Source organism: Ranitomeya variabilis, chromosome 7 (assembly GCF_051348905.1).
Source record: "Ranitomeya variabilis isolate aRanVar5 chromosome 7, aRanVar5.hap1, whole genome shotgun sequence".
In the NCBI taxonomy this organism is placed as follows: Eukaryota; Metazoa; Chordata; class Amphibia; order Anura; family Dendrobatidae; genus Ranitomeya; species Ranitomeya variabilis.
In genome coordinates this window covers 164686701-164751915 of record NC_135238.1, presented here as the reverse complement: position 1 = coordinate 164751915, position 65215 = coordinate 164686701, and the positions used below count along the sequence as shown (strand labels likewise).

Sequence of the window (65215 nt, the reverse complement as noted above, 5' to 3'; positions counted from 1 at the left end):
CGCCCCGTAGTGTCTTATTTATTCACATTGCGGGGCTGGGATTCATGGGCATGCGCAGTGCATATCTTCTCATCTCACTCATCTCCTTCCTCCTTCTTCAGACCGTGCGGCGTCATGGCCATGGCATGTGATTAGGGATCAGCTGACGCCGCACAGTCTGAAGAAGGCGGAAGGAGATGAGTTAGAGAAGCTAAGATATGCACTGCGCAAGGCCATGAATCACAGCCACGCAGTGTGAGTAAATCAGAAGACACTGTGGGGCCTGATCTCGGGCAGCGCGACCGCACAGGCGCAGTCAGGCTGACATCAAATGATGTCAGAAGATGGGCAGCGCTAACTGCGCATGGCCAAGGGATAACATAACAGCGCAGACTCCGGTACACAAACATACAACGCTCAGAAGGCTGTGCCCGGCGCCAAGGGCGTATGAATGACAGCTGTGCGGCGTCTCATTAAGAAGGAAAGTCCCGCCCCCGGGATGTTTCACGGTTTGAGGGGCCTAATTTTCTAAGTGTTTCGTTCAGCGTGTGCAAGGAGCATAATTAAAAGAGCCACCTTTTCCTTGTGCAGCATTACTGCTGCACAAGTGGCTCTTCTAGTTGCTAACGCCTGGGGGGGTTAAAGGTTCCCTTTCAACTTGCTCCAATTAGGCCTCAGCCTACACTCTGCTTCTCCTTTATTCCCTGGGCTCCAACACCGCCAGTTGTTGCTCAGAAGTGTCTTTGGCATGGGTACTCCCTCCTGCCCAGCCCGGTTCCAGCACGCCAGCTGTTTCCGGTTAGTGTCAAGGTCACTTTGCCTCCAATACAATGTCCTGTCGTGTTGCGGTCGAGTTAGCCGACACTATGGTGCCTGCAGTTTAGGTGCTTCCTATGTGGGCTCCGGGAACTGGCAATCAAGGCTGTTTCTGTAGTGCCAATAGGACAAGCTTCCCCTGTAGGACTGTGGATTTTCGGTAACTACAGCCGGCTCGCGGCCTAGCAATTTTTGTTTTAACTGTGGACCTTCTGCTGTCTATCTGAGTTCCACCACCATTACCTGGTTCTTAGGAAGACAATCTTGAATAGGTCCCCCTGGTTCCAGTACCGTCAGCTGGTTCCAGGCAGAGCCTTTGGCTTAGGTGCCTCCTTCTGGGTATCTGAGTTCCACCAACGTCAGGTGGTCCTTGGTAGTGCTTTCTGGCACGGGTACCTCCTGCTTAGTAACCGTGTTCCAGTAACATCAGCTGGTCCTCGGTAGTTCCATTGGCTCTTGTACCTTTGGCTACCCATCCGGGTTCCAGTACCGTCAGCTGGTTCTCGGCAGTGTCTTTGGCTCTTGTACCTTCTGCTCCCCATCCTGGTTCCAGTACCGTCAGCTGGTTCCGGGCAGAGCCTTTGGCTTAAGTGCCTCCTTCTGGGTATCCGAGCTCCACCAACATCAGGTGGTCCTTGGTAATGCTTTCTGGCACGGGTACCTCCTGCTTAGTAACCGGGTTCCAGTACCGTCAGCTGGTCCTCGGTAGTTCCATTGGCTCTTGGACCTTCGGGTAGCCATCCGGGTTCCAGTACCGTCAGCTGGTTCTCGGCATTTCCTCAGCCTTCTTGTACCTTCTGCTACATTTCCAAGTTCAAGACCCTAAAGACAATGACCCTGAAGACCACCCCTAAGACGACGACCCCAGAGATGACGACCCCTGAGATGACGACCCCGAAGACAACGACCCTGAAGACCACCCCGAAGACGACGACCCTAGAGATGACGACCCTGGAGACGACGATCCTGAAGACTGAGAAGCAGAAGAACAGAAAGCTGCAGAAAAAAGAGCAGAAGAACATTAAACATAAGACTAAAATCAGAGCAAAAGATATTATCTAAATTATAAGCAGAAGGAGACTAAGCAGTGTATGGGGATGAGTCCGTTCCTCCTCATGGTGCCCCTGGAAAAAGCCTGCTGCTGCAGGCCAAACTGAACACGGACAAATCCAGTTGTAACTCTTTTGTGGAAGGTGTAATCTTCAAACTTTTATAGATAACAACTACAGGAATGCCTGTCACAAATAAGAATATGATGAAGAAGTAGAATATGAAGAAGAATAATAGTTTAATAAAAAGAATATGAAGAATGTAACAAAAAAGAATAATAGGAAGAAGGTGAAGAAGAAGATGAATAAGGTGAAATAGAAGTTGATGTAAAAGATGCTGCTGCTGAGGATGATGAAGAAGAAAGTGTCAGACAATTAAAAAAGAAGATAAAGCGCATGGAATTAGTGAAACATCAATATCTGACAAAATATAAAAAATCTTAACATAGTCAAAATCTTTGTAACTCCGTACCCCTTAAAAAAAAAATAATTCCTGCTATTCCATTTGATTGGGCTAAACCTCTATGCCTTTAATGTCTCCTCCACATCCCGCAATATATCCTACATTATTCTTAGTTGTTTACCTTCATGTAGAATGAACCTACAAGGAAAGAAAGGGTTTATTTTAATTCCGATATTTTGATCCCATTGACTTGCATTGGTATCGGGTATCGGTATCGGCGATATCCAATATTTTTTGAATATCAGCCGATCCAATCCGAGACCGATACTTTTCAATATTGGAAGGTATCGCTCAACACTACTGTTCACACATTCTATGTCATGTTCATCAGAAGTGTACGCAAAAGCTTCGCAGAGTCAAGAGGAGGAAATCTGCACCGATGCCTAAAATATCTTTAGCTTGGAGCAGGAAGATGTATGGTGCAAACAGCATCCTGACCCTCGTCATCAGATTTTAACCCCGGGGGGGCGGGTGATCCTGATGAGACTCAAATATCTGAGGCTAACATGGACTGTACTGTGCTGTCAGGGCAAGAAGAGGAGGAGGGTGATTTCAATGGCAAGGAATGTGATAACACAGAGGATGATGAGGAGGAGGTGTTAAATCCCAGTTGGCATGAACATAGAGGCACACAGCTGAGTGGTGTCTGCCAATAATTTTTGGAAATGTGAACAGTCATGGTTGGGTCTCCTTCATGCGTGTTGCCTGTAGCAGTAGGCCTCTGAGACCGTCAGGCCTCCACATCCTTGGACTTAACTATCCATGTTACTATCCTTAAATTTTTCTGACAATGTTAGTCTAGAAAACTGATATTTGAATTAATTGGCGAATATTGCAAATTCGGCGAACGTAATCTGAACCGAACATTGAAATATTCGCTTATCTCTATTTTTGAACACTACTGTAAGTGAGTAAAATAAATAACATAATGGCTATGCTAAAACTTTAAAAAAAAACTCAAAAGTTATTAATTATTATAAGTATTTGTAGAAGAATTTGGTGAAATTCTGCTCAATGTCTGCTCAAAAAACGCTGTGTAACTTAGTTTTTGTTCACACTTAATTTTTTGAGCAGGAACTCTTCAAATCATCCTCAAATACTCAAAACTTCTGGTGGTGTATTATTAATGTACTGATGGTGGTTCTGGTGATATATTCATGTAAGAACCCATTTAAATTGGTTCAGTATGAAAATGTGGCCCATGGTCCACAAAATGTCATGCACTCCTATTCTATGGTCCTCTTCACATATCAGTGTCTCCAGTACGTATGGTAACAGTTTGCACACGTACTTGAGACACTTACACATAATATAATAATAATTTTATTTCTATAGTGCCAACAAATTCCACAGCACTTAACATTTTAGAGGGGACTTGTATATACAATAGACATTACAGCATGACAACAAACACATAGATCGAAACAGACACTAAGAGGAATGAGTGACCTGCTCGCCAGCTTACAATCTATGAGGAAAAGGGGATACACACAAGGTGGATGGTACCAATTGCTTTCGCTGTTCGGACCAGCCAAAGTGTAAGAATCAGGTGTTCATGTAAAGCTGCATAAACCGGTTGTCAGCCTAAGTATGAAACAGTAGAGACACAGAGGGCTATTAAATGCATAAAGCATGTGAGAACATGATGCAAGAAATCTGGTAATGGTAAAAATTTTGAATGGGCAACATAGGGATAGTTAGGTTAATGTGTTCAGATGGTAGGCCAGTCTGAACAAGTGCATGTTTAGGGCACGCTTAAAACTGTGGAGATTAATCATATGCATCTGGGTAGTGCATTCCAAAGAATTGGCGCAGCATGTGAAAAGTCTTGGTGACGGGAGTGGGAGGTTCTAATTATTGAGGATGCTAACCTGAGGTCATTAGCAGAACGGAGGCATGGGTAGGGTGGTAGACTGAGATCAGGGAGGAGATGTAGGGTGGTGCTGAGCCATGGAGTGCTTTGTGAGTGAGGGTAATAAGTTTTTACTGGATTCTGGAGTGGATGGGTAACCAGTATAATGACTGGCACAAGGTACAGATATCGGTGTAACGATTGGTGAGGAATATGATCCTGGCAGCAGCATTCAAGAGAGATTGGAGAGAGGAGAGTTTAGTAAGAGGGAGCCAATTAGTAGAGAGTTACAATAGTCCAGATGAGAATGAATAAGAGCAACAGTGAGAGTTTTTGCAGAGTCGAAAGTTAGAAAGGATTGAATTCTAGAAATGTTTTTGAGGTGCAGATAACAAGAGCGAGCCAGTGATCGGATGTTGGGATGAATGAAAGCTCTGAATCAAGTATGACCCCAAGACAGCAGGCATGTTGCTGGGGAGTGTTACAATAATGTAAAAATGCCATATTGTGAGTTTAGTTCTAAAAGGTTCCATGGCAGACACACGCTGTGTACCATTCCGACCCCCCTCTTCTCTGCCTGCTGCCTGTGTGTGTAATTCAAAACCCCTCAGTTTCCCTCCCACAAGAATTTACATAGCTCTATGCTGCAAATACCAGACTCTGTGAACACTACTCATTCCCCCTCCCACCTGGTACTGGCCAAAACTAGTTTAGAAAGCATGAGATTCTTTGGTCTATTAAAGTGATATATAGGGGCACCGATCTGGGCTAGAGATATAAGAATTATATATTCCAGATGTCCATCGAGGGATCTATAACTCCCTGAAATAGCTAGAAGCTAAACCCAACGAGTGCAAAGTGCTGGTTTCTCCATAAGCGGGTCATGTAACAATGCCGTATTTACACTTAAAAGAATCACCCCAACATGGTGCACCTCGTGATCCTGGTGTATTTCATATACAAGATTCATACAGGGAGCTAGGTAGAAAACTGGTTGCCATAACACTAAGTAAAAGGGGAGATTTTCAGCCTCTAAGTGAAGTCACCACAGGGGGAGTGCCTGGGTTTTAGGCTAGGAAATAAGTAGTGAAGCAAGCAGACTTCATGTGTCTTTTGTCCGGGGTCTGGCTGCTATACAGATGTGTGATGCATCTAGATGAAGACCCTCCTCCTCAGCACACGGCCAGCCATGATGATGAAATAACATAGCGACCTGTAAGTGTTCTTTTCAATTTTAATCCTTTTTTTATTTGTAATTGTATTGTACATATGATTTGTCTCCTTTAAAATATCTTCTTACACCTCTGTAAACACTGCCTACCTTTTTGTGGACTAAAATATAAAATTACTAGCTTGTCTCTCCTTGTTCTATAACGAACTGTCACATAATCTGAGGTGAATTACGCTACTGATGTGGGTTGGCTCCAGACCCGTTAATAATTAAGAGAATCGGAGCTCGTGGCAGCAGAATTTGTCCTGTGCACTTGGGAGTCTTTGCAATGACCGGCGGCGTTGATAATTATTGTTCCCGCCTGAGTGGGAGTAGTTATATCGCCCTCACTGCAGCGTGCCCAATTGCCAGTACATAGCTGGTAGCCTTTCTGGTGACTAATTATCCTTGGTGCAGTACCCTGACTGACCTGAGGGTAAGGGGGGCACCAGAGAGCTGCAAGTTCCAAACCGGAACTGGGAAGTGGGATATACAGTAGATAAATCCCCTTCAGAAAGAACCAGGGGCAATCAAACAACCCCGGTTCATGACAAATTAGTGTGAGTGGTGGGGATGATAAAGGTATCTTCCCTGTGATCCGTGACATATTGGTGGGATCCCTGACATATCCAGTGGGATTTGTGACAGGGAGTAATGGTGGAACCAGACAAGGAAATCGCAATGTACATTAGTAGAGGGAGGAAACACAAGGAGTTCAGTTTTTGACAGGTTCAGTTTCAGATAGAGGGAGGACATGATGTTAGAGACCGTGGAAAGACAATCACTGGTGTTTTCTAAAAAGGCAGGCGTGATATCAAGAGAAGAAGTGTAAAATTGGGTGTCATCAGCATAGAGATAGTTCTGGAAAGAAAATCTACTGATTGTTTGAACAATAGGGGCAGCATACAAAGAGAAGAGGAGGAGGCCTAGAACCGATCCTTGAGGAGCCCCAACAGTAAGGGGAAGGTAAGAGGAGGAGGAGCCAGCAAAAGATACAGTGAAGGAATGGTCAGATAGATAGGAGGAGAACCAAGAGAGAACGGTGTCCTTGAGGCCGATGGAACAGAGCATAGTGAGGAGGAGCTGATGATCCACAGTGTTGAATGCTGCAGAGAGATCCAGGTGAATTAGCATGGAGTAGTGACCATTAGATTTAGCTGTTAGTAGATCATTCAAGACTTTAGTAAGGGCAGTTTTGGTAGAGTGTAAAGAGCGGAAACCAGATTGTAGAGGGTCGAGAAGAGAGTTATCTGAGACAGAGCAGATAAGACGGGACTGGACCAGGCGTTCCAGGAGTTTGGAGATGAAGGGGAGATTAGAGACAGGTCTATAGTTAGCGGCACAGTTTTGGTCGAGGGATTTCTTTTAAGTAATGGATGTATGATGGCATGCTTACATGAGGAGGGAAAGATACCTGAAGAGAGAGAGAGGTTGAATATTTTTGTTGGATGAGCAGGGGCAAAGGGACTGGAGGAGATGTGATGGGCTCAGTGGTGCAAGTGGTTGGGCGAGAAGATGCAAGGAGCCTAATTACTTCTTCTGTGACTGGTTCAAAGTCAGAGAGTAAGTTAGATGCAGTGGGGGAGGGAAGACAGTGCATGGTATGAGGGGATTGGGAGATAATTCCGTATATGATCAATTTTTTCTTTGAAATAATTGGCCAGATCGTCAGTGCAGAGATCCGTGGTTGGGGCCTGCACTCTTGGGTTGAGTAGGGAATGAAAAGTGTCAAAGAGACATTTTGGGTTATTGGATAGTGAGTTTCACAGCTTAAGGAACTCCTAAAGTGAACCCGCAGAACCACGACAACTAACCTCCCACGGGTGGGCTGGCCTCACTATGAGTATTTGGTTATGCCATTTTGCCTCTGCAACGCACCTGCGGTATTCCAAGAATTTGTAACGATGTATTCCGGGATCTTCTCTACTCCAGTGTCATGGTTTATCTAGACGACATTCTCATCTTCTCTCCGGACCTTTCCTCTCATAGACGAGACATATGTCGTGTTCTACAGTGACTAAGGGAGAATCCTCTTTTTGCAAAGATTGAGAAATGCGTCTTCGAGCAGTCCTCCCTGCCCTTCCTTGGATACATTGTCTCGAAGTCTGGTCTGGAGATGAATCCCAAGAAGGTTTCTGCTGTTCTTAACTGGCCTTGTCCTCTTGGAATAAAAGCAATCCAATGTTTTCTTTTTTTGTCAATTACTATAGACAGTTCATTCCTCATTTCTCTTCGATTGCTAAGCCTATTTCAGCTCTTGTTCGCAAGGGAGCCAACTCCAATCTTTGGTCCTCTGAAGCTGAAGAAGCCTTCCAGACTCTAAAGCAGAGGTTCGCTGCAGCTTCGGTGCTTCATCGCCCGGATGCAAATAGACCATTTATCATCGAAGTCGACGCATCATCTGTCGGAGCTGGAGCAGTTCTCTTGCAAAGATCCTCTTCTGGCCATTTAGTTACCTGTGGTTTTTTCTCCAAAGCCTTCTCTTCCCCTGAACGGAACTAATCCTTTGGAGATAAGGAACTATTGACTATCAAGTTAGCTTTAGAGGAGTGGCGCTATGTTCTTGAAGGAGCCGTTCATCCGTTCATCATTTACACTGACCACAAGAATCTGGCCTATGTTCAGTCAGCTCAGAGACTTTATCCACGACAAGCTAGATGGTCTTTATTCTTTGGACGGTTTGATTTTGAGCTCCATTTCCGACCTGGAAATAAGAACATCAAGGCTCTCTCTAGATCCTTTCAGCCTATGGACGTAGAGGACTCTCCAGCTTATATCACTGATCCTGCAAGAATCATCACCCTTTCTCCTCTGAGGGTGGTCTCTCCGCCTCATGGCAAGACTTTGGTGTTGAATCAAGACAAAGTGAGAGTTTTACGTTGGGACACTCCTCTAAGATCGCAGGACATGTTGGAGTCAAGAAGACACTCCCTTATCTCTCGGCATTATTGGTGGCCATTCCTCCATCAAGACGTCTCTGAATTCATAGCTTCTTGTCCTTCTTGTGCCAAGAACAAAGTTCCCAGACAGCTTCCGTCTGGACTCCTGCATCCTTTGCCAGTGCCTTCCATCCCTTGGAGCCATATCGCCATGGACTTCGTCACCAATTTGCCCCGTTCCTCGAATTGCTCTGTCATCCTGGTTATTGTAGATTCGTTTTCCAAAATGGCTCACTTTGTTGCTTTGCCTGGTCTGCCTTCCGCCCCAAGTTGGGAAAAACCTTTTGACATCAAGTCTTCCATCTTCATGGTTTCTCGCAGCATATTGTGTCTGACTGCGGAGTTCAATTTACCTCTCGTTTTTGGAGAGCTCTTTGCGGACTAATGAAGATTAACCTGGATTTCTCTTCCACGTATCATCCACAATCCAACGGCCAAGTGGAGTGAGTTAATCAAGTTCTAACTACATACCTGGGACATTTTTCCAATGCTCATCAGGATGAATGGGTTTCTCTTCTCCCTTGGGCTGAGTTTACTTATAACAATCTTCCCAGAGAATCTTCTTCTCTTTGTGGTCTTTGGTCAACATCCGGGCATTCCTCTTCCTGTTTCTCTCACCTCGGGGGTACCGGCGGAGGATTTCTTGTCCCAGGAGTTCTCTAAAATTTGGAGTGAGACCAAAGAGGCTCTCGAAAGTGCTAACTATAGAATAAAAAAGCATTTGGATGCTCCCCCATATATTCCCGGCAATAGAGTTTGGCTATCTTCTCGCTATATTAAGCTTAAGATTCCCTCTCACAAACTGGGACCTTTCTACATTGGTCCCTTTTCTATCTTAAGTCGCATCAATGATGTTTCCTACAAATTGAAGCTACCTGCTTCCTTACATATTCCCAATGCCTTCCATGTGTATCTTCTCAAACCCGCAGTGTTCATTCGTTTCCAACTGTCTATCCCTCACTCTCCACAACTCAGTACTTCTGATGGTATTTTTAATGTTAAATATATCCTTGCCAAAAAAGTTGTTAGGGGGAGGACCTATTTTTTGATTGATTGGGAGGGATTTTCCTAAGGAGAGATCCTGGGAGCCCCGAGAGAGCATCAATGCTCCTCTTATCATGAAGAGATTTCTCTCCAGCCTTAAAATGAGGGGGAGTAAGGAGGGGGTACTGTTACGACCGCACATACTTACCTGCCTTCTTCTATCCCTCGGCTCGCTCCCAACTCTGTCCCATGCCGCTCTGCTTCTCCCTTCTCTGGGTTATGGCGTTTAGTTCTTTCGCGCATGCACAGTCGCGTTTCCTGCACCGCACATCCTCCTGGAAGGTCGCAACCCAATGGCTCTGCCCCAACATGGTGGTGCCCATCGGGTATTTCTTCCCAGGGTCTTCCCAGGTAAGACGCCTTTGCTTTGTAGGTTTCTCTGTACTTCTCGTCAGCGTACCTACAGTACAGGCCAAAAGTTTGGACACACCTTCTCATTTAAAGATTTTTCTGTATTTTCATGACTATGAAAATTGTACATTCACACTGAAGGCATCAAAACTATGAATTAACACATGTGGAATTATATACTTAACAAAAAAGTGTGAAACAACTGAAATTATGTCTTATATTCTAGGTTCTTCAAAGTAGCCACCTTTTGCTTTGATGACTGCTTTCTGATGACTGTATGTCCTAGGCTCCCTGGTTTCAGTACCTTTCTCTGCTCCTTGTCTGCCCTGTGTCTTCGCCGTGCCAGCCCTTCATTCCTGCCTTGTCTGCCCTGTGTCTCCGCCGTGCCTGTCCTGCATTCTTGCCTTGTCAGCCCTGTGTCTCCTCCGTGCCTGCCCTGCGTTCCTGCCTTGTCAGCCCAGTGTGTCCGCCATGCCTTCTCCGTGTTCCAGTCTTGCCCACTCTGTGTCTCTGCTGTCTCTGCCCTCTTTTTCAGCCTTGTCTTACCCGTGACCCTACCATACCTGCCCTTTCACAGTCCTACGCTAGTTTTCCATTTCTCAGCCCCTCCTGTTTGTAGCCCAGTTCTCTAGTCCTTTCTCTTTGTTTCTTTTACAGCTTCTGTGTTTTACATGTCCCGCTCCTAAATCTCCAGATACATATATTCTTCCATTCTTGTTCCAGTTCCCTCCAGTCTGTCTACTTTCCTCTTCTTTTGTTTTAGTAGCCGTCCCTTTTGCTCCAGCTGTTGTGTGTCTCCTTCCCCCTTTGGCCTGCTCCTAACGCTCCCTGTATAGGGGGTGATTCCATCTGGTCCGCTCATCCTCGGGGGCTCTAGAGTCACGACCCAGAGGGTCCACTCTCGGGTTCTTCTCCGAATCCTTACAACAATAACCACCACTGAAACAGCAGTGGCAACCAATCATTACGCGTACCCAGGATACGCAAACTCTTATTGCAGGACATGACTGTACATGAGGATCAAACACATGATGCTTACTTGACAGCAGGCGTAACATTAACTCAAGCTGTTCCTAGTCCAGTAAGCAACCAACGCCAAATATTGCCTTGGAGACAGCCAAAGTGAATAAGAAGAATATGACTGCAAATATTTAAAAGTTACATGTTTAAAAGTTTTGTAAACCACTGTTTGGGCGCATGGCAGAGCTTGGAAGGGAAGGAGCGCCATTTGACTTTTCAATGCAAAATTTGCTGGAATTGAGATGGGACACCATGTCGTCTTTTGAGAGCCCCTGATGTGCCTAAACAGTGGAAACCCCCACAAGTGACACCATTTTGCTAAGTAGACCCCCTAAGGAACTTATCTAGATGTGTGTTGAGCACTTTGAACTCCCAAGTGCTTCACAGAAGTTTATAATGTAGAGCCGTAAAGATAAAAAATCATATTTTTTTCACAAAATTTTTTTTTTCCCCAAATTTTTTTACTTTCCAAAGGGTAAAAGGTGAAATTGGACCCCAAAAGTTGTTGTGCAATTTGTACTGAATACACTGATACCCCATATGTGGCTGGGAACCACTGTTTGGGCACACGGCAGAGCTCGGAAGGGAAGGAGCGCCGTTTTTGAATGCAGCCTTTAATGGAATGGTCTGCGGGCATCACGTTGCCTTTGCAGAGCACCTAATGTACCTAAACAGTAGAAACCCCCACAAGTGACCCCATATTGGAAACTAAACTACGCAAGGAACTTACCTAGATGTGTTGTGAGAACTTTGAACCCCCAAGTGTTTCACTAAAGTTTATAACATATAGCTGTGAAAATAAAAAAATCCTTTTTTTTTTTTTCACAAAAATGATTTTTTAGCCCCCAGTTTTGTATTTTTCTAAGGGTAACAGGCAACATTGGACCCCAAAAGTTGTTGTGCAATTTGTCCTGAGTATGCCGATACCCCATATGTGGGGGGGAACCACCGTTTGGGTGCATGGCAGAGCTTGGAAGGGAAGGAGTGCCGTTTTGGAATGCAGACTTTGATTGAATGGTCTGAGGGAGTCACGTTGCGTTTGCAGAACCCTGATGTACCAGTAGAAACCCCCCACAAGTGACCCCATATTGGAAACTATAACCTACAAGAAATTTATCTAGATGTGTTGTGAGAAATTTTAACCCCCAAGTTTATAACGCCGTGAAAATAATAAAAAAAAAAGTTTCCACAAAAATGATATTTAGCCCCCAATTTTGTATTTTTCCAAGGGTAATAGGTGACATTGAACCCTAAAAGTTGTTGTCCAATGTATCCTGAGTACGCTGATACCCCATATGTGGGAGAAAAATACTGTTTGGGCACACATCGGGGCTTGGAAGGGAAGTAGTGATGTTTTGGAATGCAGACTTTGATAGAATGGTCTGCGGGCGTCATGCTCTGTTTGCAGAGCCCCTGATGTGCCTAAACAGTAAAAAAAACCACAAGTGAAATTACTTTGGAGACTACACCCCCCAAGGAACTTATCTAGATGTGTGGTGAGCACTTTGAACCCCCAAGTGTTTCACTAAAGTTTACAACACAGAGCCGTGAAAATAATTTTTTTTTTTTTCCAGAAAATGACATGAGAAACATGAACAGGAGAAATTGGACAGCAAAAGTTGTTGTCCAATTTGTCCTGAGTACGCTGATACCCAATATGTGGGGTGATACACTGTTTGGGCGCATGGCAGAGTTTGGAAGGGAAGGTGCGCCGTATTACTTTTTCAATGCAGAATTGGCTGGAATTGAGATTAGATGCCGTGCTGCATTTGGAGATCCCCTGATGTGCCTAAACAGTGGAAACTCCCCAATTCTAACTCCAACCCTAACTCCAACACACCCCTAACCCTAATCCCAACCATAACCCTAACTATACCCCTAACCCGAACACACCCCTAACTCTAATCCCAGCCCTAACCCAAAACCTAACATAATCCTAACCACACCCCTAACCCTGACACATCCCGAACCCTAACCCCAACCGTAAACATAATACAAACCCTAACTGCAACTGCAACTTTAGCCCTAAACCTAACTTGATGCATTGCTTTATCCTGAGAGCTGAACTTTTTTATTTTTCTGCTGATTATATTGTATGGTGCCTTTTTTTGTGGGACAAGATGACATTTTCAGCGGTACCATGTTTATTTATATCCGTCTTTTTGATCACGTTTTTTACACTTTTTTTTTCGCCAGTATGATGATAAAGCATTGTTTTCTGCCTTGTTTTTTATTATTCTTTTTACGGTGCTCACTGAGGGTGTTAACTAGTGGGATAGTTTTATAGAGCGGGTCATTACGGATGCGTCGATACTAAATATGTGAACTTAATTGTTTTTTTTACATAAATAAATGGATTTTTTGGAAAACATTTATTTATTTATTTATTCTTTATTTGGGGATTTTTTTGGTATACATTCAATTTTTTTTTATAACTTTATAACATTGTCCCAGGTTGGGACATTAATATATAAAGTCATATCACTGATCTGACACTTTGCATAGCACTGTGTCAGATCAGCGATCTGACAGGCACTGCAAGAGGCTTTCCGGCGTCTGCTCTCAGCAGGCGCCGGCAAGCCACCTCAGTGAAGAACCAGGAAGGAGCCCCGCGGCCATTTTGCATCCAAGGTCTCCATGGATTGCATCACGTTGTTATGGAAGAGCGCAGGGAACCCCCTCTCTGTTCGATTGTTCTGTGCTGCTGTCACTAATGACAGCGGCATCAGAGGGGTTAAATGCCCACAATCTGCGTTAGCACCAATCGTGGGCATTGCTGCTGGATGTCAGCTGTCACATACAGCTGACGCCCACACGCGATTGCCGCGGTGTTCACCCCGAGACTGCGCGATCGTGCCGCCATACTAGTACTGTGGTTTGTGGGAGCGCAGTTCCCGCAGAGCAGTACTAGTACGTCGCATGTCAGGAGGGTGGTTCAAACATATCAAATGTTTATAAATTTTACTGTGCCTAATAATTTGGAACCGTGCATTTTGAGTTTTTATTAATTTTGGAGATTATACTGTTATCATTGGGAGGTTTTTCAATAAAATTTGATGTATAATCTAACGGGTGATGACTTTTATTAGACTGACTGTCATTTGCACCGACCATTTAGGAAAATCCGAGAAAAATACCATTTACATAATAATTTGGAACATGGTGTAATATACACCTGTTTATATGGGATGTGTTCATTCCCCTATTATCTACATATATTTCATCTTCATTCCCCACCTATCAGGCTCAGGGAATATAGTATACACCTGTTTATATGGGATATGTGGTCATTCTCCTATTCTCTACATATATTTCATGTTCATTCCCCACCTATCAGGCTCAGGGAATATAATATACACCTGTTTATATGGGATATGTGTTCATTCTCCTATTCTCTACATATATTTAATGTTCATTCCCCACCTATCAGGCTCAGGGAATATAATATACACCTGTTTATATGGGGTATGTGTTCATTCCTCTATTCTCTACATATATTTCAACTTCATTCCCCACCTATCAGGCACAGGGAATATAGTATACATCTGTTTATATGGGATATGTGTTCCTTCTCCTATTATCTACATATATTTCATCTTCATTCCCCACTTATCAGGCTCAGGGAATATAGTATACACCTGTTTATATGGGATATGTGGTCATTCTCCTATTCTCTACATATATTTCATCTTCATTCCCCACCTATCAGGCACAGGGAATATAATATACACCTGTTTATATGGGATATGTGTTCATTCTCCTAATCTCTACATATATTTCATGTTCATTCCCCACCTATCAGGCTCAGGGAATATAATATACGCCTGTTTATATGGGATATGTGTTCCTTCTCCTATTCTCTACATATATTTCATCTTCATTCCCCACCTATCAGGCACAGGGAATATAATATACGCCTGTTTATATGGGATATGTGTTCATTCTCCTATTCTCTACATATATTTCATCTTCATTCCCCACCTATCAGGCTCAGGGAATATAATATGTTGTGAATTTACTTTTTGGCTCCCTCTAGTGGCTACTAGTGATTTGACTCTGGGTTTGTCAGTCATTCCTTTTATGCTCACCTGGGTCGTTAGGTCAGGGGTGTTGCTATATAAGCTCCCTGGACCTTCAGTTCAATGCCTGGCAACGTTGATATCAGAGCTAATCTGTAGTGCTCTTGCCTACTGATCCTGGTTCCTGCTTGATTAAGCTAAGTCTGCTTTTTTGCTTTTTGCAATTCGTTTTTGTTTGCATTTTTTGTCCAGCTTGTATATTATCTGTATCCTGACCTTGCTGGAAGCTCTAGGGCGGCTGGTGTTCTCCCCCCGGGCCGTTAGACGGTTCGGGGGTTCTTGAATCTCCAGCGTGGATTTTTGATAGGGTTTTTGTTGACCATATAAGTTTTCTTACTATATTCTGCTATTAGTAAGTGGGCCTCTCTTTGCTAAACCTAGCTCATCTCTGTGTTTGTCATTTCCTCTTACCTCACCGTTATTATTTGTGGGGGGCTTGTATCCTACTTTTGGGGTCCTTTCTCTGGAGGCAAGAGAGGTCTTTGTTTTCCTCTTCTAGGGGTAGTTAGCTCTCCGGCTGGCGCGAGACATCTAGCGACCAACGTAGGCATGTTCCCCGGCTACTTCTAGGGTTGGCGTTAGGAGTAGATATATGGTCAATCCAGTTACCACTGCCCTATGAGCTGGATTTTTGTAATTCGCAGACTTGCTGATATCTCTGAGACCCTCGCCATTGGGGTCATAACAATAATATACACCTGTTTATATGGGATATGTGTTCATTCCTCTATTATCTACATACATTTCTTGTTCATTCCCCACCTATCAGGCTCAGGGAATATAATATACTCCTGTTTATATGGGATATGTGTTCATTCCTCTATTATCTACATATATTTCATGTTCATTCCCCACCTATCAGGCTCAGGGAATAGAATATACACCTGTTTATATGGGATATGTGTTCATTCTCCTATTATCTACATATATTCCATGTTCATTCCCCACCTATCAGGCACAGGGAATATAATATACACCTGTTTATATGGGATATGTGTTCATTCTCCTATTATCTACATATATTCCATGTTCATAGCCCACCTATCAGGCTCAGGGAATAGAATATACACCTGTTTATATGAGATATGTGTTCATTCCCTATTATCTACATATATTCCATGTTCATTCCCCACCTATCAGGCTCAGGGAATAGAATATACACCTGTTTATATGGGATATGTGTTCATTCTCCTATTATCTACATATATTTCATGTTCATTCCCCACCTATCAGGCTCAGGGAATAGAATATACACCTGTTTATATGGGATATGTGTTCATTCCTCTATTCTCTACATATATTTCATGTTCATTCCCCACCTATCAGGCTCAGGGAATATAATATACACCTGTTTATATGGGATATATGTTCATTCCTCTATTCTCTACATATATTTCATGTTCATTCCCCACCTATCAGGCTCAGGGAATAGAATATACACCTGTTTATATGGGATATGTGTTCATTCCTCTATTCTCTACATATATTTCATGTTCATTCCCCACCTATCAGGCTCAGGGAATATAATATACACCTGTTTATATGGGATATATGTTCATTCCTCTATTCTCTACATATATTTCATGTTCATTCCCCACCTATCAGGCTCAGGGAATATAATATACACCTGTTTATATGGGATATATGTTCATTCCTCTATTCTCTACATATATTTCATGTTCATTCCCCACCTATCAGGCTCAGGGAATAGAATATACACCTGTTTATATGGGATATGTGTTCATTCCTCTATTCTCTACATATATTTCATGTTCATTCCCCACCTATCAGGCTCAGGGAATATAATATACACCTGTTTATATGGGATATATGTTCATTCCTCTATTCTCTACATATATTTCATGTTCATTCCCCACCTATCAGGCTCAGGGAATATAATATACACCTGTTTATATGGGATATATGTTCATTCCTCTATTCTCTACATATATTTCATGTTCATTCCCCACCTATCAGGCTCAGGGAATATAATATACACCTGTTTATATGGGATATGTGTTCATTCCTCTATTATCTACATATATTTCATGTTCATTCCCCACCTATCAGGCACAGGGAATATAGTATACACCTGTTTATATGGGATATGTGTTCATTCCCTATTATCTACATATATTCCATGTTCATTCCCCACCTATCAGGCTCAGGGAATAGAATATACACCTGTTTATATGGGATATGTGTTCATTCTCCTATTATCTACATATATTTCATGTTCATTCCCCACCTATCAGGCTCAGGGAATAGAATATACACCTGTTTATATGGGATATGTGTTCATTCCTCTATTCTCTACATATATTTCATGTTCATTCCCCACCTATCAGGCTCAGGGAATATAATATACACCTGTTTATATGGGATATGTGTTCATTCCTCTATTCTCTACATATATTTCATCTTCATTCCCCACCTCTCAGGCACAGGGAATATAATATACACCTGTTTATATGGGATATGTGATCATTCCTCTATTATCTACATATATTCCATGTTCATTCCCCACCTATCAGGCTCAGGGAATATAATATACACCTGTTTATATGGGATATGTGTTCATTCTCCTATTATCTACATATATTTCATGTTCATTCCCCACCTATTAGGCTCAGGGAATATAATATACACCTGTTTATATGGGATATGTGTTCATTCCTCTATCTACATATATTCCATGTTCATTCCGTACCTATCAGGCTCAGGGAATATAATATACACCTGTTTATATGGGATATGTGATCATTCCTCTATTATCTACATATATTTCATCTTGATTCCCCACCTATCAGGCTCAGGGAATATAATATACACCTGTTTATATGGGATATGTGTTCATTCTCCTATTCTCTACATATATTTCATGTTCATTCCCCACCTATCAGGCACAGGGAATATAATATACACCTGTTTATATGGGATATGTGATCATTCCTCTATTATCTACATATATTTCATCTTCATTCCCCACCTATCAGGCACAGGGAATATAATATACACCTGTTTATATGGGATATGTGATCATTCCTCTATTATCTACATATATTTCATCTTCATTCCCCACCTCTCAGGCACAGGGAATATAATATACACCTGTTTATATGGGATATGTGATCATTCCTCTATTATCTACATATATTTCATCTTCATTCCCCACCTCTCAGGCACAGGGAATATAATATACACCTGTTTATATGGGATATGTGATCATTCCTCTATTATCTACATATATTTCATCTTCATTCCCCACCTCTCAGGCACAGGGAATATAATATACACCTGTTTATATGGGATATGTGATCATTCCTCTATTATCTACATATATTCCATGTTCATTCCCCACCTATCAGGCTCAGGGAATATAATATACACCTGTTTATATGGGATATGTGTTCATTCTCCTATTATCTACATATATTTCATGTTCATTCCCCACCTATCAGGCTCAGGGAATATAATATACACCTGTTTATATGGGATATGTGTTCATTCTCCTATTATCTACATATATTTCATGTTCATTCCCCACCTATCAGGCTCAGGGAATATAATATACACCTGTTTATATGGGATATGTGTTCATTCTCCTATTATCTACATATATTTCATGTTCATTCCCCACCTATCAGGCACAGGGAATATAATATACACCTGTTTATATGGGATATGTGTTCATTCTCCTATTATCTACATATATTTCATGTTCATTCCCCACCTATCAGGCACAGGGAATATAATATACACCTGTTTATATGGGATATGTGTTCATTCTCCTATTATCTACATATATTTCATGTTCATTCCCCACCTATCAGGCTCAGGGAATATAATATACACCTGTTTATATGGGATATGTGTTCATTCTCCTATTATCTACATATATTTCATGTTCATTCCCCACCTATCAGGCACAGGGAATATAATATACACCTGTTTATATGGGATATGTGTTCATTCCTCTATTATCTACATATATTCCATGTTCATTCCCCACCTATCAGGCACAGGGAATATAATATACACCTGTTTATATGGGATATGTGTTCATTCCTCTATTCTCTACATATATTTCATGTTCATTCCCCACCTATCAGGCACAGGGAATATAATATCCACCTGTTTATATGGGATATGTGTTCATTCCCCTATTATCTACATATATTTCATGTTCATTCCCCACCTATCAGGCTCAGGGAATATAATATACACCTGTTTATATGGGATATGTGTTCATTCTCCTATTATCTACATATATTTCATGTTCATTCCCCACCTATCAGGCTCAGGGAATATAATATACACCTGTTTATATGGGATATGTGTTCATTCTCCTATTCTCTACATATATTTCATGTTCATTCCCCACCTATCAGGCACAGGGAATATAATATACACCTGTTTATATGGGATATGTGTTCATTCCTCTATTATCTACATATATTCCATGTTCATTCCCCACCTATCAGGCACAGGGAATATAATATACACCTGTTTATATGGGATATGTGTTCATTCCTCTATTATCTACATATATTCCATGTTCATTCCCCACCTATCAGGCACAGGGAATATAATATACACCTGTTTATATGGGATATGTGTTCATTCCTCTATTATCTACATATATTCCATGTTCATTCCCCACCTATCAGGCTCAGGGAATATAATATACTCCTGTTTATATGGGATATGTGTTCATTCCTCTATTATCTACATATATTCCATGTTCATTCCCCACCTATCAGGCACAGGGAATATAATATACACCTGTTTATATGGGATATATGTTCATTCCTCTATTCTCTACATATATTTCATGTTCATTCCCCACCTATCAGGCTCAGGGAATAGAATATACACCTGTTTATATGGGATATGTGTTCATTCCTCTATTCTCTACATATATTTCATGTTCATTCCCCACCTATCAGGCTCAGGGAATATAATATACACCTGTTTATATGGGATATATGTTCATTCCTCTATTCTCTACATATATTTCATGTTCATTCCCCACCTATCAGGCTCAGGGAATATAATATACACCTGTTTATATGGGATATATGTTCATTCCTCTATTCTCTACATATATTTCATGTTCATTCCCCACCTATCAGGCTCAGGGAATAGAATATACACCTGTTTATATGGGATATGTGTTCATTCCTCTATTCTCTACATATATTTCATGTTCATTCCCCACCTATCAGGCTCAGGGAATATAATATACACCTGTTTATATGGGATATATGTTCATTCCTCTATTCTCTACATATATTTCATGTTCATTCCCCACCTATCAGGCTCAGGGAATATAATATACACCTGTTTATATGGGATATATGTTCATTCCTCTATTCTCTACATATATTTCATGTTCATTCCCCACCTATCAGGCTCAGGGAATATAATATACACCTGTTTATATGGGATATGTGTTCATTCCTCTATTATCTACATATATTTCATGTTCATTCCCCACCTATCAGGCACAGGGAATATAGTATACACCTGTTTATATGGGATATGTGTTCATTCCCTATTATCTACATATATTCCATGTTCATTCCCCACCTATCAGGCTCAGGGAATAGAATATACACCTGTTTATATGGGATATGTGTTCATTCTCCTATTATCTACATATATTTCATGTTCATTCCCCACCTATCAGGCTCAGGGAATAGAATATACACCTGTTTATATGGGATATGTGTTCATTCCTCTATTCTCTACATATATTTCATGTTCATTCCCCACCTATCAGGCTCAGGGAATATAATATACACCTGTTTATATGGGATATGTGTTCATTCCTCTATTCTCTACATATATTTCATCTTCATTCCCCACCTCTCAGGCACAGGGAATATAATATACACCTGTTTATATGGGATATGTGATCATTCCTCTATTATCTACATATATTCCATGTTCATTCCCCACCTATCAGGCTCAGGGAATATAATATACACCTGTTTATATGGGATATGTGTTCATTCTCCTATTATCTACATATATTTCATGTTCATTCCCCACCTATTAGGCTCAGGGAATATAATATACACCTGTTTATATGGGATATGTGTTCATTCCTCTATCTACATATATTCCATGTTCATTCCGTACCTATCAGGCTCAGGGAATATAATATACACCTGTTTATATGGGATATGTGATCATTCCTCTATTATCTACATATATTTCATCTTGATTCCCCACCTATCAGGCTCAGGGAATATAATATACACCTGTTTATATGGGATATGTGTTCATTCTCCTATTCTCTACATATATTTCATGTTCATTCCCCACCTATCAGGCACAGGGAATATAATATACACCTGTTTATATGGGATATGTGATCATTCCTCTATTATCTACATATATTTCATCTTCATTCCCCACCTATCAGGCACAGGGAATATAATATACACCTGTTTATATGGGATATGTGATCATTCCTCTATTATCTACATATATTTCATCTTCATTCCCCACCTCTCAGGCACAGGGAATATAATATACACCTGTTTATATGGGATATGTGATCATTCCTCTATTATCTACATATATTTCATCTTCATTCCCCACCTCTCAGGCACAGGGAATATAATATACACCTGTTTATATGGGATATGTGATCATTCCTCTATTATCTACATATATTTCATCTTCATTCCCCACCTCTCAGGCACAGGGAATATAATATACACCTGTTTATATGGGATATGTGATCATTCCTCTATTATCTACATATATTCCATGTTCATTCCCCACCTATCAGGCTCAGGGAATATAATATACACCTGTTTATATGGGATATGTGTTCATTCTCCTATTATCTACATATATTTCATGTTCATTCCCCACCTATCAGGCTCAGGGAATATAATATACACCTGTTTATATGGGATATGTGTTCATTCTCCTATTATCTACATATATTTCATGTTCATTCCCCACCTATCAGGCTCAGGGAATATAATATACACCTGTTTATATGGGATATGTGTTCATTCTCCTATTATCTACATATATTTCATGTTCATTCCCCACCTATCAGGCACAGGGAATATAATATACACCTGTTTATATGGGATATGTGTTCATTCTCCTATTATCTACATATATTTCATGTTCATTCCCCACCTATCAGGCACAGGGAATATAATATACACCTGTTTATATGGGATATGTGTTCATTCTCCTATTATCTACATATATTTCATGTTCATTCCCCACCTATCAGGCTCAGGGAATATAATATACACCTGTTTATATGGGATATGTGTTCATTCTCCTATTATCTACATATATTTCATGTTCATTCCCCACCTATCAGGCACAGGGAATATAATATACACCTGTTTATATGGGATATGTGTTCATTCCTCTATTATCTACATATATTCCATGTTCATTCCCCACCTATCAGGCACAGGGAATATAATATACACCTGTTTATATGGGATATGTGTTCATTCCTCTATTCTCTACATATATTTCATGTTCATTCCCCACCTATCAGGCACAGGGAATATAATATCCACCTGTTTATATGGGATATGTGTTCATTCCCCTATTATCTACATATATTTCATGTTCATTCCCCACCTATCAGGCTCAGGGAATATAATATACACCTGTTTATATGGGATATGTGTTCATTCTCCTATTATCTACATATATTTCATGTTCATTCCCCACCTATCAGGCTCAGGGAATATAATATACACCTGTTTATATGGGATATGTGTTCATTCTCCTATTCTCTACATATATTTCATGTTCATTCCCCACCTATCAGGCACAGGGAATATAATATACACCTGTTTATATGGGATATGTGTTCATTCCTCTATTATCTACATATATTCCATGTTCATTCCCCACCTATCAGGCACAGGGAATATAATATACACCTGTTTATATGGGATATGTGTTCATTCCTCTATTATCTACATATATTCCATGTTCATTCCCCACCTATCAGGCACAGGGAATATAATATACACCTGTTTATATGGGATATGTGTTCATTCCTCTATTATCTACATATATTCCATGTTCATTCCCCACCTATCAGGCTCAGGGAATATAATATACTCCTGTTTATATGGGATATGTGTTCATTCCTCTATTATCTACATATATTCCATGTTCATTCCCCACCTATCAGGCACAGGGAATATAATATACACCTGTTTATATGGGATATGTGTTCATTCCTCTATTCTCTACATATATTTCATGTTCATTCCCCACCTATCAGGCTCAGGGAATATAATATACACCTGTTTATATGGGATATGTGTTCATTCCTCTATTCTCTACATATATTTCATCTTCATTCCCCACCTATCAGGCTCAGGGAATATAATATACACCTGTTTATATGGGATATGTGTTCATTCTCCTATTCTCTACATATATTTCATGTTCATTCCCCACCTATCAGGCACAGGGAATATAATATACACCTGTTTATATGGGATATGTGATCATTCCTCTATTATCTACATATATTTCATCTTCATTCCCCACCTATCAGGCTCAGGGAATATAATATATACCTGTTTATATGGGATATGTGTTCATTCCTCTATTCTCTACATATATTTCATGTTCATTCCCCACCTATCAGGCTCAGGGAATATAATATACACCTGTTTATATGGGATATGTGTTCATTCCCCTATTATCTACATACATTTCTTGTTCATTCCCCAGCTATCAGGCTCAGGGAATATAATATACACCTGTTTATATGGGATATGTGTTCATTCCTCTATTATCTACATATATTTCATCTTCATTCCCCACCTCTCAGGCACAGGGAATATAATATACACCTGTTTATATGGGATATGTGATCATTCCTCTATTATCTACATATATTCCATGTTCATTCCCCACCTATCAGGCTCAGGGAATACAATATACACCTGTTTATATGGGATATGTGTTCATTCTCCTATTATCTACATATATTTCATGTTCATTCCCCACCTATCAGGCTCAGGGAATATAATATACACCTGTTTATATGGGATATGTGTTCATTCTCCTATTATCTACATATATTTCATGTTCATTCCCCACCTATCAGGCACAGGGAATATAATATACACCTGTTTATATGGGATATGTGTTCATTCCTCTATTCTCTACATATATTTCATGTTCATTCCCCACCTATCAGGCACAGGGAATATAATATCCACCTGTTTATATGGGATATGTGTTCATTCCCCTATTATCTACATATATTTCATGTTCATTCCCCACCTATCAGGCTCAGGGAATATAATATACACCTGTTTATATGGGATATGTGTTCATTCTCCTATTATCTACATATATTTCATGTTCATTCCCCACCTATCAGGCTCAGGGAATATAATATACACCTGTTTATATGGGATATGTGTTCATTCCTGTATTCTCTACATATATTTCATCTTCATTCCCCACCTATCAGGCTCAGGGAATATAATATACACCTCTTTATATGGGATATGTGTTCATTCTCCTATTCTCTACATATATTTCATGTTCATTCCCCACCTATCAGGCACAGGGAATATAATATACACCTGTTTATATGGGATATGTGATCATTCCTCTATTATCTACATATATTTCATCTTCATTCCCCACCTATCAGGCTCAGGGAATATAATATATACCTGTTTATATGGGATATGTGTTCATTCCCCTATTATCTACATATATTTCATCTTCATTCCCCACCTCTCAGGCACAGGGAATATAATATACACCTGTTTATATGGGATATGTGATAATTCCTCTATTATCTACATATATTTCATGTTCATTCCCCACCTATCAGGCTCAGGGAATATAATATACACCTGTTTATATGGGATATGTGATCATTCCTCTATTCTCTACATATATTTTATGTTCATTCCCCACCTATCAGGCTCAGGGAATATAGTATACACCTGTTTTTATGTATCTATGTTGATTTCCTAATATTCTACATATATTTCATGTTCAGTTCATATCCAAGATGCATAAGCAATCTATAACACCTCTCCATCTCTGTGAAGCTCTAAGTTATTATGTTCATTCTTTTTATTTATTCCTTTTCTTCATTCTTTTTAGTATGTCCCAAAGACAAGCGGTGCACAAAGCCAAGGTGCGGTGCAGACAGGGAAAGGAGCAGGGAAAGTCTGACGGTGTCTGTGCACGCTCGTAGCGTCCTTGGGGTCCGACTCCTAATCAGTCTCCCTGCCAGTAATTTGGTGTAGGGTCCGTGTTCAGTCCCCTTCATTGTAGACCGAGCACAGCTCCACTGGTTGTTGCGGGTGATGCTGGTACTGATGTGGGACTTTCTCCCTTTCTGTCCTATGTGTGTGGGCCGGGTTCACGGCACATTACTCAGCAGTGCTGGCTCGGAGAGGGGTCACTAATGGGGGGATGTCTTGAGGAGACGACGACTTCAAGAACTGCCTTATTTTGTTGGCAGAAAACCCATTCAGGTGTCAGCAAATTACTGTAAATTCCCCATAAAATGATGAGCAGTCGTCGCAGAGCCGCAGCTTCTCTGCGTCATGTGTCAGAATGTCCTAAAGACGTAATTCCCCACGGAGGAAGCTGGAGTCTCACCAAACCTGTATGTCAGGTGCAGAGGCTCGGATTCCTGTGTACGGTGACACGCGGCGCTGTCATCCAGGGCTGAGAACACACCTCCCCTTAAGTACCTGTAAAGATGGAAAACAAAGACATATGAGCGTAGCCAACATCTACTTCTGGGGTCTTTGAGTTTCATTCAGCGGACTGTTACTATTTGGACATGGGGGGGGGGGTTTAGGCAGAGAGGAGTCTGGGGGGGGGGGTTGGATGGCGGTGTCGGACAGATTAGGGGTCTTGGGACTTAGGGTACCGTCTCACAGTGGCACTTTTGTCGCTACGACGGCACGATCCATGACGTTCCAGCGATATCCATACGATATCGCTGTGTCTGACACGCAGCTGCGATCAGGGACCCCGCTGAGAATCGTACGTCGTAGCAGATCGTTTGGAACTTTCTTTCGTCGCTGGATCTCCCGCTGTCATCGCTGGATCGGTGTGTGTGACACCGATCCAACGATGCGTTCGCTTGTAACCAGGGTAAACATCGGGTTACTAAGCGCAGGGCCGTGCTTAGTAACCCGATGTTTACCCTGGTTACCATCGTAAATGTAAAAAAAAAAAAACAGTACATACTCACATTCCGGTGTCCGTCAGGTCCCTCGCCGTCTGCTTCCCACACTGACTGACTGCCGGCCGTAAAGTGAAAGCAGAGCACAACGGTGACGTCACCGCTGTGCTCTGCTTTCACTTCACGGCCGGCAGTCAGTCAGTGCGGGAAGCAGACGGCGAGGGACCTGACGGACACCGGAATGTGAGTATGTACTGTTTGTTTTTTTTTACATTTACGATGGTAACCAGGGTAAACATCGGGTTACTAAGCGCGGCCCTGCGCTTAGTAACCCGATGTTTACCCTGGTTACCCGGGGACCTCGGCACTGTTGGTCGCTGGAGAGCTGTCTGTGTGACAGCTCCCCAGCGACCACACAACGACTTACCAATGATCACGGCCAGGTCGTATCGCTGGTCGTGATCGTTGGTAAATCGTTTTGTGTAACGGTACCCTTAGAGGTGACTGGGGAGGAGGTGGCAGACTGAGAGGGGTCTGGGGAGGAGGTGGCAGACTGAGAGGGGTCTGGGGAGGAGGTGGCAGACTGAGAGGGGTCTGGGGAGGAGGTGGCAGACTGAGGGGGGTCTGGGGAGGAGGTGGCAGACTGAGAGGGGTCTGGGGAGGAGGTGGCAGACTGAGAGGGGTCTGGGGAGGAAAAGGCGAACTGAGAGGGGTCTGGGGAGGAGAAGGCGAACTGAGAGGGGTCTGGGGAGGAAAAGGCGAACTGAGAGGGGTCTGGGGAGGAGGTGGCGAACTGAGAGGGGTCTGGGGAGGAGGTGGCAGACTGAGAGGGGTCTGGGGAGGAGGTGGCAGACTGAGAGGGGTCTGGGGATGAGGTGGCAGACTGAGAGGGGTCTGGGGAGGAGGTGGCAGACTGAGAGGGGTCTGGGGAGGAGGTGGCAGACTGAGAGGGGTCTGGGGAGGAGGTGGCAGACTGAGGGGTCTGGGGAGGAGGTGGCAGACTGAGAGGGGTCTGGGGAGGAGGTGGCAGACTGAGAGGGGTCTGGGGAGGAGGTGGCAGACTGAGAGGGGTCTGGGGAGGAGGTGGCAGGCTGAGAAGGTTCTGGGGAGGTGGGAAGATGCATATAGCAGTGGTTTATGCCGCATTCCTTAGGCCGGGGTCACACTTGTGAGTGTGATGCGAGAAACTCGCACATCAATACACGGCATTGTCGACGCACTCAGGACCGGCGTGTGCGGCTGTATAGAAATACATGCAACCGCACGCTTCGGTCCCGAGTGCCGGTGGCAGTTCCGGGTATTGATGCGAGAGACTTGGCGCGAGTTTCTCGCATCACACTCGCAATTGTGACACTGGCCTTACTGAAGATGTGTATGATGAGCCTGCGTGTGCGTGGAGAGGGAACAGCTGTGGCTTACCACTTCTCGGGATGTATGGTGACAATCACGTACATGAGCTGGGACCCTACTGATTTGGTTTTGGTCTGCTGTTTCTGTAGTGATGGGATAATGTGGCCTTCGGGTCATGCTCAGAGTATAACGCACTACACACATTAGTGATAATACTGTAAATCAGTGCCGGACTCTGTGTGGTCCCATTGATTTATAAAATACCCTGAGGGTTGGGTAATAAGATGCCGTCTTCCCTTTGTCCTTCCCTGGTGCTGATTCCTGTAAAGGCTATAAACAAATGATGAATTAGTCATTAACCGGGACGTCGTGTGAGCCAAGATATGAAATGTGCCTGATAACGTGTGGAAATCCCAGTGAGGGCTATGAGGAAGTTTCTGCTATACAGGAAGTTGTTGTGGATTTCTGCGGTCGGACAGAGGGAAGTGTGCGGAGTCGGGTCACAGCGCAGGGAAACTCCACACCGTGCTCCATGATATACTGAGAAATGACGGAGAGTCCCGCCGATGCTCGCCTTATTCATTCATCCTTTTTTATTCTTCAAACTGATTTTTATAACTTATTTCTCGCCAATATTATAATTGCATCTATGTAGAGCGCAGCAGCCGGTGACAGCCATTTCTACTGTTGTGCTCTGCATAGGTGCTGGCCGCCATTCATTGCTAGTTGAAGCTGCTCCTTTCGTCTCGGATCGTTTTGACCTTGTGGGGTATAGAGAGGTGAGATTTTATACCTCCCCCTCACCGCACCACTGCCTTTACCTGAGGATCTTACTCTTCTTTTCTCTTTATTTTTGCAGGAATATATTGAAGGCCTTTGTGAACCTGAGATGGAGAGGAAGGAAAGCTACCCCAAGGAGATGCATTGTATATTTGCTGGGGCCCAGAGTTTGTTCCTGAACCATCTGATTATGGACACTTGCGCCCACATCACCATGTTGGAGATCGGACTCCTCGGTATTAAAGGAGGAACAGAGCCCGTGGTTATGGCCCAGAGTCACATCCAGCAGTTTGTAAGACTTTTTAAAAATAATGAAAGTTTACCCCAAAGCCGAGAACTGGAAGTGAAAAAGAGGTTTAAATGTTTTGTGGAGGCCAATGCAGATAAGTACACCATGGACTTATTGTCACTGCACAGCGCCTTAAAGGAGGAGCTGCTGAACCTCACGTTGGAGGATCAATCTTGTGACGCCGATCAGGAGATTGCCGCAGTTATTACCAATGCTAAGACACGTAGTAGTCCGTGCACAGAAACATCTAGAAAAAAACCTCGGGCCCCCGTAACGGAGTTGACCAGCCAGCTGGATTCTGTGTTTTCCAGTGTACCCGAGACAGCAGCTCATCCCACACTCATGTCGCTCACCCAACAGGACAGATTGTCCACAAAGAGGCGATGCTCCGAGAATGAAGATCGATGTCCGAAGAAGCCGTTCTCCTTAGACTGCATCCAGAAAGACGGTCCCGTCTCAAGTGCCAGCGCCGCCACTACCAACTTGCCCATCATAGATCTGATGGCTGACTCTAGCGAAGACTCGTTGATCGACATGGACGAAGACGATCCCATAAGCTCCGAATCCGAGTACAAGATCCTTGTAAACTTTTTCAAGAACATGGGATATTCCAAGGAGGTGGTTGAGAAGGTTATCCGTGAGCTGGGGCAGTCCGAGGAGCTCTTAAAACTTCTTGATGAGATAAAAAAAGAAAGCAACAAGGTGCCGACGGCAAATATTGAGAGACGGCAAAATGCTAAAGACGGTAATGCATCTAAGCTGAGGCAGGAGGTGATGGAGGATCCGGTCAGGACACGCACAGCCGGCAATGAGGACTTGGGGAACGTCATGAAGAACAACCCAACAGCTACTCAAAGACTTCAGACTCAAGTATCCGGAACGGAAGGTAGTTTACCAAAGAATTTTACTTTTGTTGCAAGAGGTGCCTCCAGCCCTCCAAGGAATAATATCATCGTAATCCCAGACACACCAGGACCTTCCAACGTACTCCCATGGCCACAGGTAACAAAACAGATTCCCATAAAATGCTTCAATTCTACCCATCCACCGAAACCTGTGCAGAGTGACGTGAAGCCCTCGGCATCTGTGAGACCAGAGAAGTACAACCCGCCGGTGACCGGGGTGCAGATATACCTCAACTCCATCAAGACCCCCTATAGGCTGGAGCTAAAAAATGAGCCGGGGAGAGTGGACCTGAAACACATAATCATCGATGGGAGCAACGTCGCTATCAGGTCAGTGCTTGTTACCAGACTGGTGGGTGAATTACAGTGCATGTCAGGAGCAGCGCTCATTATATTACTGTGCAGGAGCAGCGTTCGTTATATTATTGTGCAATGCAGGAGCAGTACTCATTATATTACTGTGCAATGCAGGAGCAGCGCTCGTTATATTACTGTGCAATGCAGGAGCAGCACTTGTTATATTCCTGTGCGGGGCTGGAGCAGCGCTCGTTACATTCCTGTGCGAGGCTGGAGCAGCGCTCGTTATATTCCTGTGCGAGGCTGGAGCAGCGCTCGTTATATTCCTGTGCGGGGCTGGAGCAGCGCTCGTTATATTCCTGTGCGGGGCTGGAGCAGCGCTCGTTATATTCCTGTGCGGGGCTGGAGCAGCGCTCGATATATTCCTGTGCGGGGCTGGAGCAGCGCTCGTTATATTCCTGTGCGGGGCTGGAGCAGCGCTCGATATATTCCTGTGCGGGGCTGGAGCAGCGCTCGTTATATTCCTTTGCGGGGCTGGAGCAGCGCTCGTTATATTCCTGTGCGGGGCTGGAGCAGCGCTCGTTATATTCCTGTGCGGGGCTGGAGCAGCGCTCGTTATATTCCTGTGCGGGGCTGGAGCAGCGCTCGTTATATTCCTGTGCGGGGCTGTAGTGATAACTTGAACTGGGTGGTTGGGGGGGCATCTATCATTACATTTGCACCCAGGATTTTGTTTTTATTGTGACATATCTTTGTCTTAAATTTGGGCAGAAAATTTATCAGTGTTTTATGCGACTTATTACACCAATTTTTTTTAAGTATCTGCGCCAAAACTTAAAAATAACAAAAGCAACTTGGTAAGCTTTTAGCACGAAATACCCGTATTGTGTATCAGATGTAAGATGTCGCCTGATGTTGCAGCGGGTCTCTCTCGGGGCGCTGCTGGATGTCGCAGGACACCGCACTCAGGACACTGCCAGATGTATGCGATGCTTTCTCGGGGTCCCACCGGATGTCGCAGTGGGGCGCATTCAGGACACCACAGGATGTTGCAGCAGGGCACTCTCAGGATGTCACGGGATGTGGCAGCGGGGTACACTCAGGGCGGTGGCGGATTTGGCAGCAGGGCGTTCTTAGGGTATTTATTATTTGGCAGGGTAGTGAGCAGCAATTGCATTGTTTTATGGATGATCTCAATACCAACCCATTTAATATCAAACTAACATATAAGTATAGTAGGACCGAGGTGGACTTCCTAGATATTAAAATCTTGGCAGATGGACATCTGCAGTTGCAGACAGACGTATATCGGAAGCCCACCTCGGTCAATGCATTGCTGCATGCTAGCTCTAGCCACCCAAATGCCACCATTAGGGCCATCCCAGTTGGCCAATTTCTAAGGATCAGACGGATATGCTCCTCTGAGGAGACCTTCCGCAAACAGGCCAATGATCTTGTGACCGCTTTAGAATGCGTGGATACAGCAATAGATGTATCAAGCAAGGTTTTGTTAGGGCAAAGAAGAGTAGTCGGGCTGCATTGCTACATTGTCAGAAAAAGGCTAAAAGTGATCAACAGCCAATAAGATTTATTTCTACCTTTAATGCCCAATGGTCTCAAATGCGAGAATGTCTTAATAGACATTGGAGTGTCCTACAATCTGATCCTGTCATCTCGGGTTTCTTGCCCAAGAATCCCTTAATGACAGCAAGGAGAAGCCAGAATTTGAGAGATATTCTGGTGCAAAGCCATTATGTTCCAACCAAGAAAAACTTTTTCAATACAGGTGGGCCTCCGCGGGGTTGTATTCCCTGTGGCGGCTGCCTGTCCTGTAAAAATATCCTGAGAACAACCACCTTTGCTACAGCTGATGGTACACGTAATTTTTCAATTAACCAACATATTACCTGTGCCACCACACAGGTAATTTATTATGCCACATGTGGTTGTAATAAAATCTATATCGGATTAACATCACGCCAATTACGAATTCGTACCCGAGAGCATGTACGAGACATTCTTGCATCAGCCAACGTTACCGACCTGACTTTGCTGAAGACAATACCTAAACACTATAAACAATTCCACCATAGCAACCCAAAATCGTTTATTGTCAGAGGTATCCAGCATATTCAGAGTGGGATACGTGGTGGGGACATTAAACGCATGTTAGCCCAAAAGGAATGTAAATGGATCACTACTTTGGGCACAATGTCCCCCCACGGATTAAATGAATCCCAGGGATTCGCTTCCTTTCTCTGAGCTGGTTCTGTACTGGGATTTATATTTTGCCTTTCTGTGTCTCTCTTTGCTGATTTTCCTGCCACTTGATGTTTTTAATTTGGTTTTTAAGTGTTTTTATTAATTGAGTTTCTTTTCTGCCTTTATAGTGCCTTTGTCCTATGCAGCATCTCTTATCTGGAGCAGATATGAATATCTGTGAATTTCGAGATATCTATGATATAAGTGAACCAACTACAGTCAATAACATTGTTTACAATGTATTTATATGCAGGGAGCAAATTTCACTGAAAAAATGAAGATTTTATCTCATGATCATCTTCACCTTTTGGACCCATGGCATGCTTATGCATTTCACGCGATGTTAGTGTGATATGTTTTGGAAATTGATCCTGGAATTAATTTTGGACTATCTTTTAATATGTAAATGGTGCTATAATATTCACAGACTATTTACTATGGTCATACTTTTATTATGTGCGATCGGTCTCCTATGTCTATATGATGGATATATTTCTAATCTGTCTCTTAATAATATTTGTGCTGCATATGTGTATTTGTCTAGCGTAACTTTATAGGAGCCACTATATATTTATATTTTTGAGTCACCTCTGTCTGCGCGTGCGCTCTGCTGCCCTGCGCTTTTTCCGTCTGCTCAGCTGTGTTCCTCTCTGCTTGCTGCGGTTGCGTGGTGACGGCCAGGCGCCGGCCGCCCCACGTCACTGTGTGTAGGTGGGGAGATCCATCTGTGCAGACGGGGAATGTGTGGGTCGGCTCTGCACGTGCGCGGCAGAGTTATTGTGACTGGCTCTGCTGCGATCACATGACCTCTGATGTTTGGTATATAGGGCGGAATTAGTTGTTAGCTTAGCCACGCCCCCTGAGGAAGGAACTAAAACACCGAAACGTGCGTTGGGGAGCTAGTGCCGGCACAGCTATCTGCATGATGATGGGTAACTTACTTTTTACTTCTTTGGCATAGTGTGTTCTATTATGTCACTATTTTATGCTACCAAGGGATGTTATATTATGCGGTATCATGCGATGGTGACTGATTCTCTATACATGGGTATTGTGTAACACTATTGGGGCAGCTACTGCTGCTGCTAAGCTAATCATTACTAGGAAATATACTCTTCTTTTTTGGCTGACAGTCAGTTATCCAGTATTAGCTCTATATATCCGTTTTGGCAGCATAGAAGTGATACACCACACATATGTATATATGCTATAAAACATCCTTTTGCTGTATTTATGCTGTGCTAGCACCTAGCTTGGATTTATCTGTGGAATTACCTCTAGTTATATACACTGGTATATGTGCTATTTTCTGCTTTGTGCTCTTTGGTTTTTATCTTTTATATGTGATGTACTATTGATAATAAAGCTTGTTTCATACTTTGTTATACTAGATCAGACTCCGTTTTCTCCTTATTTATATATGATCTTTTGAGTCGTTTGTTCTATATTCACAACATGCAATTTAGCATGTGTAAGCAAATGTTTGCTGGGTAACTTATGTACCTTTTTCAATATACATAAAAATGCGTTTGGGACTAATTTTGCAATTAATGCAGGAGCAGCACTTGATATATTACTGTGCGGGGCTGGAGCAGCGCTCGTTACATTCCTGTGCGAGGCTGGAGCAGCGCTCGTTATATTCCTGTGCGGGGCTGGAGCAGCGCTCGTTATATTCCTGTGCGAGGCTGGAGCAGCGCTCGTTACATTCCTGTGCGAGGCTGGAGCAGCGCTCGTTATATTCCTGTGCGAGGCTGGAGCAGCGCTCGTTATATTCCTGTGCGGGGCTGGAGCAGCGCTCGTTATATTCCTGTGCGGGGCTGGAGCAGCGCTCGTTATATTCCTGTGCGGGGCTGGAGCAGCGCTCGATATATTCCTGTGCGGGGCTGGAGCAGCGCTCGTTATATTCCTGTGCGGGGCTGGAGCAGCGCTCGATATATTCCTGTGCGGGGCTGGAGCAGCGCTCGATATATTCCTGTGCGGGGCTGGAGCAGCGCTCGTTATATTCCTGTGCGGGACTGGAGCAGCGCTCGTTATATTCCTGTGCGGGGCTGGAGCAGCGCTCGTTATATTCCTGTGCGGGGCTGGAGCAGCGCTCATTATATTCCTGTGCGGGGCTGGAGCAACGCTCGTTATATTCCTGTGCGGGGCTGGAGCAGCGCTCGTTATATTCCTGTGCGGGGCTGGAGCAGCGCTCGTTATATTCCTGTGCGGGGCTGGAGCAGCGCTCGTTATATTCCTGTGCGGGGCTGGAGCAGCGCTCGTTATATTCCTGTGCGGGGCTGGAGCAGCGCTCGTTATATTCCTGTGCGGGGCTGTAGTGATAACTTGAACTGGGTGGTTGGGGGGGCATCTATCATTACATTTGCACCCAGGATTTTGTTTTTATTGTGACATATCTTTGTCTTAAATTTGGGCAGAAAATTTATCAGTGTTTTATGCAACTTATTACACCAATTTTTTTTAAGTATCTGCGCCAAAACTTAAAAATAACAAAAGCAACTTGGTAAGCTTTTAGCACGAAATACCCGTATTGTGTATCAGATGTAAGATGTCGCCTGATGTTGCAGCGGGTCTCTCTCGGGGCGCTGCTGGATGTCGCAGGACACCGCACTCAGGACACTGCCAGATGTATGCGATGCTTTCTCGGGGTCCCACCGGATGTCGCAGTGGGGCGCATTCAGGACACCACAGGATGTTGCAGCAGGGCACTCTCAGGATGTCACGGGATGTGGCAGCGGGGTACACTCAGGGCGGTGACAGATTTGGCAGCAGGGCGCTCTTAGGGTGCAGCTGGATGTGGAAGCGGGGTGCTGTTGGGGTGCAGCCGGATGTGGAAGTGGGGCGCTCTTAGGGTGCAGCCGGGTGGGGGGGAGCTCTTGGGGTGCAGCCTGATGTGGAAGCTGGGAGCTCTTAGGGTGCTGACGGATGTGGGAGTGGGGCGCTCTTGGGGTGCAGCCGGATGTGGCAGCGGGGGCGCTTTTGGGGTGCAGCCGGATGTGGCAGCGGGGCGCTTTTGGGGTGTGGTAGCGGGGCGATTGTCTCACACTTTCTGATTATGGGGTCTACTTCTTGCAGTCACGGGTTACATAAGTTCTTTTCCTGTCGGGGAATCGCGATCGCCGTAGAATATTTCTGGAATAAAGGACACCGGAATATAACAGTGTTTGTTCCTCAGTGGAGGACGAAGCGAGACCCCAACATTACAGGTAACGGGCGCCGTCACATGTCACTGATGTGTGTGTAAGGTCTGTGAGCTCTTTCTTCATTACAGCCCCAGATGTGTACACCCGGTACACACTCCAGTGAGCGTGCATGTGTGGAAGGAAAGCAGAATAAGCTGTGCGAGACCCTCTGCACCCCTCCACCCCTACTTCCTTCCAGTGGTCTTCAGTACAAAGGTAGTGGGGGGTCCGTGGTCTGACATTTCGACCAATCACCCGATTGCAGTTCCTGGATGTAGATGGTGAACACAACAGCGCCATACACTGTGTAGTGGCTATTCTCAGGAACTGCAGCCCAGCCCATTACCTTCAATAGGTTGTCAGTATATATATCGTGGATGGCCCCTTTAATTGCAGCCGTACTAACACATGACCATTGTGTTTCCCTTTCTACATTTCTACAGAGCAGCACTTCCTCCAGCAGCTGGAAGAGCTGGGAATCCTATCGTTCACCCCCTCAAGGACCGTGCTGGGCTCCCGAATCTGCTCTCACGATGACAGGTGTGTAGGTCTTCGCACGTATCTCTCCCCCCACCCCCATGGCATTGGCACGTATGTTTCCCCCACACTCGTGGCGTTGGCACGTATCTCTCCCCCCACCCCCGTGGCGTCGGCACGTATCTCTCCCCCCACCCTCTTGGCGTCGGCACGTATCTCTCCCCCCACCCTCTTGGCGTCGGCACGTATCTCTCCCCCCACCCTCGTGGCGTCGGCACGTATCTCTCCTCCCACCCCCGTGGCGTCAGCACGTATCTCTCCTCCCACCCCCGTGGCGTCGGCACTTATCTCTCCCCCCACCCTCGTGGCATGGGCACGTATCTCTCCCCCCACCCTCATGGCGTCAGCACGTACCTCTCCCCCCATGGCGTCGTCTCGTTGCCCCGTACTAACTAATCATCCTCCTGCAGCCGTGCATTAGATATCCGCACGTTAGGGTCTCGGGTATGACGTGCGATGTTCGGCTCCGGGGTAAACTCTATTTCTTCTTGTCCTGCAGGTTCCTGCTGCACTTGGCTGAAAAGACGGGAGGAATCATAGTCACAAATGACAATCTCCGAGAGTTTGTGGTAGAATCTCTGGCATGGACCAAGATTATAAAGGAAAGGTCGGTGCTCCTTGTTCTCTGGGTGCGGAGATCCGAGGTTTTTTCATTTTAGTAATTGGTGGGATATTGATCGGATACGTCAGCGCTTACTGATCCTGAGAATGGACGCCCCCCCCATTGGAGAATACATGGGGGGTCGCATGATAACACAACCCCTATAGACTTATTCTATTATTCACCATAATTGGTTTATATTTCATGTATGGAATTCCGTTTTAATAGGTTTCTATGGAAGCTTAAAGCTTGGTTTCAAAGGGTTAAGTTATGAAGTAAGCTGCGCTGTGCGTGAGCAGGTTCCAGCTGGTTTCACCCGGTTTTATTCCCGCAATTTTTGCGGGTTATGATTGGTTGTTAAGAAAAAAGCGGGAAGATTTTTTTCCTATTTAATCAGCTGTTCCATCAGCTGTCTCTCAGTCACCTGATGAAGACAGAAGACAGCTGATGGATTCCCTACTACAGCAGCTGATCCGGAGGGCGGAGGCTGAGGGCGGCGCTGAGTGGCTGCAGAGTTGCTTATCTATGGGACCGGCTATAAAACCTACCACCGAGCCTCAGGTCTCAGCTTCTCCTGCATCACCGCTGCCTCCCCCTTCCCAGCATTTGGAGCCCGCTACTATATCTCCGAGAGCAAGTCGGAGCCCCAAGAGGAACCGGAGGGCGAGAGTGGTATACTCGCCAGTGCCGCCATCTTCGCGCGTCCCTGAGCGCTCTAGGAGTGGACGCGCTGGAGGTCGGAGTTCGGCTAGGCGGAAGTCTCGGAGCGCGTCGCGGGAACTTCTTTCAGGTCGGCCGACGTCACAAGCCCCAGCGCCGGATGCTGTCGTCAGAACCGGCGCGTCAAGAATAGAAGATCCTATTTCAATTCCGGTTACAGCGGGGAGCTGTGAAGATTTATCTAACCGCTGTGGCCGTACAAGCGCTGCAGCGGTCCAGGGAGCCTGGGACGCCGCATCGCTGGGCAGTGCAGAGAATGCCTGTTATGGCAACTCATCCGCCGCTGCTGCAGCCGCCAGATCGTGGGTCAGCGGTCCTTCACACAGCCAAGAAGAAAGGTATCTTCAGCAGCGTTCGCATTCGCCTGCAGGAGTAGGCTTGAGTGCTAGCAGCGCTGTCAACCAAGACCTGGGACGTCGCGGAGATGGTGAGAATATATCTGTCCCTCTGTCTGTCCACTCTCTGAATATGAAAGAGCTAATTAAGGAAGCTCTGGATGATTATTTGGGCAGCAATGTTTTGTCAACTGCTCATAGATCTTCCACGAGCGAAATGAATTCTGGCAGCTCTGGTATTGTTTTAAGGCCTGGGCTGCCAGAGATTCTTTTAAAAGAATCGTTAACATGTGAAGTGTCACCTTTGGGCTTTCATCTGAGCCCTGCAGTAAAGCAGCTGATTTGGAACAGAGCATTTATTGATTTATTTTCTTTATTACCGTCTGTCAGGGATCAGCAGAATAGGTATGAAAAAAAAGAGGATACTGACGAAAAAAAGAAATCTAATCCAGTAAAATCTTTTAATAACTGGATACAAGCTTTTTCCATCTATTCTGCTGTCCTAGGCGAAAAATACCCCAATCTTTGCTCTGGGCTTTTTCAGCACTTAGATTGTATTTTAGAGGCATACCGAAATTTTGGCGGTATGGCCTGGCTCCTTTACGACGAGGCTTTCAGGCAGAAGCTGTCAATGTTCCCTAATTTGGCTTGGGGTAATAAAGATGTCGGATTGTGGATTTCCTTAATGATGCCTCAGAGGTTTCCATCCCATAAGCAGACCCCTAGCCCCATGTTAAAAAGGGTGTGTGCTTTGCATATAATGAGTCATCATGTAAATGGGCTCAGAATTGCAGATTTCGGCATGAATGCTCCTTCTGTGGGGGCATTCATCCAATGGCCAAATGTTACAAAAAGCAAATGCAAGGTATTCAGCACCCTGGCAATAGAGAAACCTTTTCTAAAGGCAACGACGCCAGTGAACCTGGGAAACATGGTGCCATGGTTAAAAATATACCCCGATCAGGAGAGTAGCTCGCTTCTTTTTGAAGGTTTCTTAAAGGGATTTTTTGTACCCCCTTTTTCGGGCGCGGGCTGCAGGGTGGTGTCTAACCTTCCGTCTGCACTTGAATTCCCAGAAGTTGTAGAGGAAAAAATCGGAGCAGAGTTAAAATTAGGTAGAGTGTCTGGTCCATTTGATACTCCCCCATTTGAAAATTTTAGGATTTCACCGTTAGGTGTCGTTCCTAAAAAAGACAGCGGGTCCTTTAGACTCATACATCATTTGTCATTTCCGAAAGGAGAATCGCTGAATGATGAAGTGGGCAGTTTTAATTGTTCGGTTCAATACACATCTTTTGATGTGGCAATAGATTTATTAAGGACATTTGGTCGCGATGCCCTTATGGCTAAATCGGACATTAAGTCTGCATTTAGGATTTTACCAGTTAATCCAGAAGGGTTCAATTCCCTAGGTTTTTCATTTCAGAATAAATTTTTCTTCGATAGATGTCTCCCGATGGGATTTTCTTTGTCCTGCTTCTATTTTGAGTCGTTTTCCACATTTATTCAATGGGTTGTTGAGTTTGATTTTTCGGGAGGCGGTATGTTACACTATCTAGACGACTTTTTGTTTATTGGCCCGGCTGAGTCATGTAAATGCCAGTCATTGCTAGATAGGTTTTTAGAAATATGCGACCAGTTCGGTGTTCCAATTGCCTTTGAAAAAACGGTTCCTCCTTGCACGTCAATTGAATTTTTAGGTATTCTGATTGATTCTCATAATATGTGTTGTTCTTTGCCTGCTGAAAAATTGCTTAAATTACAATCCGCAATTTCCCTCTGTTTAATTTTGGAGAAGGTCACATTAAAAGAGCTGCAGTCTTTATTGGGTCTTTTAAATTTTGCATTGAGAATTATCCCCATGGGTAGGGTGTTTTCTAGGAGGTTGTACGAAGCCACAACAGGTCATTCTTCTCCTAATTCTCATATACGCCTGGGGAAGGATTTAAAAGATGATTTGAAAATTTGGCTCCGATTTTTATCTAGTTTTAATGGTAGGACTATGTGGCAGGACTCTTTCGTACCATCAGAGGATATTGGTTTAAATTTCTATTCAGATAGGGAGTTTGGATTTGGCATATCCTTAACCTCCCGTTGGTCTTCAGAGGCTTGGCCTTCTTTTTGGCAGGAGCTAGGGGTGTTGGATAACCAGACTGTTTTGGATTTATTTTCTATATATTTGTGTTTGCAGTTATGGGGTGCTTTATTGAAGGACAGGAGAATCTTAATTCCTTCTAATAATCAAGGTGTAATTTTTGCTTTGAATACTCTTTCATCCAAGAATAAATGGGCAGCTAGGATTCTTAAACAGGTTGTTTTTCTCTGCTTAGAATTTAATATTTGGTTAAAAGCAATTTCTTGCTCTAATGAGAATTGTACTAATTCCGTATATCTTTGTCACCGTCAGCTGTTTCTTTTCAAGAGGGAATCCCTGAAAGAGGAGGAGGACAGAGTTTTTTGCCCACAGGGAATATGGAATGTGATTCTGGAATAATTTCTCACTTCATTACTAAATCCCTGGCTGATAGAACATGGGCCGATTATTCGGCAGCATGGAAACTTTGGATGGATTTTTGTTTAGTCAAGAACCACACTTATAGTGATTGTACGGTAGGGATGGCACTTAGTTTTTTAGAGAATTTAGTACAGAGAGGTTTATCGTTTTCAGCTTTATCTAAAAATGTAGCAGGAATATCTTTCTTTTTGAAGATGCTAAGTGTGAGGCCAATGTCAGACATATTTCAGGTTAGGCAGTTCTTAAAGGGATTTAGGAAAACTTATTTTAAGCCGGACGATCGTCGTCCTATTTCTTTTAAATTGCTAAAAGATCTCTGCTCTTGTCTAGCTTCGGTTTGCGTTAATGAATTTGAAGCATGTCTTTTCTCTACAGCCTTCTCTATAGCCTTTTTTGCGGCCCTCCGGGTGAGTGAATTAGTATCCCAGAAAAAATCTCTCCCTTCTGGCTTGTCGTTTGATGATGTTAAATTTTTTAAGTCACATGTTATGCTATCTATTAAGAAATCAAAGACAGACCAGATGGGTAGAGGTTCATTCGTACGCTTAAATTCTATCAATGACAGGGTCATTTGTCCTGTTGCCAATGCTAAGAGATGGGCGTTACTACGCCCCAAAATTGCTGGACCATTTTTTATTCACGCTAATGGGGAACCTGCAACTATTTTCCAATTTAATTTTATCCTTAAAAAGTGTTTGAAAGTATTGAACCTATCGGATCAAAAAAATTTCCTCTCATTCCTTCCGGATCGGGGCGGCAACTGAAGCCGCAAGACTGGGCCTTCAGGAGGGTAGAATAAAGAGTATAGGTAGATGGGAATCTAACAAGTTTAAGCTTTATATTCGTCCTGATTTGTATATTCCTTAATATGTGGTTCCTTTTTAGGTTTTCTATCAGTCTGGATTATCGGGCATTCCTATGTTTTTTGGTCAGAAAAAAGGGCAAGTGTGAGATCCTATTCAAAAAACCTTTCTTTTAATTCTTGTTTTCTTCAAGTTTTATGGTTTAGTAGGCGAGGAATGCAATGGAGGGAACTAATAGAAGAAATAAGAAAATTGAAAAAACACTGGCCTGCGCCTGATTTAATAATACTGCATTTGGGTGGTAATGATCTGGGTAAAGTTAGCACCCTTAATTTAATTGCTTCCATGAAGAGAGATATTTCTATTTTAAAAACTGAATTTTTTAATTGTTTTATAGTTTTTTCAGAAATTGTTCCTCGGTTCATTTGGTTTAACAACAACATGAAGTTTCTTGAGAAAATCCGGAAAAGACTTAACAGAAGCATGGAGAAATTTATGTATTTAATAGATGGTTTTTCTTTCAGGCATGTAGAGCTAGAAGAAGTAATTCCTGGAATGTACAGGGGCGATCTAGTTCACTTGTCAGAAGTGGGTTTGGATATTTTGAATCTGGATTTCCAATCTATGATTGAAAAATGGCTTTGGCGTTTTGGGGGGCCTCACCTTTTCAAGGAGAGGCGTTTGGGATAATCGCCCGTAGAATTCGGGTGGATTGTGATGAATTGGAGTATTATTAACTTATTTATTCAAATGGTTTATTGATGGTTATTGGATTAAAATATAATTTTATCAAAGTAACTCAAAATAAAACGCCACGGCCATTTCTTCCAACAAAAAATTTGGTGTCATGTGTATTTATTGGGATATGGATGGGGTTTGTGTTACCATGGACGCCCCCCCCCATTGGAGAATACATGGGGGGTCGCATGATAACACAACCCCTATAGACTTATTCTATTATTCACCATAATTGGTTTATATTTCATGTATGGAATTCCGTTTTAATAGGTTTCTATGGAAGCTTAAAGCTTGGTTTCAAAGGGTTAAGTTATGAAGTAAGCTGCGCTGTGCGTGAGCAGGTTCCAGCTGGTTTCACCCGGTTTTATTCCCGCAATTTTTGCGGGTTATGATTGGTTGTTAAGAAAAAAGCGGGAAGATTTTTTTCCTATTTAATCAGCTGTTCCATCAGCTGTCTCTCAGTCACCTGATGAAGACAGAAGACCCACCCGCCCCCCCTTAATTTATGCTGTTATTTTAAACTGTCGTGGCGTTTGTTTGTGGGATAATCGCCCGTAGAATTCGGGTGGATTGTGATGAATTGGAGTATTATTAACTTATTTATTCAAATGGTTTATTGATGGTTATTGGATTAAAATATAATTTTATCAAAGTAACTCAAAATAAAACGCCACGGCCATTTCTTCCAACAAAAAATTTGGTGTCATGTGTATTTATTGGGATATCGATGGGGTTTGTGTTACCATGGATATAGTGCCCCGCCGCCTCCGTGCTGCGGATCCTGCACAGTGTTACCTCTGCTGCAGTCAGGGTTATACCTCCTCTGCTCACTCTGCACCCAGAGGCGGGCAGAGGAGGCGGGTGGGCAGAGGATCCGAGCGTGATCAGCAGATATTGTACCCGGCCCTGTGCCGTTACCGGACGCTAGTGTCTCGGTGTGGACTCCGCAGATTTCTCAGTTTCGTGTTTTTTCTATCTCTTCAGATTATTACAGTTCACATTTGTTGGGGACATTTTCATGATCCCGGATGACCCACTGGGACGACATGGCCCGAAGCTGGATAATTTCCTCAGCAAGGAGTCCGAGCACAGGTGAGACGTCTCGCCGTGTCTCCACGTGTCCTTTTACCCTCCATTCGTAGGATGAGGAATTAAGGGGTAAACTTCCAAGACTCTCTATTTTGTGCCTTGATTTGATTTTTCAGGGTGATGCAGAGGCACAGACCTTATAATTACTGACGACCTCCAGTGCGGTTACTATACTGGGACCAGCAGACTGACACACCTGCCCATCAAAGCGCCCCTGTCCTCCTCTGTGTTTGTGTCTTGTTTATTAAAAATATTAAAAGCACATTAAAAGCTTTTCAGCCAAATAGGGCTTTTATTTATTTTTTTGGCTCTGGTTTATTTCTGGTCTCCAATCATCTCTGCGCTTTTTGCAGATGGCACTGTGCTCCAATGCGGATTTTGCTGCAGCCGATTCCTCCGTCATTTCCACTCTCGGCCTTAGGCTATGTTCACACTTTGCGGGTTTTGCCGCAGATCCGCAGCCGATTTGACACTGCGGATCCGCAGCAGTTTTCCATGCAGGGTACAGTACAATGTTACCCTATGGAAAACAAAACCTGCTGTGCCCACGCTGCGGATTTCCACGGAAAAAGCCGCACGTCACCGCTGTGCTCTGCTTTCACTTCACGGCCGGCAGTCAGTCAGTGCGGGAAGCAGACGGCGAGGGCCCTGACGGACACCGGAATGTGAGTATGTACTGTTTGTTTTTTTTTACATTTACGATGGTAACCAGGGTAAACATCGGGTTACTAAGCGCGGCCCTGCGCTTAGTAACCCAATGTTTACCCTGGTTACCCGGGGACCTCGGCACTGTTGGTCGCTGGAGAGCTGTCTGTGTGACAGCTCCCCAGCGACCACACAACGACTTACCAATGATCACGGCCAGGTCGTATCGCTGGTCGTGATCGTTGGTAAATCGTTTTGTGTAACGGTACCCTTAGAGGTGACTGGGGAGGAGGTGGCAGACTGAGAGGGGTCTGGGGAGGAGGTGGCAGACTGAGAGGGGTCTGGGGAGGAGGTGGCAGACTGAGGGGGGTCTGGGGAGGAGGTGGCAGACTGAGAGGGGTCTGGGGAGGAGGTGGCAGACTGAGAGGGGTCTGGGGAGGAGAAGGCGAACTGAGAGGGGTCTGGGGAGGAGAAGGCGAACTGAGAGGGGTCTGGGGAGGAGGTGGCGGACTGAGAGGGGTCTGGGGAGGAGGTGGCAGACTGAGAGGGGTCTGGGGAGGAGGTGGCAGACTGAGGGGGGTCTGGGGAGGAGGTGGCAGACTGAGAGGGGTCTGGGGAGGAGGTGGCAGACTGAGAGGGGTCTGGGGAGGAGGTGGCAGACTGAGGGGGGTCTGGGGAGGAGGTGGCAGACTGAGGGGGGTCTGGGGAGGAGGTGGCAGACTGAGAGGGGTCTGGGGAGGAGGTGGCAGACTGAGAGGGGTCTGGGGAGGAGGTGGCAGGATGCATATAGCAGTGGTTTATGCCGCATTCCTTAGGCCGGGGTCACACTTGTGAGTGTGATGCGAGAAACTCGCACATCAATACACGGCACTGTCGACGCACTCAGGACCGGCGTGTGCGGCTGTATAGAAATACATGCAACCGCACGCTTCGGTCCCGAGTGCCGGTGGCAGTTCCGGGTATTGATGCGAGAGACTTGGCGCGAGTTTCTCGCATCACACTCGCAATTGTGACACTGGCCTTACTGAAGATGTGTATGATGAGCCTGCGTGTGCGTGGAGAGGGAACAGCTGTGGCTTACCACTTCTCGGGATGTATGGTGACAATCACGTACATGAGCTGGGACCCTACTGATTTGGTTTTGGTCTGCTGTTTCTGTAGTGATGGGATAATGTGGCCTTCGGGTCATGCTCAGAGTATAACGCACTACACACATTAGTGATAATACTGTAAATCAGTGCCGGACTCTGTGTGGTCCCATTGATTTATAAAATACCCTGAGGGTTGGGTAATAAGATGCCTTCTTCCCTTTGTCCTTCCCTGGTGCTGATTCCTGTAAAGGCTATAAACAAATGATGAATTAGTCATTAACCGGGACGTCGTGTGAGCCAAGATATGAAATGTGCCTGATAACGTGTGGAAATCCCAGTGAGGGCTATGAGGAAGTTTCTGCTATACAGGAAGTTGTTGTGGATTTCTGCGGTCGGACAGAGGGAAGTGTGCGGAGTCGGGTCACAGCGCAGGGAAACTCCACACCGTGCTCCATGATATACTGAGAAATTACGGAGAGTCCCGCCGATGCTCGCCTTATTCATTCATCCTTTTTTATTCTTCAAACTGATTTTTATAACTTATTTCTCGCCAATATTATAATTGCATCTATGTAGAGCGCAGCAGCCGGTGACAGCCATTTCTACTGTTGTGCTCTGCATAGGTGCTGGCCGCCATTCATTGCTAGTTGAAGCTGCTCCTTTCGTCTCGGATCGTTTTGACCTTGTGGGGTATAGAGAGGTGAGATTTTATACCTCCCCCTCACCGCACCACTGCCTTTACCTGAGGATCTTACTCTTCTTTTTTCTTTATTTTTGCAGGAATATATTGAAGGCCTTTGTGAACCTGAGATGGAGAGGAAGGAAAGCTACCCCAAGGAGATGCATTGTATATTTGCTGGGGCCCAGAGTTTGTTCCTGAACCATCTGATTATGGACACTTGCGCCCACATCACCATGTTGGAGATCGGACTCCTCGGTATTAAAGGAGGAACAGAGCCCGTGGTTATGGCCCAGAGTCACATCCAGCAGTTTGTAAGACTTTTTAAAAATAATGAAAGTTTACCCCAAAGCCGAGAACTGGAAGTGAAAAAGAGGTTTAAATGTTTTGTGGAGGCCAATGCAGATAAGTACACCATGGACTTATTGTCACTGCCCAGCGCCTTAAAGGAGGAGCTGCTGAACCTCACGTTGGAGGATCAATCTTGTGACGCCGATCAGGAGATTGCCGCAGTTATTACCAATGCTAAGACACGTAGTAGTCCGTGCACAGAAACATCTAGAAAAAAACCTCGGGCCCCCGTAACGGAGTTGACCAGCCAGCTGGATTCTGTGTTTTCCAGTGTACCCGAGACAGCAGCTCATCCCGCACTCATGTCGCTCACCCAACAGGACAGATTGTCCACAAAGAGGCGATGCTCCGAGAATGAAGATCGATGTCCGAAGAAGCCGTTCTCCTTAGACTGCATCCAGAAAGACGGTCCCGTCTCAAGTGCCAGCGCCGCCACTACCAACTTGCCAATCATAGATCTGATGGCTGACTCTAGCGAAGACTCGTTGATCGACATGGACGAAGACGATCCCATAAGCTCCGAATCCGAGTACAAGATCCTTGTAAACTTTTTCAAGAACATGGGATATTCCAAGGAGGTGGTTGAGAAGGTTATCCGTGAGCTGGGGCAGTCCGAGGAGCTCTTAAAACTTCTTGATGAGATAAAAAAAGAAAGCAACAAGGTGCCGACGGCAAATATTGAGAGACGGCAAAATGCTAAAGACGGTAATGCATCTAAGCTGAGGCAGGAGGTGATGGAGGATCCGGTCAGGACACGCACAGCCGGCAATGAGGACTTGGGGAACGTCATGAAGAACAACCCAACAGCTACTCAAAGACTTCAGACTCAAGTATCCGGAACGGAAGGTAGTTTACCAAAGAATTTTACTTTTGTTGCAAGAGGTGCCTCCAGCCCTCCAAGGAATAATATCATCGTAATCCCAGACACACCTTCCAACGTCCTCCCATGGCCGCAGGTAACAAAACAGATTCCCATAAAATGCTTCAATTCTACCCATCCACCGAAACCTGTGCAGAGTGACGTGAAGCCCTCGGCATCTGTGAGACCAGAGAAGTACAACCCGCCGGTGACCGGGGTGCAGATATACCTCAACTCCATCAAGACCCCCTATAGGCTGGAGCTAAAAAATGAGCCGGGGAGAGTGGACCTGAAACACATAATCATCGATGGGAGCAACGTCGCTATCAGGTCAGTGCTTGTTACCAGACTGGTGGGTGAATTACAGTGCATGTCAGGAGCAGCGCTCATTATATTACTGTGCAGGAGCAGCGTTCGTTATATTATTGTGCAATGCAGGAGCAGTGCTCATTATATTACTGTGCAATGCAGGAGCAGCGCTCGTTATATTACTGTGCAATGCAGGAGCAGCACTTGTTATATTCCTGTGCGGGGCTGGAGCAGCGCTCGTTATATTCCTGTGCGAGGCTGGAGCAGCGCTCGTTACATTCCTGTGCGAGGCTGGAGCAGCGCTCGTTCTATTCCTGTGCGAGGTTGGAGCAGCGCTCGTTATATTCCTGTGCGGGGCTGGAGCAGCGCTCGTTATATTCCTGTGCGGGGCTGGAGCAGCGCTCGTTATATTCCTGTGCGGGGCTGGAGCAGCGCTCGATATATTCCTGTGCGGGGCTGGAGCAGCGCTCGTTATATTCCTGTGCGGGGCTGGAGCAGCGCTCGATATATTCCTGTGCGGGGCTGGAGCAGCGCTCGTTATATTCCTGTGCGGGGCTGGAGCAGCGCTCCATATATTCCTGTGCGGGGCTGGAGCAGCGCTCGTTATATTCCTGTGCGGGGCTGGAGCAGCGCTCGTTATATTCCTGTGCGGGGCTGGAGCAGCGCTCGTTATATTCCTGTGCGGGGCTGGAGCAGCGCTCGTTATATTCCTGTGCGGGGCTGGAGCAGCGCTCGTTATATTCCTGTGCGGGGCTGGAGCAGCGCTCGTTATATTCCTGTGCGGGGCTGGAGCAGCGCTCGTTATATTCCTGTGCGGGGCTGTAGTGATAACTTGAACTGGGTGGTTGGGGGGGCATCTATCATTACATTTGCACCCAGGATTTTGTTTTTATTGTGACATATCTTTGTCTTAAATTTGGGCAGAAAATTTATCAGTGTTTTATGCGACTTATTACACCAATTTTTTTTAAGTATCTGTGCCAAAACTTAAAAATAACAAAAGCAACTTGGTAAGCTTTTAGCACGAAATACCCGTATTGTGTATCAGATGTAAGATGTCGCCTGATGTTGCAGCGGGTCTCTCTCGGGGCGCTGCTGGATGTCGCAGGACACCGCACTCAGGACACTGCCAGATGTATGCGATGCTTTCTCGGGGTCCCACCGGATGTCGCAGTGGGGCGCTTTCAGGACACCACAGGATGTTGCAGCAGGGCACTCTCAGGATGTCACGGGATGTGGCAGCGGGGTACACTCAGGGCGGTGGCGGATTTGGCAGCAGGGCGCTCTTAGGGTGCAGCTGGATGTGGAAGCGGGGTGCTGTTGGGGTGCAGCCGGATGTGGAAGTGGGGCGCTCTTAGGGTGCAGCCAGGTGGGGGGGAGCTCTTGGGGTGCAGCCTGATGTGGAAGCTGGGAGCTCTTAGGGTGCAGCCTGATGTGGAAGCTGGGAGCTCTTAGGGTGCTGACGGATGTGGGAGTGGGGCGCTTTTGGGGTGCAGCCGGATGTGGCAGCGGGGGCGCTTTTGGGGTGCAGCCGGATGTGGCAGCGGGGCGCTTTTGGGGTGTGGTAGCGGGGCGATTGTCTCACACTTTCTGATTATGGGGTCTACTTCTTGCAGTCACGGGTTACATAAGTTCTTTTCCTGTCGGGGAATCGCGATCGCCGTAGAATATTTCTGGAATAAAGGACACCGGAATATAACAGTGTTTGTTCCTCAGTGGAGGACGAAGTGAGACCCCAACATTACAGGTAACGGGCGCCGTCACATGTCACTGATGTGTGTGTAAGGTCTGTGAGCTCTTTCTTCATTACAGCCCCAGATGTGTACACCCGGTACACACTCCAGTGAGCGTGCATGTGTGGAAGGAAAGCAGAATAAGCTGTGCGAGACCCTCTGCACCCCTCCACCCCTACTTCCTTCCAGTGGTCTTCAGTACAAAGGTAGTGGGGGGTCCGTGGTCTGACATTTCGACCAATCACCCGATTGCAGTTCCTGGATGTAGATGGTGAACACAACAGCGCCATACACTGTGTAGTGGCTATTCTCAGGAACTGCAGCCCAGCCCATTACCTTCAATAGGTTGTCAGTATATATATCGTGGATGGCCCCTTTAATTGCAGCCGTACTAACACATGACCATTGTGTTTCCCTTTCTACATTTCTACAGAGCAGCACTTCCTCCAGCAGCTGGAAGAGCTGGGAATCCTATCGTTCACCCCCTCAAGGACCGTGCTGGGCTCCCGAATCTGCTCTCACGATGACAGGTGTGTAGGTCTTCGCACGTATCTCTCCCCCCACCCCCATGGCATTGGCACGTATGTTTCCCCCCACACTCGTGGCGTTGGCACGTATCTCTCCCCCCACCCTCATGGCGTCGGCACGTATCTCTCCCCCCACCCCCGTGGCGTCGGCACGTATGTTTCCTCCCACCCTGTTGGCATCAGCACGTATCTCTCCCCCCACCCTCTTGGCGTCGGCACGTATCTCTCCCCCCACCCTCTTGGCGTCGGCACGTATCTCTCCCCCCACCCTCTTGGCGTCGGCACGTATCTCTCCCCCCACCCTCTTGGCGTCGGCACGTATCTCTCCCCCCACCCTCGTGGCGTCGGCACGTATCTCTCCCCCCACCCTCGTGGCGTCGGCACGTATCTCTCCTCCCACCCCCGTGGCGTCGGCACGTATCTCTCCTCCCACCCCCGTGGCGTCGGCACTTATCTCTCCCCCCACCCTCGTGGCATGGGCACGTATCTCTCCCCCCACCCTCATGGCGTCAGCACGTACCTCTCCCCCCATGGCGTCGTCTCGTTGCCCCGTACTAACTAATCATCCTCCTGCAGCCGTGCATTAGATATCCGCACGTTAGGGTCTCGGGTATGACGTGCGATGTTCGGCTCCGGGGTAAACTCTATTTCTTCTTGTCCTGCAGGTTCCTGCTGCACTTGGCTGAAAAGACGGGAGGAATCATAGTCACAAATGACAATCTCCGAGAGTTTGTGGTAGAATCTCTGGCATGGACCAAGATTATAAAGGAAAGGTCGGTGCTCCTTGTTCTCTGGGTGCGGAGATCCGAGGTTTTTTCATTTTAGTAATTGGTGGGATATTGATCGGATACGTCAGCGCTTACTGATCCTGAGAATGGATGTAGTGCCCCGCCGCCTCCGTGCTGCGGATCCTGCACAGTGTTACCTCTGCTGCAGTCAGGGTTATACCTCCTCTGCTCACTCTGCACCCAGAGGCGGGCAGAGGAGGCGGGTGGGCAGAGGATCCGAGCGTGATCAGCAGATATTGTACCCGGCCCTGTGCCGTTACCGGACGCTAGTGTCTCGGTGTGGACTCCGCAGATTTCTCAGTTTCGTGTTTTTTCTATCTCTTCAGATTATTACAGTTCACATTTGTTGGGGACATTTTCATGATCCCGGATGACCCACTGGGACGACATGGCCCGAAGCTGGATAATTTCCTCAGCAAGGAGTCCGAGCACAGGTGAGACGTCTCGCCGTGTCTCCACGTGTCCTTTTACCCTCCATTCGTAGGATGAGGAATTAAGGGGTAAACTTCCAAGACTCTCTATTTTGTGCCTTGATTTGATTTTTCAGGGTGATGCAGAGGCACAGACCTTATAATTACTGACGACCTCCAGTGCGGTTACTATACTGGGACCAGCAGACTGACACACCTGCCCATCAAAGCGCCCCTGTCTTCCTCTGTGTTTGTGTCTTGTTTATTAAAAATATTAAAAGCACATTAAAAGCTTTTCAGCCAAATAGGGCTTTTATTTATTTTTTTGGCTCTGGTTTATTTCTGGTCTCCAATCATCTCTGCGCTTTTTGCAGATGGCACTGTGCTCCAATGCGGATTTTGCTGCAGCCGATTCCTCCGTCATTTCCACTCTCGGCCTTAGGCTATGTTCACACTTTGCGGGTTTTGCCGCAGATCCGCAGCGGATTTGACACTGCGGATCCGCAGCAGTTTTCCATGCAGGGTACAGTACAATGTTACCCTATGGAAAACAAAACCTGCTGTGCCCACGCTGCGGATTTCCACGGAAAAAGCCGCACGTCACCGCTGTGCTCTGCTTTCACTTCACGGCCGGCAGTCAGTCAGTGCGGGAAGCAGACGGCGAGGGCCCTGACGGACACCGGAATGTGAGTATGTACTGTTAGTTTTTTTTTACATTTACGATGGTAACCAGGGTAAACATCGGGTTACTAAGCGCGGCCCTGCGCTTAGTAACCCAATGTTTACCCTGGTTACCCTGGGACCTCGGCACTGTTGGTCGCTGGAGAGCTGTCTGTGTGACAGCTCCCCAGCGACCACACAACGACTTACCAATGATCACGGCCAGGTCGTATCGCTGGTCGTGATCGTTGGTAAATCGTTTTGTGTAACGGTACCCTTAGAGGTGACTGGGGAGGAGGTGGCAGACTGAGAGGGGTCTGGGGAGGAGGTGGCAGACTGAGAGGGGTCTGGGGAGGAGGTGGCAGACTGAGGGGGGTCTGGGGAGGAGGTGGCAGACTGAGAGGGGTCTGGGGAGGAGGTGGCAGACTGAGAGGGGTCTGGGGAGGAGAAGGCGAACTGAGAGGGGTCTGGGGAGGAGAAGGCGAACTGAGAGGGGTCTGGGGAGGAGGTGGCGGACTGAGAGGGGTCTGGGGAGGAGGTGGCAGACTGAGAGGGGTCTGGGGAGGAGGTGGCAGACTGAGGGGGGTCTGGGGAGGAGGTGGCAGACTGAGAGGGGTCTGGGGAGGAGGTGGCAGACTGAGAGGGGTCTGGGGAGGAGGTGGCAGACTGAGGGGGGTCTGGGGAGGAGGTGGCAGACTGAGGGGGGTCTGGGGAGGAGGTGGCAGACTGAGAGGGGTCTGGGGAGGAGGTGGCAGACTGAGAGGGGTCTGGGGAGGAGGTGGCAGGATGCATATAGCAGTGGTTTATGCCGCATTCCTTAGGCCGGGGTCACACTTGTGAGTGTGATGCGAGAAACTCGCACATCAATACACGGCACTGTCGACGCACTCAGGACCGGCGTGTGCGGCTGTATAGAAATACATGCAACCGCACGCTTCGGTCCCGAGTGCCGGTGGCAGTTCCGGGTATTGATGCGAGAGACTTGGCGCGAGTTTCTCGCATCACACTCGCAATTGTGACACTGGCCTTACTGAAGATGTGTATGATGAGCCTGCGTGTGCGTGGAGAGGGAACAGCTGTGGCTTACCACTTCTCGGGATGTATGGTGACAATCACGTACATGAGCTGGGACCCTACTGATTTGGTTTTGGTCTGCTGTTTCTGTAGTGATGGGATAATGTGGCCTTCGGGTCATGCTCAGAGTATAACGCACTACACACATTAGTGATAATACTGTAAATCAGTGCCGGACTCTGTGTGGTCCCATTGATTTATAAAATACCCTGAGGGTTGGGTAATAAGATGCCTTCTTCCCTTTGTCCTTCCCTGGTGCTGATTCCTGTAAAGGCTATAAACAAATGATGAATTAGTCATTAACCGGGACGTCGTGTGAGCCAAGATATGAAATGTGCCTGATAACGTGTGGAAATCCCAGTGAGGGCTATGAGGAAGTTTCTGCTATACAGGAAGTTGTTGTGGATTTCTGCGGTCGGACAGAGGGAAGTGTGCGGAGTCGGGTCACAGCGCAGGGAAACTCCACACCGTGCTCCATGATATACTGAGAAATTACGGAGAGTCCCGCCGATGCTCGCCTTATTCATTCATCCTTTTTTATTCTTCAAACTGATTTTTATAACTTATTTCTCGCCAATATTATAATTGCATCTATGTAGAGCGCAGCAGCCGGTGACAGCCATTTCTACTGTTGTGCTCTGCATAGGTGCTGGCCGCCATTCATTGCTAGTTGAAGCTGCTCCTTTCGTCTCGGATCGTTTTGACCTTGTGGGGTATAGAGAGGTGAGATTTTATACCTCCCCCTCACCGCACCACTGCCTTTACCTGAGGATCTTACTCTTCTTTTTTCTTTATTTTTGCAGGAATATATTGAAGGCCTTTGTGAACCTGAGATGGAGAGGAAGGAAAGCTACCCCAAGGAGATGCATTGTATATTTGCTGGGGCCCAGAGTTTGTTCCTGAACCATCTGATTATGGACACTTGCGCCCACATCACCATGTTGGAGATCGGACTCCTCGGTATTAAAGGAGGAACAGAGCCCGTGGTTATGGCCCAGAGTCACATCCAGCAGTTTGTAAGACTTTTTAAAAATAATGAAAGTTTACCCCAAAGCCGAGAACTGGAAGTGAAAAAGAGGTTTAAATGTTTTGTGGAGGCCAATGCAGATAAGTACACCATGGACTTATTGTCACTGCCCAGCGCCTTAAAGGAGGAGCTGCTGAACCTCACGTTGGAGGATCAATCTTGTGACGCCGATCAGGAGATTGCCGCAGTTATTACCAATGCTAAGACACGTAGTAGTCCGTGCACAGAAACATCTAGAAAAAAACCTCGGGCCCCCGTAACGGAGTTGACCAGCCAGCTGGATTCTGTGTTTTCCAGTGTACCCGAGACAGCAGCTCATCCCGCACTCATGTCGCTCACCCAACAGGACAGATTGTCCACAAAGAGGCGATGCTCCGAGAATGAAGATCGATGTCCGAAGAAGCCGTTCTCCTTAGACTGCATCCAGAAAGACGGTCCCGTCTCAAGTGCCAGCGCCGCCACTACCAACTTGCCCATCATAGATCTGATGGCTGACTCTAGCGAAGACTCGTTGATCGACATGGACGAAGATGATCCCATAAGCTCCGAATCCGAGTACAAGATCCTTGTAAACTTTTTCAAGAACATGGGATATTCCAAGGAGGTGGTTGAGAAGGTTATCCGTGAGCTGGGGCAGTCCGAGGAGCTCTTAAAACTTCTTGATGAGATAAAAAAAGAAAGCAACAAGGTGCCGACGGCAAATATTGAGAGACGGCAAAATGCTAAAGACGGTAATGCATCTAAGCTGAGGCAGGAGGTGATGGAGGATCCGGTCAGGACACGCACAGCCGGCAATGAGGACTTGGGGAACGTCATGAAGAACAACCCAACAGCTACTCAAAGACTTCAGACTCAAGTATCCGGAACGGAAGGTAGTTTACCAAAGAATTTTACTTTTGTTGCAAGAGGTGCCTCCAGCCCTCCAAGGAATAATATCATCGTAATCCCAGACACACCGGGACCTTCCAACGTCCTCCCATGGCCGCAGGTAACAAAACAGATTCCCATAAAATGCTTCAATTCTACCCATCCACCGAAACCTGTGCAGAGTGACGTGAAGCCCTCGGCATCTGTGAGACCAGAGAAGTACAACCCGCCGGTGACCGGGGTGCAGATATACCTCAACTCCATCAAGACCCCCTATAGGCTGGAGCTAAAAAATGAGCTGGGGAGAGTGGACCTGAAACACATAATCATCGATGGGAGCAACGTCGCTATCAGGTCAGTGCTTGTTACCAGACTGGTGGGTGAATTACAGTGCATGTCAGGAGCAGCGCTCATTATATTACTGTGCAGGAGCAGCGTTCGTTATATTATTGTGCAATGCAGGAGCAGTACTCATTATATTACTGTGCAATGCAGGAGCAGCGCTCGTTATATTACTGTGCAATGCAGGAGCAGCACTTGTTATATTCCTGTGCGGGGCTGGAGCAGCGCTCGTTATATTCCTGTGCGAGGCTGGAGCAGCGCTCGTTACATTCCTGTGCGAGGCTGGAGCAGCGCTCGTTATATTCCTGTGCGAGGTTGGAGCAGCGCTCGTTATATTCCTGTGCGGGGCTGGAGCAGCGCTCGTTATATTCCTGTGCGGGGCTGGAGCAGCGCTCGTTATATTCCTGTGCGGGGCTGGAGCAGCGCTCGATATATTCCTGTGCGGGGCTAGAGCAGCGCTCGTTACATTCCTGTGCGAGGCTGGAGCAGCGCTCGTTATATTCCTGTGCGAGGTTGGAGCAGCGCTCGTTATATTCCTGTGCGGGGCTGGAGCAGCGCTCGTTATATTCCTGTGCGGGGCTGGAGCAGCGCTCGTTATATTCCTGTGCGGGGCTGGAGCAGCGCTCGATATATTCCTGTGCGGGGCTGGAGCAGCGCTCGTTACATTCCTGTGCGAGGCTGGAGCAGCGCTCGTTATATTCCTGTGCGAGGCTGGAGCAGCGCTCGTTATATTCCTGTGCGGGGCTGGAGCAGCGCTCGTTATATTCCTGTGCGGGGCTGGAGCAGCGCTCGTTATATTCCTGTGCGGGGCTGGAGCAGCGCTCGATATATTCCTGTGCGGGGCTGGAGCAGCGCTCGTTATATTCCTGTGCGGGGCTGGAGCAGCGCTCCATATATTCCTGTGCGGGGCTGGAGCAGCGCTCGTTATATTCCTGTGCGGGGCTGGAGCAGCGCTCGTTATATTCCTGTGCGGGGCTGGAGCAGCGCTCGTTATATTCCTGTGCGGGGCTGGAGCAGCGCTCGTTATATTCCTGTGCGGGGCTGGAGCAGCGCTCGTTATATTCCTGTGCGGGGCTGGAGCAGCGCTCGTTATATTCCTGTGCGGGGCTGGAGCAGCGCTCGTTATATTCCTGTGCGGGGCTGTAGTGATAACTTGAACTGGGTGGTTGGGGGGGCATCTATCATTACATTTGCACCCAGGATTTTGTTTTTATTGTGACATATCTTTGTCTTAAATTTGGGCAGAAAATTTATCAGTGTTTTATGCGACTTATTACACCAATTTTTTTTAAGTATCTGTGCCAAAACTTAAAAATAACAAAAGCAACTTGGTAAGCTTTTAGCACGAAATACCCGTATTGTGTATCAGATGTAAGATGTCGCCTGATGTTGCAGCGGGTCTCTCTCGGGGCGCTGCTGGATGTCGCAGGACACCGCACTCAGGACACTGCCAGATGTATGCGATGCTTTCTCGGGGTCCCACCGGATGTCGCAGTGGGGCGCTTTCAGGACACCACAGGATGTTGCAGCAGGGCACTCTCAGGATGTCACGGGATGTGGCAGCGGGGTACACTCAGGGCGGTGGCGGATTTGGCAGCAGGGCGCTCTTAGGGTGCAGCTGGATGTGGAAGCGGGGTGCTGTTGGGGTGCAGCCGGATGTGGAAGTGGGGCGCTCTTAGGGTGCAGCCGGGTGGGGGGGAGCTCTTGGGGTGCAGCCTGATGTGGAAGCTGGGAGCTCTTAGGGTGCAGCCTGATGTGGAAGCTGGGAGCTCTTAGGGTGCTGACGGATGTGGGAGTGGGGCGCTTTTGGGGTGCAGCCGGATGTGGCAGCGGGGGCGCTTTTGGGGTGCAGCCGGATGTGGCAGCGGGGCGCTTTTGGGGTGTGGTAGCGGGGCGATTGTCTCACACTTTCTGATTATGGGGTCTACTTCTTGCAGTCACGGGTTACATAAGTTCTTTTCCTGTCGGGGAATCGCGATCGCCGTAGAATATTTCTGGAATAAAGGACACCGGAATATAACAGTGTTTGTTCCTCAGTGGAGGATGAAGTGAGACTCCAACATTACAGGTAACGGGCGCCGTCACATGTCACTGATGTGTGTGTAAGGTCTGTGAGCTCTTTCTTCATTACAGCCCCAGATGTGTACACCCGGTACACACTCCAGTGAGCGTGCATGTGTGGAAGGAAAGCAGAATAAGCTGTGCGAGACCCTCTGCACCCCTCCACCCCTACTTCCTTCCAGTGGTCTTCAGTACAAAGGTAGTGGGGGGTCCGTGGTCTGACATTTCGACCAATCACCCGATTGCAGTTCCTGGATGTAGATGGTGAACACAACAGCGCCATACACTGTGTAGTGGCTATTCTCAGGAACTGCAGCCCAGCCCATTACCTTCAATAGGTTGTCAGTATATATATCGTGGATGGCCCCTTTAATTGCAGCCGTACTAACACATGACCATTGTGTTTCCCTTTCTACATTTCTACAGAGCAGCACTTCCTCCAGCAGCTGGAAGAGCTGGGAATCCTATCGTTCACCCCCTCAAGGACCGTGCTGGGCTCCCGAATCTGCTCTCACGATGACAGGTGTGTAGGTCTTCGCACGTATCTCTCCCCCCACACCCATGGCATTGGCACGTATGTTTCCCCCACACTCGTGGCGTTGGCACGTATCTCTCCCCCCACCCTCATGGCGTCGGCACGTATCTCTCCCCCCACCCCCGTGGCGTCGGCACGTATCTCTCCCCCCACCCTCTTGGCGTCGGCACGTATCTCTCCCCCCACCCTCTTGGCGTCGGCACGTATCTCTCCCCCCACCCTCGTGGCGTCGGCACGTATCTCTCCTCCCACCCCCGTGGCGTCAGCACGTATCTCTCCTCCCACCCCCGTGGCGTCGGCACTTATCTCTCCCCCCACCCTCGTGGCATGGGCACGTATCTCTCCCCCCACCCTCATGGCGTCAGCACGTACCTCTCCCCCCATGGCGTCGTCTCGTTGCCCCGTACTAACTAATCATCCTCCTGCAGCCGTGCATTAGATATCCGCACGTTAGGGTCTCGGGTATGACGTGCGATGTTCGGCTCCGGGGTAAACTCTATTTCTTCTTGTCCTGCAGGTTCCTGCTGCACTTGGCTGAAAAGACGGGAGGAATCATAGTCACAAATGACAATCTCCGAGAGTTTGTGGTAGAATCTCTGGCATGGACCAAGATTATAAAGGAAAGGTCGGTGCTCCTTGTTCTCTGGGTGCGGAGATCCGAGGTTTTTTCATTTTAGTAATTGGTGGGATATTGATCGGATACGTCAGCGCTTACTGATCCTGAGAATGGATGTAGTGCCCCGCCGCCTCCGTGCTGCGGATCCTGCACAGTGTTACCTCTGCTGCAGTCAGGGTTATACCTCCTCTGCTCACTCTGCACCCAGAGGCGGGCAGAGGAGGCGGGTGGGCAGAGGATCCGAGCGTGATCAGCAGATATTGTACCCGGCCCTGTGCCGTTACCGGACGCTAGTGTCTCGGTGTGGACTCCGCAGATTTCTCAGTTTCGTGTTTTTTCTATCTCTTCAGATTATTACAGTTCACATTTGTTGGGGACATTTTCATGATCCCGGATGACCCACTGGGACGACATGGCCCGAAGCTGGATAATTTCCTCAGCAAGGAGTCCGAGCACAGGTGAGACGTCTCGCCGTGTCTCCACGTGTCCTTTTACCCTCCATTCGTAGGATGAGGAATTAAGGGGTAAACTTCCAAGACTCTCTATTTTGTGCCTTGATTTGATTTTTCAGGGTGATGCAGAGGCACAGACCTTATAATTACTGACGACCTCCAGTGCGGTTACTATACTGGGACCAGCAGACTGACACACCTGCCCATCAAAGCGCCCCTGTCTTCCTCTGTGTTTGTGTCTTGTTTATTAAAAATATTAAAAGCACATTAAAAGCTTTTCAGCCAAATAGGGCTTTTATTTATTTTTTTGGCTCTGGTTTATTTCTGGTCTCCAATCATCTCTGCGCTTTTTGCAGATGGCACTGTGCTCCAATGCGGATTTTGCTGCAGCCGATTCCTCCGTCATTTCCACTCTCGGCCTTAGGCTATGTTCACACTTTGCGGGTTTTGCCGCAGATCCGCAGCGGATTTGACACTGCGGATCCGCAGCAGTTTTCCATGCAGGGTACAGTACAATGTTACCCTATGGAAAACAAAACCTGCTGTGCCCACGCTGCGGATTTCCACGGAAAAAGCCGCACGTCACCGCTGTGCTCTGCTTTCACTTCACGGCCGGCAGTCAGTCAGTGCGGGAAGCAGACGGCGAGGGCCCTGACGGACACCGGAATGTGAGTATGTACTGTTTGGTTTTTTTTACATTTACGATGGTAACCAGGGTAAACATCGGGTTACTAAGCGCGGCCCTGCGCTTAGTAACCCAATGTTTACCCTGGTTACCCGGGGACCTCGGCACTGTTGGTCGCTGGAGAGCTGTCTGTGTGACAGCTCCCCAGCGACCACACAACGACTTACCAATGATCACGGCCAGGTCGTATCGCTGGTCGTGATCGTTGGTAAATCGTTTTGTGTAACGGTACCCTTAGAGGTGACTGGGGAGGAGGTGGCAGACTGAGAGGGGTCTGGGGAGGAGGTGGCAGACTGAGAGGGGTCTGGGGAGGAGGTGGCAGACTGAGGGGGGTCTGGGGAGGAGGTGGCAGACTGAGGGGTCTGGGGAGGAGGTGGCAGACTGAGAGGGGTCTGGGGAGGAGAAGGCGAACTGAGAGGGGTCTGGGGAGGAGAAGGCGAACTGAGAGGGGTCTGGGGAGGAGGTGGCGGACTGAGAGGGGTCTGGGGAGGAGGTGGCAGACTGAGAGGGGTCTGGGGAGGAGGTGGCAGACTGAGGGGGGTCTGGGGAGGAGGTGGCAGACTGAGAGGGGTCTGGGGAGGAGGTGGCAGACTGAGAGGGGTCTGGGGAGGAGGTGGCAGACTGAGGGGGGTCTGGGGAGGAGGTGGCAGACTGAGGGGGGTCTGGGGAGGAGGTGGCAGACTGAGAGGGGTCTGGGGAGGAGGTGGCAGACTGAGAGGGGTCTGGGGAGGAGGTGGCAGGATGCATATAGCAGTGGTTTATGCCGCATTCCTTAGGCCGGGGTCACACTTGTGAGTGTGATGCGAGAAACTCGCACATCAATACACGGCACTGTCGACGCACTCAGGACCGGCGTGTGCGGCTGTATAGAAATACATGCAACCGCACGCTTCGGTCCCGAGTGCCGGTGGCAGTTCCGGGTATTGATGCGAGAGACTTGGCGCGAGTTTCTCGCATCACACTCGCAATTGTGACACTGGCCTTACTGAAGATGTGTATGATGAGCCTGCGTGTGCGTGGAGAGGGAACAGCTGTGGCTTACCACTTCTCGGGATGTATGGTGACAATCACGTACATGAGCTGGGACCCTACTGATTTGGTTTTGGTCTGCTGTTTCTGTAGTGATGGGATAATGTGGCCTTCGGGTCATGCTCAGAGTATAACGCACTACACACATTAGTGATAATACTGTAAATCAGTGCCGGACTCTGTGTGGTCCCATTGATTTATAAAATACCCTGAGGGTTGGGTAATAAGATGCCTTCTTCCCTTTGTCCTTCCCTGGTGCTGATTCCTGTAAAGGCTATAAACAAATGATGAATTAGTCATTAACCGGGACGTCGTGTGAGCCAAGATATGAAATGTGCCTGATAACGTGTGGAAATCCCAGTGAGGGCTATGAGGAAGTTTCTGCTATACAGGAAGTTGTTGTGGATTTCTGCGGTCGGACAGAGGGAAGTGTGCGGAGTCGGGTCACAGCGCAGGGAAACTCCACACCGTGCTCCATGATATACTGAGAAATGACGGAGAGTCCCGCCGATGCTCGCCTTATTCATTCATCCTTTTTTATTCTTCAAACTGATTTTTATAACTTATTTCTCGCCAATATTATAATTGCATCTATGTAGAGCGCAGCAGCCGGTGACAGCCATTTCTACTGTTGTGCTCTGCATAGGTGCTGGCCGCCATTCATTGCTAGTTGAAGCTGCTCCTTTCGTCTCGGATCGTTTTGACCTTGTGGGGTATAGAGAGGTGAGATTTTATACCTCCCCCTCACCGCACCACTGCCTTTACCTGAGGATCTTACTCTTCTTTTTTCTTTATTTTTGCAGGAATATATTGAAGGCCTTTGTGAACCTGAGATGGAGAGGAAGGAAAGCTACCCCAAGGAGATGCATTGTATATTTGCTGGGGCCCAGAGTTTGTTCCTGAACCATCTGATTATGGACACTTGCGCCCACATCACCATGTTGGAGATCGGACTCCTCGGTATTAAAGGAGGAACAGAGCCCGTGGTTATGGCCCAGAGTCACATCCAGCAGTTTGTAAGACTTTTTAAAAATAATGAAAGTTTACCCCAAAGCCGAGAACTGGAAGTGAAAAAGAGGTTTAAATGTTTTGTGGAGGCCAATGCAGATAAGTACACCATGGACTTATTGTCACTGCCCAGCGCCTTAAAGGAGGAGCTGCTGAACCTCACGTTGGAGGATCAATCTTGTGACGCCGATCAGGAGATTGCCGCAGTTATTACCAATGCTAAGACACGTAGTAGTCCGTGCACAGAAACATCTAGAAAAAAACCTCGGGCCCCCGTAACGGAGTTGACCAGCCAGCTGGATTCTGTGTTTTCCAGTGTACCCGAGACAGCAGCTCATCCCGCACTCATGTCGCTCACCCAACAGGACAGATTGTCCACAAAGAGGCGATGCTCCGAGAATGAAGATCGATGTCCGAAGAAGCCGTTCTCCTTAGACTGCATCCAGAAAGACGGTCCCGTCTCAAGTGCCAGCGCCGCCACTACCAACTTGCCCATCATAGATCTGATGGCTGACTCTAGCGAAGACTCGTTGATCGACATGGACGAAGATGATCCCATAAGCTCCGAATCCGAGTACAAGATCCTTGTAAACTTTTTCAAGAACATGGGATATTCCAAGGAGGTGGTTGAGAAGGTTATCCGTGAGCTGGGGCAGTCCGAGGAGCTCTTAAAACTTCTTGATGAGATAAAAAAAGAAAGCAACAAGGTGCCGACGGCAAATATTGAGAGACGGCAAAATGCTAAAGACGGTAATGCATCTAAGCTGAGGCAGGAGGTGATGGAGGATCCGGTCAGGACACGCACAGCCGGCAATGAGGACTTGGGGAACGTCATGAAGAACAACCCAACAGCTACTCAAAGACTTCAGACTCAAGTATCCAGAACGGAAGGTAGTTTACCAAAGAATTTTACTTTTGTTGCAAGAGGTGCCTCCAGCCCTCCAAGGAATAATATCATCGTAATCCCAGACACACCGGGACCTTCCAACGTCCTCCCATGGCCGCAGGTAACAAAACAGATTCCCATAAAATGCTTCAATTCTACCCATCCACCGAAACCTGTGCAGAGTGACGTGAAGCCCTCGGCATCTGTGAGACCAGAGAAGTACAACCCGCCGGTGACCGGGGTGCAGATATACCTCAACTCCATCAAGACCCCCTATAGGCTGGAGCTAAAAAATGAGCCGGGGAGAGTGGACCTGAAACACATAATCATCGATGGGAGCAACGTCGCTATCAGGTCAGTGCTTGTTACCAGACTGGTGGGTGAATTACAGTGCATGTCAGGAGCAGCGCTCATTATATTACTGTGCAGGAGCAGCGTTCGTTATATTATTGTGCAATGCAGGAGCAGTACTCATTATATTACTGTGCAATGCAGGAGCAGCGCTCGTTATATTACTGTGCAATGCAGGAGCAGCACTTGTTATATTCCTGTGCGGGGCTGGAGCAGCGCTCGTTATATTCCTGTGCGAGGCTGGAGCAGCGCTCGTTACATTCCTGTGCGAGGCTGGAGCAGCGCTCGTTATATTCCTGTGCGAGGCTGGAGCAGCGCTCGTTATATTCCTGTGCGGGGCTGGAGCAGCGCTCGCTATATTCCTGTGCGGGGCTGGAGCAGCGCTCGTTATATTCCTGTGCGGGGCTGGAGCAGCGCTCGATATATTCCTGTGCGGGGCTGGAGCAGCGCTCGTTATATTCCTGTGCGGGGCTGGAGCAGCGCTCCATATATTCCTGTGCGGGGCTGGAGCAGCGCTCGTTATATTCCTGTGCGGGGCTGGAGCAGCGCTCGTTATATTCCTGTGCGGGGCTGGAGCAGCGCTCGTTATATTCCTGTGCGGGGCTGGAGCAGCGCTCGTTATATTCCTGTGCGGGGCTGGAGCAGCGCTCGTTATATTCCTGTGCGGGGCTGGAGCAGCGCTCGTTATATTCCTGTGCGGGGCTGTAGTGATAACTTGAACTGGGTGGTTGGGGGGGCATCTATCATTACATTTGCACCCAGGATTTTGTTTTTATTGTGACATATCTTTGTCTTAAATTTGGGCAGAAAATTTATCAGTGTTTTATGCAACTTATTACACCAATTTTTTTTAAGTATCTGTGCCAAAACTTAAAAATAACAAAAGCAACTTGGTAAGCTTTTAGCACGAAATACCCGTATTGTGTATCAGATGTAAGATGTCGCCTGATGTTGCAGCGGGTCTCTCTCGGGGCGCTGCTGGATGTCGCAGGACACCGCACTCAGGACACTGCCAGATGTATGCGATGCTTTCTCGGGGTCCCACCGGATGTCGCAGTGGGGCGCTTTCAGGACACCACAGGATGTTGCAGCAGGGCACTCTCAGGATGTCACGGGATGTGGCAGCGGGGTACACTCAGGGCGGTGGCGGATTTGGCAGCAGGGCGCTCTTAGGGTGCAGCTGGATGTGGAAGCGGGGTGCTGTTGGGGTGCAGCCGGATGTGGAAGTGGGGCGCTCTTAGGGTGCAGCCGGGTGGGGGGGAGCTCTTGGGGTGCAGCCTGATGTGGAAGCTGGGAGCTCTTAGGGTGCAGCCTGATGTGGAAGCTGGGAGCTCTTAGGGTGCTGACGGATGTGGGAGTGGGGCGCTTTTGGGGTGCAGCCGGATGTGGCAGCGGGGGCGCTTTTGGGGTGCAGCCGGATGTGGCAGCGGGGCGCTTTTGGGGTGTGGTAGCGGGGCGATTGTCTCACACTTTCTGATTATGGGGTCTACTTCTTGCAGTCACGGGTTACATAAGTTCTTTTCCTGTCGGGGAATCGCGATCGCCGTAGAATATTTCTGGAATAAAGGACACCGGAATATAACAGTGTTTGTTCCTCAGTGGAGGACGAAGTGAGACCCCAACATTACAGGTAACGGGCGCCGTCACATGTCACTGATGTGTGTGTAAGGTCTGTGAGCTCTTTCTTCATTACAGCCCCAGATGTGTACACCCGGTACACACTCCAGTGAGCGTGCATGTGTGGAAGGAAAGCAGAATAAGCTGTGCGAGACCCTCTGCACCCCTCCACCCCTACTTCCTTCCAGTGGTCTTCAGTACAAAGGTAGTGGGGGGTCCGTGGTCTGACATTTCGACCAATCACCCGATTGCAGTTCCTGGATGTAGATGGTGAACACAACAGCGCCAAACACTGTGTAGTGGCTATTCTCAGGAACTGCAGCCCAGCCCATTACCTTCAATAGGTTGTCAGTATATATATCGTGGATGGCCCCTTTAATTGCAGCCGTACTAACACATGACCATTGTGTTTCCCTTTCTACATTTCTACAGAGCAGCACTTCCTCCAGCAGCTGGAAGAGCTGGGAATCCTATCGTTCACCCCCTCAAGGACCGTGCTGGGCTCCCGAATCTGCTCTCACGATGACAGGTGTGTAGGTCTTCGCACGTATCTCTCCCCCCACCCCCATGGCATTGGCACGTATGTTTCCCCCCACACTCGTGGCGTTGGCACGTATCTCTCCCCCCACCCTCATTGCGTCGGCACGTATCTCTCCCCCCACCCCCGTGGCGTCGGCACGTATGTTTCCTCCCACCCTCTTGGCATCAGCACGTATCTCTCCCCCCACCCTCTAGGCATCAGCACGTATCTCTCCCCCCACCCTCTTGGTGTCGGCACGTATCTCTCCCCCCACCCTCTTGGCGTCGGCACGTATCTCTCCCCCCACCCCCGTGGCGTCGGCACGTATCTCTCCTCCCACCCCCGTGGCGTCGGCACGTATCTCTCCTCCCACCCCCGTGGCGTCGGCACTTATCTCTCCCCCCACCCTCGTGGCATGGGCACGTATCTCTCCCCCCACCCTCATGGCGTCAGCACGTACCTCTCCCCCCATGGCGTCGTCTCGTTGCCCCGTACTAACTAATCATCCTCCTGGTGGGATATTGATCGGATACGTCAGCGCTTACTGATCCTGAGAATGGATGTAGTGCCCCGCCGCCTCCGTGCTGCGGATCCTGCACAGTGTTACCTCTGCTGCAGTCAGGGTTATACCTCCTCTGCTCACTCTGCACCCAGAGGCGGGCGGGCAGAGGAGGCGGGTGGGCAGAGGATCCGAGCGTGATCAGCAGATATTGTACCCGGCCCTGTGCCGTTACCGGACGCTAGTGTCTCGGTGTGGACTCCGCAGATTTCTCAGTTTCGTGTTTTTTCTATCTCTTCAGATTATTACAGTTCACATTTGTTGGGGACATTTTCATGATCCCGGATGACCCACTGGGACGACATGGCCCGAAGCTGGATAATTTCCTCAGCAAGGAGTCCGAGCACAGGTGAGACGTCTCGCCGTGTCTCCACGTGTCCTTTTACCCTCCATTCGTAGGATGAGGAATTAAGGGGTAAACTTCCAAGACTCTCTAATTTGTGCCTTGATTTGATTTTTCAGGGTGATGCAGAGGCACAGACCTTATAATTACTGACGACCTCCAGTGCGGTTACTATACTGGGACCAGCAGACTGACACACCTGCCCATGAAAGCGCCCCTGTCCTCCTCTGTGTTTGTGTCTTGTTTATTAAAAATATTAAAAGCACATTAAAAGCTTTTCAGCCAAATAGGGCTTTTATTTATTTTTTTGGCTCTGGTTTATTTCTGGTCTCCAATCATCTCTGCGCTTTTTGCAGATGGCACTGTGCTCCAATGCGGATTTTGCTGCAGCCGATTCCTCCGTCATTTCCACTCTCGGCCTTAGGCTATGTTCACACTTTGCGGGTTTTGCCGCAGATCCGCAGCGGATTTGACACTGCGGATCCGCAGCAGTTTTCCATACAGGGTACAGTACAATGTTACCCTATGGAAAACAAAACCTGCTGTGCCCACGCTGCGGATTTCCGCGGAAAAAGCCGCACGGCTTTTCTGCGGAAAAAAAGAAGGAGCATGTCACTTCTTGGTGCAGAATCGCAGCGATTCTGCACCCATAGAAATGCATTGATCCACTCACTTTCCGCATGGGGCTGTGCCCACGTTGCGGGAAGTTAAGCGGATAATGTGCCGATGGTACCCGGGGTGGAGGAGAGGAGACTCTCCTCTAGGCCCTGGAAACCATATTTTGGTGTAAAAAAA

The 65215-nt window shown here is 46.9% G+C and overlaps 5 protein-coding genes across 5 annotated transcripts; all 5 read left to right on the top strand.

The window, feature by feature from the left end:
• The first annotated feature begins 8807 nt into the window (after nt 1–8807).
• Nucleotides 8808–36279, top strand: LOC143786264 (NEDD4-binding protein 1-like). The gene is made up of 6 exons (XM_077275540.1): nt 8808–8979; nt 28046–28122; nt 28203–29647; nt 34952–35082; nt 35502–35598; nt 36095–36279. The coding sequence occupies exons 1-6, from the start codon at nt 8808–8810 to the stop codon at nt 36252–36254; spliced, it is 2082 nt and encodes a 693-aa protein (XP_077131655.1). The 3' UTR covers nt 36255–36279.
• An 893-nt stretch (nt 36280–37172) lies between these two features.
• On the top strand, nt 37173–49562 carry LOC143786262 (NEDD4-binding protein 1-like). The gene is made up of 7 exons (XM_077275539.1): nt 37173–37254; nt 40967–41126; nt 42292–42399; nt 44709–44832; nt 44880–46351; nt 47947–48593; nt 49256–49562. Exons 1-6 carry the CDS (start codon nt 37173–37175, stop codon nt 48059–48061), a joined length of 2061 nt encoding a protein of 686 aa, XP_077131654.1. The 3' UTR covers nt 48062–48593; nt 49256–49562.
• Nucleotides 49203–55820, top strand: LOC143786261 (NEDD4-binding protein 1-like). The gene is made up of 6 exons (XM_077275538.1): nt 49203–49207; nt 49256–49363; nt 49705–49812; nt 52122–52245; nt 52293–53770; nt 55696–55820. The coding sequence occupies exons 1-6, from the start codon at nt 49203–49205 to the stop codon at nt 55808–55810; spliced, it is 1938 nt and encodes a 645-aa protein (XP_077131653.1). The 3' UTR covers nt 55811–55820.
• Nucleotides 55821–56220: 400 nt separating this feature from the next.
• LOC143786260 (NEDD4-binding protein 1-like) lies at nt 56221–57622 on the top strand (the record flags this gene model as incomplete). Its single annotated transcript, XM_077275537.1, has 3 exons — nt 56221–56342; nt 56872–56979; nt 57321–57622. Coding segments are annotated over 3 exons (342 nt in total), but the record flags the coding sequence as incomplete, so codon positions are not given.
• A 1538-nt stretch (nt 57623–59160) lies between these two features.
• On the top strand, nt 59161–63011 carry LOC143786259 (NEDD4-binding protein 1-like). The gene is made up of 3 exons (XM_077275536.1): nt 59161–59178; nt 59856–61384; nt 62881–63011. Exons 1-3 carry the CDS (start codon nt 59161–59163, stop codon nt 62993–62995), a joined length of 1662 nt encoding a protein of 553 aa, XP_077131651.1. The 3' UTR covers nt 62996–63011.
• The last annotated feature ends 2204 nt before the right edge of the window (nt 63012–65215 follow it).

What these genes read in the sequence shown, in the direction of transcription:
- LOC143786261 (XM_077275538.1), top strand. An exon ending in ACCAAGATTATAAAGGAAAG is followed by an intron (nt 49,364 to 49,704) that starts GTCGGTGCTCCT and finishes CTATCTCTTCAG; the next exon opens with ATTATTACAGTTCACATTTG. An exon ending in ACCTTGTGGGGTATAGAGAG is followed by an intron (nt 52,246 to 52,292) that starts GTGAGATTTTAT and finishes CCTTTACCTGAG; the next exon opens with GATCTTACTCTTCTTTTTTC.
- LOC143786262 (XM_077275539.1), top strand. Translation starts at nt 37,173, where the DNA reads ATGCCTGTTATGGCAACTCATCCGCCGCTGCTGCAGCCGCCAGATCGT. An exon ending in GAAGAAGTAATTCCTGGAAT is followed by an intron (nt 41,127 to 42,291) that starts GTACAGGGGCGA and finishes CTATCTCTTCAG; the next exon opens with ATTATTACAGTTCACATTTG. An exon ending in ACCTTGTGGGGTATAGAGAG is followed by an intron (nt 44,833 to 44,879) that starts GTGAGATTTTAT and finishes CCTTTACCTGAG; the next exon opens with GATCTTACTCTTCTTTTTTC.
- LOC143786264 (XM_077275540.1), top strand. Translation starts at nt 8,808, where the DNA reads ATGAATGGGTTTCTCTTCTCCCTTGGGCTGAGTTTACTTATAACAATC. An exon ending in GGAGTTCTCTAAAATTTGGA is followed by an intron (nt 8,980 to 28,045) that starts GTGAGACCAAAG and finishes TGCTCTGCATAG; the next exon opens with GTGCTGGCCGCCATTCATTG. An exon ending in ATCTGCTCTCACGATGACAG is followed by an intron (nt 35,599 to 36,094) that starts GTGTGTAGGTCT and finishes CTTGTCCTGCAG; the next exon opens with GTTCCTGCTGCACTTGGCTG.
- LOC143786259 (XM_077275536.1), top strand. An exon ending in GGGAGCAACGTCGCTATCAG is followed by an intron (nt 61,385 to 62,880) that starts GTCAGTGCTTGT and finishes TACTTCTTGCAG; the next exon opens with TCACGGGTTACATAAGTTCT.